Source organism: Sinohyriopsis cumingii, chromosome 6, assembly GCF_028554795.1.
Source record: "Sinohyriopsis cumingii isolate HCF-2022 chromosome 6, ASM2855479v2, whole genome shotgun sequence".
In the NCBI taxonomy this organism is placed as follows: Eukaryota; Metazoa; Mollusca; class Bivalvia; order Unionida; family Unionidae; genus Sinohyriopsis; species Sinohyriopsis cumingii.
The window spans coordinates 20,314,178-20,386,266 of NC_142966.1; the positions used below are offsets into that span (position 1 = coordinate 20,314,178).

Here is a 72,089-nt window from a genome sequence, read left to right on the forward strand (position 1 = left end):
ATTCATTCGTAATATTATAAATTGTAATGCCTATCATAGAACTTTTAGGACTCTTGGAGATTTAATGTACAATACTGTAAATTCTTTAAAATGTTTACTTTTGTATTCTAGGGAAGTAACTTATCTGTTAAATTTTACTAAACTTGTTGGTTTTCGCTTTTTTCTGTTTCTTATGTTAATATCATTGAGTGTAAACATGATATTACATGGATTCTTTCAGTTATTATAGCCCATTAAACATGAAATATTTTTCATAATATAATGACAGAATGCTCTAAAGTGCATACTGTATTGATAATATGCTATCTCTGACAAAGTGCATACTGCAATGATAATATGCTATGTAGAACAAAGTGCATACTGCATTGATAATATGCTATCTAGAACAAAGTGCATACTGTATTGATAATATGCTATCTCTGACAAAGTGCATAATGCATTGATAATATGCTATCTCGGACAAAGTGCATGCTGCATTGATAATATGCTATCTCTGACAAAGTGCATAATGCATTGATAATATGCTATCTCGGACAAATTGCATAATGTATTAATAATATGCTATCTCGGACAAAGTGCATGCTGCATTGATAATATGCTGTCTCGGACAAAGTGCATAATGCATTGATAATATGCTATCTCTGACAAAGTGCATAATGCATTGATAATATGCTATCTCGGACAAATTGCATACTGTATTAATAATATGCTATCTCGGACAAAGTGCATGCTGCATTGATAATATGCTATCTCGGACAAAGTGCATAATGCATTGATAATATGCTATCTCTGACAAAGTGCATAATACATTGATAATATGCTATCTCGGACAAATTGCATACTGTATTAATAATATGCTATCTCGGACAAAGTGCATGCTGCATTGATAATATGCTATCTCGGACAAAGTGCATAATGCATTGATAATATGCTATCTCGGACAAAGTGCATGATACATTGATAATATACTATCTCGGACAAATTGCATACTGTATTAATAATATGCTATCTCGGACAAAGTGCATGCTGCATTGATAATATGCTATCTCGGACAAAGTGCATGCTGCATTGATAATATGCTATCTCGGACAAAGTGCATAATGCATTGATAATATGCTATCTCGGACAAATTGCATACTGTATTAATAATATGCTATCTCGGACAAAGTGCATAATGCATTGATAATATGCTATCTCGGACAAAGTGCATGCTGCATTGATAATATGCTATCTCGGACAAAGTGCATAATGCATTGATAATATGCTATCTCGGACAAATTGCATACTGTATTAATAATATGCTATCTCGGACAAAGTGCATAATGCATTGATAATATGATGTAAAGTGTCGAATTTTGAATAAGTATTGAACCTTAAAGTTGAATGCTTTGAGCATTAAATTTTATCCCATTTAAGGCACAAAAGTCTTTGTGAATGGTCACTTCGACATTGCTTCTCCATTGAGATTTTACCGAGGCATCGCAACGCTGTCCTGAGAAAGTAAATGTTTTGAGCTACCAACCATAACCGCCTGATAGGAACCCATATCAAACAGTCATTTTCAAAGGGAAGTTGATTGCACCGTAGTTCAGAGATTCTAGGCCGGCCAAAATGTGACGAAAGAAATGATTATCTTGGGGAAAAAGTTAGGAACCGCTGAGTACGATTGGTCAAAGCAGATTACGGCGTACACATTTGAAGTAATGTGAATTTAAAGTGACGACATTGGTCGTAATTCTTTAGTCCGAAAATTCCTGAGAGAGGAGAAGTTTGAATCCGAGGAAGTATAAAAGAAATAGTGCTTTCCTCGTTAAACAAGAAAAGGGGACCATGTAGTTGTCTTATAAGAAAACAGGTAAAAAGATGATACGGTAATGTTAGATGCACCGCTCACTGTTATTTTATGGTCAGTCGCTGTGAAGCGAGTGATGGTCTCTCGAATTAGATCAGACTTTATCCAGTGTTTAGATAGCTAATTATGCTTCTGAGTAAACTAAGTGAGGGAATTTTATGTACGTATAGGAAGTGATACGTATAGGGGTAATTTATTCCTTTAAAGATACAGCTTTCTGGGAGAGACAGGATATGACGTGTTCAGAATAAAAGACTAGAAGTCCAGAAAGAGATGAAGCATTCAGAATAGGAAGACTAGAGAGAATAGGAAGACGTGATACACGGGTCCAGAGGGGAAGGTGATGCAACCAGTCGTTAACATTGCGCTCTTTTCACCACTTTAAACAGTCTCTACTTCGCATATCTGGCTTTTCCGATATTGCACATTATATAGATTTAATAATGATGTTTAGAGATATATTTCTCAGTTTGGGCTTTCACCTTGGACACTGGAGAAGTGTTTGTTTGTGACCAGTTTGAAATTATATTTTTATTTTTATTTAAAATTATTTGGATTCTTAAAAATTAATTCTCTTTCTTGGAAATATTTGAGTTCTCATACAGAATTCTTGGACAAAGATATTTCTCTAAATTTTATTCAGAAATTCAAACAACGAACATTGTTGTTTGTGAATCAACAAAAGAACTGTAGACAAAAGAGCACAATGCTAATTATAGTATACGTCATCGCCTTCCATTTTATTTTTGAAATTTGAATTCCCCTAGTTTTTGAAATTAAAAAAAAAAATCCCAAGTATTCTTTAACAATTTTGAAATCTTTGAGCAAAGTCAACAGGCTTTTTCACTATATCATCAAAAATAGAGAATTATTTTAATTTTACTCGGGAGTGGTTGTAAATTTTGAAATTGGAAGTACAACTAAAAAGGTTGGAATTGAGATAGAACAGGTTCAGTTTCTGATAGAAAAGATGGAAATGGAAAAAGAGATGGAAGTAAGGCGAATGCAGTTTCAGAAAGAGACGGAAGTAGGACGAACGGGGTTGCAAAAAGAGAATCAGGTGAGAAAGACAAATGCAGTTAGAAAATGAAAAAAAGAGAAAGACAGATGCAGTTACAATAAAAACAAATGCAGTTACAAACACAACAAATGCAATTAGATAAGGAAGAAAGAGAGAAAGAAAGGGAATTTCAAATTCGACTAGAAGAATTAGAGCTAGCAAAAGGAAAACACTCCCCTACTTTTGATGTTTTAAGAAATATTAAGTTAGTACCTCCTTTTCTGTAAGATGTAGGCATATATTTTCCTTATTTTGAAAACAATTGCAGAGTGCTTTAAGTGGCCAAGAGAGTACTGGACTCTATTATTGCAGTGTTTACTCACTGATAGAGCTCGTGATATTTACATTTCACTGTCACTAGAGCTGAGCGCTAACAATGGTGTAGTTAAGGACTATGTCTTAATGGGCTATGAGTTAGTCCCTGAGGCATATCGGCAAAAATTCAGAAACTATAAAAAAGAAGGTGACAAAACATATGTTGAATTTGCATGGGAAAAAAGCACGACAATTTGATAGGTGGTACTCTTCTAAAAAGGTTAATTTTAAAATTACGAATGTCTCAGACAACTCATATTGGTTGAAAAGTTCAGGAACTATGTCCATACTGATATTAGGAATTATCTTGATGAGCATAAGGTCGAACCTTGGAAAATGCTGCTCTTGCTGCTGAGGAGTATTTTTTAGCTCATAACGCTTCTTTTGTAAATATGACTTCCACTCAGACGTCTTCTGGCAGAAATGTATTTCAGCCTAATACAAGCCCTTCTAAATCTCAAGCTGGGACAACTTCTACAAATCAAGCTTCAGATAAGTTTGACCAAAGATCCATGTCTCTTCCTACGTGGACCAATTTCAAAAAGATAGAACACATTATTTCCGATTGCAACAAATTGAAAAATAGGCATCGGAATCAAGACAGACCTATTCCAAATGATCTTATTTCTAACATGTCAAGGTCACGGTCATGTATTGAAAGCAATATATTTGTTAGATCTAATAAACACCAGTCTGATTTTATCATGGAGAATTATGAACCATTCATATCGAAGGGTTCTATATGACTCGTGGGTGATTCGGCCAATCCTATCCCTATTAAATCTTTAAGGGACACGTGAGCTTCTCAGAGTCTTTTATTGTCAGGTACTTTGCCTTTTTCTGAGAAGTTTTTAGGGAGTAGAGTGCGGCTTTGTTAATGTTCCTCTCCATGGTGTAATGGTGTCGTCAGACTTAGTCTCAGGACCCGTGACAATCGGCATACTGTATATTTATTATAAGGCAATGGCCAAGTTGGAGACAAGGTTGTGGTGAATCCACTAGTAACTTACTAGCCTTGTTTGGATCCGAAAGTCGGTCTAATTGAAAAATAATTCCCTGATTTATTCCCAGCCTATGCAGTTACCAGAGTTATGGCAAAGAAAGCTCTTGAGGATGATGTTGATAAGGAAATTATTCCTTTAGCTGACACGTGCATTGGTCAGGTTTTTGATGAGGTCCTTTCACTCCTTGTTTGGATCAATCGGAAGGTATTAATCACAGTGATCCTCTTTTAACTACTCATTCTACTTATTCTAATCAGGGTGACAAACGACAATCACTTGTCGTCGAACAGGAAAAAGATCTGACATCTCTTGTGTGTTTCAAATGGCCATTAGTAAAACTTAAGCCACTGAAGTTCTTGTCTGTAATTTCATTAAAAATGGAATTCTTACGAGCAAATGGAGACCTCCCGAGGTATCTGCGGGTGACGAATGGTCAGTGAATTATCAAACTGTAGTTCCAAAACATTACAGACAGGAAATAATTAGTCTGGCCCATGCAACTCAATTTGCTGCTCATTCAGGGTTTAATAAGACGTATCATCAGATCTTGACTCACTTCTATTGGTCAAAAAGGAAAAGTGATGTTTGTAAATACTGTAGATCTTGTCATACTTGTTAAATGGCAAGAAAACCCAATCAAAAGAAACATAATGCTCATCTACAACCTATTCCTGCCTTTGACGAACCATTTAGTAGAATTATGGTAGATTGTGTTGTTCCATTACTTAAGACCAAGTCAGGTAACCAATACTTGTTGACCATTATGTGTGCGTCAACAAGGTTTCCAGAAACAATTCATTTGAGGAATATTAAATCTATAACAATAGTAAAAGTTTTGAAAACGTCTTTTACTCAATGTGGCCTTCCCAAATCTGTACAATCTGATCAAGGATCAAATGTTAGGTCTGGAACTTTCCAGCCTATTATGCTTGAACGTGGCATTCAGCAATTCAAGTTAAAAGTGAAATTACTGTTTGACAGAACTACAATGGAGAAAAATTTTGAGTTTGGTAATAGAGTTCTGTCTTTCGTGCTCATTTTTTTTTCAAAATTTTCTTCAATTTAGATAGTATGGCCCTTACAAAGTTAAGAAGAAAATGAATGAGATAAATTATAATATTAATGCTCCTGGGACCTAAATAAATTATAGGAGTAATAGTATATTAAAGAGATAGCCAGATTAAACATGCAATTAGTTGTTTCTGCCCCATTCAGTGACGATTTGGTGAAGGAATATCATCGGATTATACTGATATTGGAATGATAAATCTTCGGAATTTAGAAATTATGAAAGATCTGGACCATAAACTTTCACATTTGCAGAAGCAAGAAAGAAATTAACTTAAAACTTTATTATTTGAATATGAGCACCTATTTCCAGATGTTTCTACAAGAACGAATAAATCTTTCCATGACGCTGAAATTGTAAATTCTAAACCTGTGAAACATAACCCGTACAGAATGAACCCTCTCAAACAGAAATGCTTGGAAAAAGATATTCAGTATTTGCTGATGAATGATTTTATAAAGCCAAGTAAAAGTAACTGCAGTTCACCATGCATACTTGTTACAAAACAGATAAAACATTTCGCATATGTACTGAATAAAATAAGGTGAATAGTATGATAAAATCATATTTATTTCCATTACCAAGAATTGATGACTGTATTGATAAGATCGGAAATGCCAAGTATGTCACCAAATTTGACCTTCTGAAAGGATTTCGGCCAATTCCATTAACGGAAAGAGCAAAGGAAATTTTGGCATTCGTGACTCCAGATGGACGTTATCAATATAAAGTAATGCCGTTTGGGATGAAAGAATCTCCAAGTACTTTTCAACGTCTCATGAATATGATTACAACTGGTCTAGACAATTGCGTGTGTGTGTGTGTGTGTGTGTGTGTGTGTGTGTGTGATTAGGATTTTAGCGCAGCTTTAACAATTTCTCAGTCATATCGCTACGATATCTGCAGTGTGGCAGTTTATAGTGATATCTAGCACTGGGGCATCATGCCGCAGACATGTAGCATGATGTTCCACCCAGTTATACTATCCTGACACCAAGCCGACCAGTCCTAACACAAACCTCTTAATGCTGAGCGCCTAGCGAGGCATCTGTAAGTACCATTTTTATAAGTCTTTGGTATGACTCGGCCGGGGATCGAACCCACGACCTCCCGCATCCGAGGCGGACGCTCTAACCACTAGGCCACCTGAGCGGTTCAGACAATTGTGATACTTATGATGGTGTCATCATCTACAACGACACCTGGAAAGAACATTTAGAATAATTCAGAAATACTTTGACAGGCTCACAGGTGCAGGTTTGACAAGTACATTATCCAAAAATGAGTTACGCCATGCTAATGTAATTTTTATAGGACATATCGTGGGACATGGACAAGTTAAACCAATAGATGCTAAGGCCAGTGCTATCCCTGAATTCCCTGTCCCTGTTAACAAAAAGTAACTGATGAGATTTTTTAGGTATGGCTGGATATTATCGGAAATTTTGTTCCAATTTTTCCATAATTGCTGAACCCCTGACACATTTGCTGAGTAAGAACAAACAAGTTCCTTTAAACTGAAAATTGTGAGGAGCCTTTTGACAAGTCAGAAACTATACTAAAAGGCGCGCCAGTTCTTACAGCTCCTAATTTCAGCCAATCATTTAAACTGTCTGTTGATGCAAGTAATGTTGGGGTTGGAGTAGTTTTGATTCAAGAAGCCAAAAATAGTGTTGATCATCCAGTGTGCTATTTTTCTACGAAATTAAAAAAACACCAAGGAAATTATTCAACAAACGAGAAGGAATGTTTCGCTTTGATGCTGGCATTACAATATTTTGAAGTTCACATTATTTCAGGTCCTTCTTCGATTATTGTATTTAGTGACCACAACCCCTTTATTTTCATCGGCAAGATGAAAAATAAAAATAAAAGACTATTATGGTAGTGTTTCTTGTTACAGAAATATGATGTTGATATTAGGCACATGAAGGGGAAAAACAATTTAATAGCAGATGCACTTTACCGTGTATAGAAATTTATTATTTCATGTACACTTTATATAATTTATAAGAGATCTTTTTAACCTCATGTATAATTAATCCATGGTAAAAAGAAAACATTATCATTTAAATCTTTCTTTTTCTTATGGAGGAAGTGTTATGTATATTTGATTTAATTTATATTTGATTTAATTGTCTGTTTGTAAGTTTTAAATGTTTTCTTTTTTTAATGTCATTACATGTTAGTATAATGTAATTTTATTTACTAGGAAATTTATATTTTCTAGAAAATTCAGTTTGACCTGAATCTTTTTATAAATACCTAATAATAGAAACACTGGTTCTATTTTTAACTTAGTTTCTGATCTTGATTCAAAAATCCGTGAGACATGTAAACAACTTTCTATTTTTATTTTATTCTCGGAGAAAAATGATTGGTTTTTATGAAGGTCATACTGGGAGAACGTGATGTTTAGATGTAAACAAACTCTATTTCGCAATTCTGGGTTTTCCGAAATTGTGTAGTAATTAGATTTAATAATGATGTTTATAGTGATACTTCTCAGTTTTGGCTTTTACCTTGGACACTGAAAAGTGTTTGTCTGTGACCAGTTTGAAGTTATATTTTTCATTTTATTCAAATTTTTCGGATTCTTAAAAATTAATTCCTTTTTCATGGAAATATATGAGCTCTCATACAGAATTCTTGGACAAAGACGTTTCTCTAAATTTCATTCAGAAATTCTAAAACCGGAATAGTATTGTTTGTAAATCAACAAAGAACTGTAGACACAAGAGCACAATACTGACTATAGTAAACGTCATCGCCATCTATTTTGGATTTTTCGTCGGGACTCGAACTCAAATTTTATTAGAACATTTCATTACTAGGACTTCAAAAATTTAATTCGTGGATTATTCTTGGATCACTTTTGGATTTGTTTCTTCAAACCATAAGTTCTTATCTTTTCATTTTTTTCCAGAAAAAGAAATTATTTGTTAAAATTTTCAAAGCTCGTTATTTTCACTTACTCTTTTGTTACTGCTTAATAGAGCCTAAACATGTAACAATTAAATTTTGTTATGTTTTTGTCTGAGGTGGCTCGTATTGCATTATATTCTTCCCAACAGTCTTGCTCAGTTCTCTGTTGACGTTCTATCTATCCCCTCACACCGGGCCATAAAACTGAGGGAGGTCATCTCCTAGATAATGAAAGCCAAATCCACTTAACCACCCCTCTTACTAAATAGGGCAACCTTGCATATGCTATCTCGGACAAAGTGCATACTGCATTGGTAATAAGCCCAGACATACTGCATTCTGTATGGAAAATATGAATAATATTATCTCCCCCTCACAAAGTACATACTGCATTGATAAGTGCATACTGTATTGATAATATGCTATCTCGGACAAAGTGCATACTGCATTGATAATATGCTATCTCGAACAAAGTGCATACTGCATTGATAATATGCTATCTAGAACAAAGTACATACTGCATTGATAATATGCTATCTCGAACAAAGTGCATACTGCATTGATAATATGCTATCTCGAACAAAGTGCATACTGCATTGATAATATGTTATTTCGTACAAAGTGCATACTGCATTGATAATAAGCTCAGACATAATGCATTATGTATGGAAAACATGGATAATATTATCTCTCCCTCACAAAGTGCATACTGCATTGATAAGTGCATACTGTATTGATAATATGCTATCTCGGACAAAGTGCATACTGCATTGATAATATGCTATCTCAAACAAAGTGCATACTGCATTGATAATATGCTATCTCGGACAAAGTGCATGCTGTATTGATAATATGCTATCTCGAACAAAGTGCGTACTGCATTGATAATATGCTATCTCGGACAAAGTGCATAATGCATTGATAATATGCTATCTCTGACAAAGTGCATGCTGCATTGATAATATGTTATTTCGGACAAAGTGCATGCTGCATTGATATGTTATTTCGGACAAAGTGCATACTGCATTGATAATAAGCTCAAACATAGTGCATTCTGTATGGAAAATATGAATAATATTATCTCCCCCTCGCAAAGTGCATACTGCATTGACAAGTGCATACTGTATTGATAATATGCTATCTCGGACAAAGTGCATACTGCACTGATAATATGCTATCTCGAACCAAGTGCATACTGCATTGATAATATGCTATCTCGGACAAAGTGCATGCTGCATTGATAATATACTATCTCGGACAAAGTGCATGCTGCATTGATAATATGTTATTTCGTACAAAGTGCATACTGCATTGATAATAAGCTCAGACATAGTGCATTATGTATGGAAAACATGGATAATATTATCTCTCCCTCACAAAGTGCATACTGCATTGATAAGTGCATACTGTATTGATAATATGCTATCTCGGACAAAGTGCATACTGCATTGATAATATGCTATCTCTGACAAAGTGCATGCTGCATTGATAATATGCTATCTCGAACCAAGTGCATACTGCATTGATAATATGCTATCTCGGACAAAGTGCATGCTGCATTGATAATATACTATCTCGGACAAAGTGCATGCTGCATTGATAATATGTTATTTCGTACAAAGTGCATACTGCATTGATAATAAGCTCAGACATAGTGCATTATGTATGGAAAACATGGATAATATTATCTCTCCCTCACAAAGTGCATACTGCATTGATAAGTGCATACTGTATTGATAATATGCTATCTCGGACAAAGTGCATACTGCACTGATAATATGCTATCTCGAACAAAGTGCATACTGCATTGATAATATGCTATCTCGAGCAAAGTGCATACTGCATTGATAATATGCTATCTCGGACAAAGTGCATGCTGCTTTGATAATATGCTATCTCGAACAAAGTGCGTACTGCATTGATAATATGCTATCTAGAACAAAGTGGATACTGCATTGATAATATGCTATCTCGGACAAAGTACATACTGCATTGATAATATGCTATCTCTGACAAAGTGCATGCTGCATTGATAATATGCTATCTCGGACAAAGTGCATGCTGCATCGATAATATGTTATTTCGTACAAAGTGCATACTGCATTGATAATAAGCTCAGACATAGTGCATTATGTATGGAAAACATGGATAATATTATCTCTCCCTCACAAAGTGCATACTGCATTGATAAGTGCATACTGTATTGATAATATGCTATCTCGGACAAAGTGCATACTGCATTGATAATATGCTATCTCAAACAAAGTGCATACTGCATTGATAATATGTTATTTCGTACAAAGTGCATACTGTATTGATAATATGCTATCTCGGATAAATTGCATACTGCATTGATAATATGCTATCTCGAACAAAGTGCATACTGCATTGATAATATGCTATCTCGGACAAGGTGCATACTGCATTGATAATATGTTATTTCGTACAAAGTGCATACTATATTGATAATATGCTATCTAGAACAAAGTACATACTGCATTGATAATATGCTATCTCGGACAAAGTGCATGCTGCATTGATAATATGCTATCTCGGACAAAGTACATACTGCATTGCTAACATTCTATCTCAAACAAAGTGCATACTACATTGACAATGTGCTATCTCAGAAAAAGTGCATACTGCACTAATAATATCCTATCTCGAACAAAGTGGATACTGCATTGATAATTTGCTATCTCGGACAAAGTGCATACTGCACTGATAATATCCTATCTCGAACAAAGTGGATACTGCATTGATAATTTGCTATCTCTGACAATGTGCATACTGCACTGATAATATCCTATCTCGAACAAAGTGGATACTGCACTGATAATTTGCTATTTCTGAAAATGTGCGTTCTGTATGGAAAATATGGATAATATGATCTCTCTGACAAAGTGCGTACTGTACGGATAATTTGATATTTCGGAAAATGGTTATACTTTATGGACATAATGATATCTCTGACAAAGTACATACAGTATGGATCATGATCTCTCTGACAAAGTACATTCTGTACGGATACGATGATCTCAAAATTCTGTATGGGAAGCATGAAACCTCGGACAAAATGCATACTGTATGGATAAAATGATATCGTAAAGTGCATGCTATATGGATTATTTGATATCTCGGACAACTTGCATATAATATAGATAACACGATAACTCCCACAAAGTGCAATGAATATAGATAACACGATATCTCGTATATACTATATGAATATGATTTCTCGAAGTTACACTAACTTTTCATATAATCCGAATGTTCAATATCCCAAAAAGTTTAACACACGAGAATAGTTTCTGATTAGGTTCAAGATTAAAGGCGCAGGAACTTTTTAGGAATTTTTGATGTGTATTGTCATTACAAAAACTTTTCACTTTCATGTTTTTTTAACAAAGTAGATACATATCAAAACCCTCGAAAGAAAGACAATAGCTGTGGATGTAAAAACTGGAGTACTGTACACTATGTTATTTGTCAGTCCTGGTGGTGTAGTTGTTTTGCGCAATCTATCTCCCAACATCTAACATAAATCAAAACGTCTGATTGCGCTACAAGAAAGCCGTCGAGCATAAAGAATGACAAATATATTTTCTGGTAAGCTTTAAAACAGTTGATGTGCAAGAAACCATGCAGAACGGACGTCTCAAGCAAGGTGATCAGATATCCATTTATCACAAAGAGTAAGTTGATTTTTTTTCAAGATTAGTCTCGTGCAGAAATCATGAAAGTCAGCACCATCTACCTAGAGTATATTTAATGTTCAAAGGTGCTGTTTATTGTTACCTGTTCCTCGTTTCTTTATTATGCTTTCTCTACTTTATCAGATCTGCACACTACAAAAGATATATATCTATCTATCTCGGTGTAAAAAATGATATAAATTAGAAATAAGATTCTCATTTAGTCATTTAATTCGAGATATAGCATATGGATGGATGGATGGAGTGATGGATGGATGGATGGATGAGGAAATAGAATGTTTCCGTCATTACGGTTGTGAATTTAGCTTTCTTTGCTGGCTGAGGGTTACGTAAGATTTCTTACCACTGTCTGAAGGCTTTGTGAGACCCACAGCTGATGGCCGGCTGTGTGTTGTTTATTCAGTAATTAGACGGGAGTCTGCTAGTAGCTTCACAGACGATAGCCTGATGTCGATCAAACACCGCACTACCGCGAAGTATCAGTGCAACAGATTGGTCGAACGCTTCAACGGGACTCTGAAAGCTGTGAAAGCCGTCCTAACGACTGGGATCGTTACATTCCCACAATGCTATTCACATATCGGTAGGTACCACCAGTCTGGGATTTTCTTCTTTCGAACTCCAGTATGGGAGAACGATATTATGTCTCATGGCCGTGCTGAGACAGTTGTGGATAGATCACCACGATATTGTAGATGTACGCACTACATAGCAGTACGTCGCTGACCTACATAACAAACTAGAGGAAGTTTGTACGTTAGCGCGAGAAAACCACAAGCAAGTGAAGTCTCGTAAGTCGAAGTACTACAATAGGCCAGTTAAGGCACGCCATTATGAGTTTCGAGACAAAGTGTTGTTGCTGTTGGCACAAGAACATAACAAACTGCAAGTCTCGTTGAGAGGACCGTACTTTGTCATCGAAGAGGTTGGGGGGGGGGAGGGGGGAGTTAAAACTATCGTATACGATTCCCGAATAAAGATAAATTGTATCAGGCTATTCTACTAAAGAAGTACCAGAAACGAGATGCGACCACCGAGTTCATTGTTGCCACAAACATCACTGAGGAGACCGAAAGCAACACGAAAGGCTCGAACACTATTCCGAGATGTACGCTTACGAAGGAAGAGACACCATCGGACGTAAAGTGCAACCTTACTTTGAAAAAGGAGCAACAAGACGCAGTAGACATACCGATGTGTTAACGGAACCTCCAGGGAAGACGTCCCTCGTTGAATTCAGCTGGAAGCTGACAGACGACAAACCTATTCAACGCAAACCTTACCCTTTACCTCACGCGAAGCTAGAAGTGGTAAGGAAGGAAGTTGTGGAATTGGTTGCTCTGGGATTAATCGAACTCTCAGACTCATCGTATAGTTCTCCAGTTGGCCTGGTACAAAAGTAAAATTTCACCCATCGTTTCCGCGTAGAATATCAGAAATTAAATCGGGTGCCAGAATGTTTTAGAGCGATTACATAAAAATGGATTGACGTCCCGTCCATCTAAGTGCCACGTCGGATTCCACACCTTTAACTATTTGGGACGTATGCTGAGTCAAGGCACACTGTCACCAGAAAAGTCTGAGGTGGAATATATGCGAAACGCCGCACGTCCCACTACTAAGACCGAAGTACGGTCGTTTCTATGATGAGCTGGTTACTACCGGAAGTACATGGCAATTTCCACGCGATTGCAGAGTTATTGTCTGATCAAACCAAGAAGAGAACCCCGAAAAAATGTTTATTTGGACGGATACGTGTGAGCATGCCTTTCAAACCTTGAAGGATACACTGGCATCCGATGCTGTTGTTCGTTTACCAGACTTGAACAAGGAATTCATTTAACGCACTGACGCATGCGATACGGGTCTTGGCATAGTGTTGCTACAAGAACACGATGTGACTCTTTTTCTTGTCACGTAATTCAGTCAGAAACTGTACGCAGCCGAGAAGAGCTATTCCGTGTCGGAGAAGGAATGTCTCTGAATCGTGTTCGGTATATCAGGTTCGAACGGTATTTCGTTATATATTCGGTGAATTAAAATCCCGATTTCATTCTCAGGTGTGGGATGGTGGTAGTGAGGGAATGGTCAGGATTTTTCCATCATTACGGCTGTAAATTTAACTTTCTTGCTGGCTGAGGGTTACGTAAGATTTATTACCGTTGACTGAGGGCTTTGTGAGATCCACAGCTGATGTCCGGCTGTGTGTTTATTCAGTGATTAGACGATATTATGCTAGTCAATTCATTGAGATTAAACTCGTTGTGTGGCTACGAAGACCAGAATCTTGTGTTCACAGATACTTGTGAAAAGGGGTCTTTGCGGCAAGCCGCGAACATCTAACTAGACGTACCAGCCAATCGGAATCAGAAAAATTAAAAAACTTCCCAGTAGGAGAAGCTAATATCCCAGACAATGAAACATCTAGCCAGTACCTGGATGAAATTAATCAATGTTTCCTGACCTTTTGAAAGGATGGAAGGATATAAGAATTATAAAACAAATTCATAGGAAAAGAGCAAAATACTCATTCTTGAGAAGTAAAGTCTGTTTTACCGTCGGCAATGGCACATACAACGCAAACCAGAGATTAGAACTCAAGCTTGAGGGATTACATACACTGAGGTATTCACTTTAGATTTTGCATTTGTTTCTGTCCATTGTTTCATTTATCATTTACAGTTCACATTGGGATTTTTTCCTTTTTTTCCCCATATTTCAACTTGCAATTTTGATCTTTTGTGGGTCATATGAACTTTTTGTATTGTACAAAGCGCTTAGAGCAATTTGCGCACTTTTTTATATACTTTACCGCCATTTTTACTGTATTTTTGTGATTTTTGTATTGTACTATTTAAATAGTGGTGTGAGACCACCCTGTTCGTTGTACCATACAGTCACAATGGATCAGGAAATACCAAGAGTAGTTCAACCCAGTAGAAGTAAGCTGAAGACTTACTTCCACACCAGATTGGAGGGAAGCGAGGATAGTCAAAGTCTGCTAGCCTTTCACCCACGGGGTGCCAGACTATAGATTTCGGCAACGCCGCAAATGGCCATAGACAATCAGAAATTCTCATGGCCCTTAAGACCATGGGAATTCAAACCGATTCAATAGATGGACTCCAAAATGCAGGATATAACAAATATATAATATATCCTTTAAAAAAACGTAGACACCCCTCTAATTGAAGCTCCCACTGTTGAAGTAAAGGGGACACAGGAAACAGTGAACAATTCTGCACCCATGGTCAGAGAGGTAGAGGCCAAGGTGATAGATGTTATTATCTCCGGCCTCCCTCTAGAAATCGACAACAAAGACGTTGTCGAAAAGATTGAATACAAGGTAAAAAGCAAAGTATAAGCAAACAAAATGGCAACAGTCTGGGGTTTCAGGGAGGTAAAATCAGGAGTTAGAATCTTAACAGTCCCTAAGGAAGATGCGAAATAAATACCAACTTTCTTCTACGTCATGGGCTTTCTGCTCAAAAGTTGGTACAGGGGCAATCAAATGGATAGGCAGTGCCCTAGATGCAAACAAGTGGGGCATGGTCCAAAGAATTGTAAAAATCACCCAGCAGCACCCACCTATGCCAGCAAAGTTGCACATATCCAATCAAACCCCAACATAGACAACCAGGACTTTAACACACAAATAGCAAATCTAATATAAGAAGTAAGACAGGAGAACGAAACAAACAATCCCAACAAAGAGTGCTCTAGTGATGGGGAATCAACATAGCAAAGTGAGAAGAAGAAAAAAACTATGCTAAGCATCGATCTAACTGATGTAAGGGACGAAAGTTCACACAACACCCCAGAATGGGAGAATTTCCTAAGCCCCAACAAAACGGGGTAAGCTCCCACTTCATATAAAAAGGGGGATGTGGCACTAAAAAGAAACAGATTCGCGCTCTTGCTAGAAGACGAAAACTCCCTGGAAAGAGAGAAACATGCAATGGAGCGCGGGCCCATAGACCTGATAGGACTGAGGCCCATGACTTCAACAACACTACCTACGGAAAAATTAAAAAAAGGAAAGCTCTCCCCACAAACGGCACATGACAAAAATGAAGCCAACATACTAAAACTCAAAAAGATTAGACAGGACAACGAAAAGGAAAGAGACAAGGAAAAGGAAGACGATAGTCAGGAAAATGACAATGACAACGACGAGGACGACAGCGACGAAAAGTTTGACACGGACATGGAAATATGAACTGAAACATATAGGGAAGAAGACAGTGGCAGCAAACACGCTGAAGATGACATGGAAACAGATACGAAACACCCTGACAACGCTAAAAACAACATGACAAAAGAAGAAACTGAAACTGAGAAAGAAAACCAAACTAATGTATTGGGGGGGGGGGGCTGTGATCCATCAAACTAGTTAAACATATTACTATTTGACCCCTATGGGGGAAATTTAACTCTAAATTAAAACATATAATACTTAATGTATAATCAAAAATGCAACAATCTGGTGGAGAGGCAAAAGTGGAGGGGAGGGGAAAAAAATTCCGTATAGCCTCAACAAATGTAAATGGAATAAACATGGAAAAAATAATTAATCTAAATAATGAGACAAATTAATGATATGATTTTTATACAAGAAACCCATAATAAGTTCACAAAAAACTAATAACTTTATGTGAGGAAAAATTAAATGGGGTCATGATTGTGAATGACTATATAGGAGAAGATGTAAAGGGAGGGGCAGCTACTTTATAAAAAATAAAAAGGAAGTAACGTAACTTGGGAGCGAAAACATGAGGGAAACTTATTTTGCGGGACGAATGATACATATTTTGATAGAGGACACTCATTTCATAAATGTATACATACCTGCCAATAAATATAAAAAGCAACAATTCATTGAAAACCTGTGTAACATTTTGGAAAAAGTTTCAATGGAAAACCTGATATTAGGAGATTTTAATTGGGTGGGGGATAAAATAGACAGGGTGGGTGAACTTACTACTAATGATATAAGGTTTAAACCTGAAATGGAGAATTTGTTCATTAAACATAATTATATATATATATATATATATATATATATATATATATATATATATATATATATATATATATATATATATATATATATATATATATATATATATATATATATAAGGCTAAATTTATTAAAAAGGGATTTTACGTATGATTACAAAGACAACCAAGGTAGTAGACTGGATAAATTTTATTGCACAAGTTATGAGCACAACATATATAAAGATGCAGGGATCACGGATATAAACATATCTGATCATAAAATAATATATCTGAAAATAAATACGAAAAGTAAACATAAATGGGGTAAAGTGCATTGGAAATTGAATTACAAAATCCTGGGGGAAAAAGACTTTATTGAAGAAATATAAAAACGCGGAAGGGTTATACAAAAGGGAGGAATTAGGAAGGGGGTATATATAGATAAATTAAAAGATAATGGGATTAATGTATTATCAGGGATAAAGGAAATCTTAGAACACATTAAAGAATTTTACAGCAACCTATACACATCGCAATTGATTGAAAATGAAATTATAGACAATTACTTAGAGGGGATAAAGTGCGAGGTGATCTCATCAGAACATAAAAGCCTATGTGATGATTTCACACCGGACCCTCACAACAACAAACCAGGGAGGGGAGGTGGGGTAGAGGTTTTGGTTTACCGCCCGCGTAGAACTTGTACCGCAAAATGCGAGCTGGAGCCCCGGCCTCACCTTTAATCCCAGGGGAACATTAAATGAATCCAAATTTAGATAAGAGCCAAGGGAGAGATGGGGGTGGGGATCTGGTTTACCGCCCGCTAAGAAGAGTTGTACCGTCAAGCACGGGCTGGATCCCTGACCTCATCTTCCACCTTATGGAGGAAAATAAGAATAAGTATAATAAAACTTTTTCAAAACCCCTCAGTCCCTCAAAATGACTCGAACACTAACAAGCTAATAAACAAATACTGAATATTGGATTCTCTGAGTACGATACCACTGATGTCTAATACTTTTCTCTCTCCCCCCCCCCATACTCTCTGATTAGTAAAAGGGACAGGGAACCAGCGTGCGGGCCAAGTAAGAGACATGAATGCTGCAGGGCTATGTCACAAGGCGCCACGCGAAGTGAACAGGTCCTCGGTAGAGCTTCAGAAAAGCCAGCATGCTGGACATGAACGTACAATACATAGACACGGGGATAATTTTCAAATCAATAATATGGGAGAATCCATTAATATTTAGGGACTAACTTTCTTTTGAACTCTTTTGGATATTTTTTTTAGGTAATTAGGATAAAAATAAAAAGAGGAGGCCTAACCCGAGTCAGGAGAAACATAACAAAATAAAAGAAATGTGGACCCTCACACGGATACAGCCTGCCTCATTTTAATAGATAATTGATTAATGCGAGAAACGACATAGCATGAACACCCATATAACACACTAGGCTTTCTCTTGAGTAACAAATTAGTGCAACGTCTACTCGCCAAAATTCTAAATTGCAAATAACTCAGAAAAAACAAAAAAGCCTCTAGAATAAAGAGGAAAAAATTAGACAAACCAAGGGGAAATGATACTTGGTATATATGCTGTCCTTACACATTTATCTATAACATACACACCATAAAGCATAATACACATAGCAAACGCAAGACTTAGGAGACCTCTAGCAAAGGTCACTGGAAAATTCTAGAGAAGGCATTTCGAGATAGGTGAATGAAACCTGGCTCGGATGAACAACCCTATTGATAACACGAGGGACAATAAATAAACTTAAATAAATTTTCATCAAAATTCTTTTTTATAACAAAAACAAACAATGAGGGAAACACTCACACATAAAACACCTTTTCTGTTTGTTTCGGCATGGGGGCGGGGGGGGGGGGGCGGTGGCATCCGTCTGGTGACCCCCCCTCCTCCAAAAAACAAAAGTACCAAGCAAACCGCGAGAAAGTCCACAGGGTTATAAAGATAGATACAAAGGACTACATTTGATGCCAGACCAAGAAATGAAGTAGAAGAATCACGAGGAATAAAAAATAAAACTATTCACAGAAAAATAAAGATACGACAGATTGGACCAACAAAATGAACTTGAAGCACGTGAAACACGAGAAAACATGGCGTAAGCTAGAAATGAACTAAAAAATCTGCGGAAATTCTTCAAGATAAAGAGAATTGAAATGAATAAAGGAAATTTCCCTGAGCGTGCATCCAAAGAAGGAGCACAAGAGCAAGACACGTCACACATACCGAGAGATAAAGTACCGGGAACATCAGCGGTAATGATTGCATTGAAAGTGCTAAATCCGGAATACATAAAAAATTGTACTCAATTAACCCCGTTGGATATAAAGGATACATCATCAGACCCAGAGGGAAACATCCAATACTATCGTTTGGAGAGATCAACATAGGAAGAGAAAAAGTCGTGGTAAAAGAACCAACACCCATCTTAAGAAAGGTTTCTTAAAAAACAGGAGAACTACACTTGTCAGACATCCCTCTGGAAATTCCATCAGAGGCAGTGCTAGAATAGTTTGAAAGGAAATTCAACATAAAAGTAATACCATCCAGATTGGCGACAATCCCTTTAACAATAATTTACAAAGGGATACGAACACTAGAAATCGAATAAAGCAAACTGAAAGAAATGAAGAGATCATTCTTTACATATGGGTTCCTAGCAAAATCATGGTACGAGGTGTGCATCTACGACCATAAATGTAACAGATGTGAGAAGACAGGATATACATCTTTTGAATGTCCAACAAACCAAGAGACACAATCAGAGACTGGAGAATCCAAAGCAAGGAAATAAAAACAACAACAACAACAACAAAACCAGCAACGGGAAGAGAAACAGACTCACACTGTACGGGAAGAAAATGACCTCAAAAAGAAGGATATATAAAATAACAAAAACAAATACAACAGAAACATTAACTGGTAAAAATCAACACCAGGGAGTAAAACAAAACCCAAACCAACAGTAAAATGAACAGAATCAACAACAACAGGAAATAGAACAAAAGCAAAACCAACAGCACCAAGAAATGCAGGGACAGGAGTTAGAAAAACAAAACAAAAAAGAAAAACCACGTCAAAAGCAACGACGAAGAGTACAACAACAACAAGAACAGCATGTAGGACAAAAGCAATTCACATCAACAACAAGAAAAGAGAAGCAAGTGGCAGAAAAACAGAAACAAAAGCAAGAGGAAGACATGAAGAAACAAGGACATATGGACGCTAATTTCGGCCAACAACATGAACAAGAGGAAGCTTTAACAACAACAAAAACAATAACAACCACAATAGCACAATTAATCCTGATGGAGGAACAAAAGACAAAACTAGACAGAGACAGAGAAAGGAACAGAAGAAAGGAGAGAAAAAAAGAAGGAAACTAAGAGAATAAGATTACAAAATGATGGAAGATTACTTTTTGGAACAAGATGAATGCCTAGAACAGATGGTTATATACAGATGTATATCTACAACAAAAAAACCCACATGAAACAAATAAAAAATACACCACATAAAAACTATAGCAAACAAAATACTATAGCTTACACTAATTATAATAGTAGGGTAGGAGGGCCTACCTAACTGGTCTGGAAAGATCAAACAGGGAGATACCCTCCACAAAAAAAAAGAAGAAAAAAAAGTAAAAAAGGAAACAATGAATGGTTCTGGGAGAGAAATAGGAATCTTCTACGGAAGCTCACAGGGTGCGCGTAGAGACGACACTAAACTCTTTAAGACGGAAGGAGGAAGTAGGAGAATAGTACAAGGTGTAGCGGAGCACAGGAAGGGTGCGGAAGAAAGAGAATAATACTATAGTGTTGCACAGGAAGATGTAAGAGGGAAAGAGAAAGGAGAATTGATAAGACGAGTACAAGAGACTACTCACCGAATGGAGACTTTCTCACATTAGGACGTTAATTCTCATATGATGCAATAAGAAGGCATTTGCTACCAGGCCAAATGTATGTATTTAGGAGTGGAGCGAAATTGAAATATTTATATCCGGAAGTTATTTGAATAATTTTTTTTATAAAAATTTTTTTCCATGTAAAACAAATTAAATTCAGTACAAAAAACAACAAATGATGGCTGAACAGCATACGCAATTCTGCTAAACCATATTTCTTACGATACCTAATCCTAAATACGAATATATCTTTCAGAAAGTTAGTATTCCAGAGTTTTTCTTATGCTCAGTAGGGTCACGGTATTGTGTACATGCTGATTAAGGGTCATTTCTAGGTCTCACGCGGCTATTTTTGTTCTTTCCTGGTCATCATAAGATGTTTGTACTTTAAACGACATAGTGAATTAATTGTTTCTTTTTTCACTACGATTTCTAACAATCTCTTTGTCCAGTTAGAGCGATTAAAAATGTAGATAAACGAGAGTGAGAGAGAGTTACAAAACCCTGACATTCCAAGTTTTTCATTCAAACATTTTAACATTACTATATATAGCTGGACACATCTGAGACGATTACACAGACGGGACTGAAAGTCGATTTCACCTCGAGATTAGACAATCTTTGGATCTAGGTCTATAGTCGTATTTCCATGTTTTAATGTTATTGGAACCTAAAGGAAAATCTGAAAGAAGTGACCATTCTCATCAGTTGTAATTGCAATTTAAATAAATAACTTCTTGTGGATTTTCAATGCTAGGAATTCACCATTCTCATTGATGAAAACAGCGGAAGCTGTCCTTGACCGTCGCAGATGCTGCCTTAGCGAGGTGCTAAAGGTGCGGGGAGAAGGAGGGCGACAATTTTGGAATTTGTTATAGTTAACGCAGATTATTTTTTATTCATTTGATTTTGAAAAAGAACCTATATTTTTCTATGAATATTTCACAGAATGTTTTCAGTGATAAAGAGATTAGATTTTGGGGCTCATTGTCCTCGTTTCGCAATGATCCCGCACAGCACTAAATCCACCGCTGAATGTCGTCGACAATACGTACTTGTCGAGAAGACATCTACTTGATATATTTTTTAAACAACTTTGATTTACCACCAGCTTTTATCATCCCAAAGCGATTTCTTTTTTAGTGGTTTTATCACTTCATCCATTGATGGTTCCTCCATACGGACTTGTTGCCTGATTAAACTTCTTCAGTACAACTATCGGATTCTTTTATTCGTATAATGCAAAAAATAACAAATATAAGTCGTAATTTTTTAAAAGAATAATGACTCTTTATTTTTAGAATATTAACTATCTTAGAAAATATTTCTGAACGAAAGAGATTAATTGTACGCTGTGATTATAAAGTTTAACAGCATTTTTCTAAATATATTCAACGTTCTCGCGAGAAGAATATCGTGAGATTTTTAAGTTTTTATCATTTGAAAAACAATTATGTTATCTGAGCAGTTTCATTGTAATCCATTTAACTGATAAAGGAGTGTACAACAACACTTTTAAAGTGAATTATTTACTGTTTTACCGATTCAAACGATGCATTACTTAAAGCACTGAATAGTACAATATCAACGTATTCTACACAAATATGTACTTAAACATTAAACTCAGTTTCTCTCAGTCACGTGTATATATAAACTACCTTACGGATTCACTTTTAAATTTAGAAAATAGAAAAGCCACAGACATTTCAAAATATCATAATACTCCATTATATGAATAGGATATTAATAGGAAAGATTCTTAATGACCGAGCGACAATGCCTTATAAGCACCAATGAATAATGGTCCCAGTGAATGTTGTAATCAATTTCACGTTTACCCTCAAATTTACTGACTAAAACGTCGGCAAAATGCATTCGCCGTGCAAGGCACGAACAATATGAATGAACTGCACATCTATTTCTATATAATATTGCTTAAGGGATGCACAAATTTTATTGTCAATGTTAGTGCTTACTGTCGCACAGGTGTCATTTAGTGTTCACGAATGACAAATATGGCGAGAAAAGTGAAGTCACTGTAAATTTTATATGTAATCCACTCCATAAGTTTATCTTGCACAATATTATATTCAATATCTGTGCACAATATAAAATATTTACTGACACAAATAGCGTTGGGAGTGTGCACGAAGAGCACGTGTGAGCTTAAAGGGATCCGGACGAGTGGACCAGTGTGCAAATATGGACTTGTGAGCCAAAATGTTCCTGATCATAGAAGAGATGAAGCTATAATGGCCTTTCTATATCAGACGACAAAAATGTTATAGAAGCGATGATCCTGATTTGGGAGTGATGCTCTCGACGATCAACGATAGGCAATCCAGGCTTGATACACCGCCACCCACGTGATCTGAGTAACCTAGATAAGAAAAAGCAACAAAATTGAAATTTTTCCACATTTATGAAATAAAGTGAAACAATAATGAATTGCATTAGATAATCCATCATATGGACTCCTAATAATAAATACAAATTAGGCCGAATATTTCATCCAAACGATATGAAATATACTAAATATGCAGATTTTATTTGATGACGATAAATGACTGCCATGCCGAAATAATAATTTAGTATTTCCCTTCCGTGTTCGTCACCCAAGGGTCGATCTTCGTGCAAAACTGTTTAATTGTTCTCAGTAAATATGACCGTAATTTTTGTTATGTACTGGAACAGATTAATTTCTAAATGTGTCAAATGTACACGTCTTATTAAAAGAGGAAGAATAAACAAGTGCTAATTACATGCATCGCTCATTTTCCATTAGGCACATTTTTTAAGATTGAATCTAGTGGATCGAAATCGAAATAATTTAGCAGCAGCCATATCATTTCATGTACTGATAGGCCAAATCTCAACCATTTCACATCAAAATGGCATACTGCGGGATACTAAAATATTTCCAATGTAAACAACTTGAAAGAGAAATTAGAGCTTCAGAACATATTGTTTCCTCTATTGTCGTGTGAGGTACAACAATAATATTTAATTTCTGAAGTCTCGAATGCATTGACACCATTTCTCCGTTAACCATTTTTGCTATTGTTTATCACTGCTATTTTCACCTTGCGTTTAACTCTATTTTGTTCTCGTTGGTTAGAATTATTTGCACATATTTAAGCAAATTTCGTAAGTAGAAACCCTCGGTTAATTGCTATAAAGAAGACGGAATCTTTCATGTAGTTATGTTTTTATGAATGTTTGTTACGGATATATGTATCAATTTATAATATAGTTTTATTTCAGTCATTTGAGTTTGAGTCCTTTATATTGTAATTCTTTACTTCAGTGGCTGCCTAGCTCTATAGTAAAATACATGTACCCTACGTTATCGGAATCTCATTTTTAAACCAAGGTCGATCGCTAAGTTCAAGTCAACAACTATTACGGTCAAATACGCCACGCATTAATTTGAATGGCGGTCACCAAAACATCAAGTGAAAGTAGGAGTGCATTTTTCCTGTGGAGCTATAGGACACACCATAATTATTGATTGGTTCAATAGTTTGAGAAGGTATAAACATGACTGTTGTGTTATTTTGAAATTATACGATTTAATTGTACAAGAATCTTTATTGAATCAGATTATGTTGAGTAGATGCATATTTAGAGACGATATAATAAGAATACACCCACCACGTAGGCGATTCTTCTGTCTTTTGTTATGTATATTTAATTTGCTTTGTTTGTTTGGTTGTATTAAGATATTTTTATTTCATTATATGCTGTTCGTAATGTAACACTGGACCTTATCCAAATCAAGTTTATTCTATATTGGACCAAAATCGTTGATTTTTTTTTTCATTCTGTAAACAACTAATACGTAGCTAAATAGTTTCCCTATGAATATGGTTTGACCTTTGGGAATATTATTTTTGCCTGAGTCAAGAACATTGTGTTTTGCCACATTTTATATTTTAATTATAATTAACGTGTAAACATTGGGTGATGTGATGTGATTTGGATTTTTAACATAACTTTAAAATTTTGTTTAGTTATATCGCTACGATGTCTGCAGTGTGGCAGTTTATAGTGATGTCTAGCACGGGGTATCGTGCCGCAGACACGGAGCATGATGTCCCATCAAGTCACATTATCCTGACACCAGTCAGATCAGTCCTAATGCTAACCTCTAAATGCTGAGCGCCTAGCGAGGCAGCTGTTAGTACCATTTCTATAGATCTTTGGGGCGGACGCTCTGACCACTAGGCCACTGGAGCGGTCATTAGGAACCTAAAAGAAGGTGGGTTTTTTTTAATTCTATTAGGAAATAGGTATTTTTTAATATAGAAAGCTAAATGTGACCTGAGGTAAAAAAGAGGACTATATCATCTCGTTTTTCAATAAATAATCAACGTATGCTTTAAGTTCTGAGCAGAATCAATTGTATCATTGTTGTGTCCAGCAATTTATTTGGGCAGGAATTTTATTTAATCAGATTATTCATTCGCTGTAAATACAAACAGAGACTTGCATTTATAGGAATATTTCAAATAAGGATATATTCTTGGACTGTAGTTGTTGATCTAACAAAAGACTGTCGGCACACCACCACTACACTGGCCAACAAAAAGCATATCAACACTTCCGGATTTAATTTAAATTTCCTTTAAAATGTATTCAGAACTTTAAACATTAGGACTTAAGTCTGTAATTAATTCTATGACCATTTAGAATTTAATTCGCAATACCGTAAGTTCATTTCACATACATACATTGATACATACATACATACATACATACATACATACATACATACATACATACGTCATAGTTTCAATGTCAATACAGGGAAAGGGATACTATTATCAATTACTATACAGTTATGCAGTATCGTTACAATGTCAACAGCAATATAGATACATGCAAATACATGTGGCCAGGGACACAAAACAGTAGCCAGTCCCGATTGATATGGTGATAGGATTCGAACCCACACCATTTCGGTTACAATTCCTGCACGTTAACCATTGAGTCACTGCGACTTCCACTAAGAAAATACTGATGCACTCGATAGTGTCAAAATAATAAATGTCCTATACAGATACCAATCTTGCGATGGAATTGAACACAATACACAGTAGCGGAAATTTGTCGCATCCCAGTAACGGGATTTGCGAACTGAAGCTCAGTTTAATATCACCTTAGACGATTGTTTAGCGACGGTTAGGAGCTTTGATCCCGAGAATTCGTCAGGTCAAAGTTGGTATGTGTCGGGAGCCGTAGTATGACAATTAATTTGTTCTATTTGAGAGAAACAGAAAAAGTATACGACTGTATAACAAAGTTGTGTCAGCGTGTATAACCTTTTGCGGTGAAAATGTTTTCTACTTAGAAACGATTCCATCTAATTATTTCTTGAACACTGTAATCAAACTATGTCCTTTTTATTCCTTTTTTAAAACAAATTTCCACAAATGTAATTTATGATATACATATTAACTGAAACACAATCTGTTTTTAAAAATATATGCGTTCATCGCTGCTACGTAGTGATAATAATTTTAAATAAAATATAAGAATACTAATTTTATTACAGACAGAAAAGAGCTCTTTCTACGGATAAAAAACTCAAGACAAGAACGAGGCTGTATTGTATAAAAGCTAGTATTATATCAATAAGGGTCACATGGACTTTGATGGACTTAGAATCGACTAGTTTCTTGACGACCTACGTGATAAGGAATGTTATATGATCTAAAAAGCAACTGAACAAAATCTATGTGGCCAAATATGAAATAAAACACCAAAAAGCATCCATCAAGAATTGAAACAATACGGAAAGCGTATATACAGTATGATTTTAATTCAGCTTAGTTAATACCATGTTAGGGCTGACGAAGGAATCGTGAAACAATACTTGGATATTACAGAATGGGTTTGAATTTGTTTAATTTAATTTTTTTTAAACTTTTTCTTGCATTACACCTGTCACAAATATTTATATGAATTTCATTTAGTAAACACGATGTGTATGTAATTGGACTTACATCTACACGATGTGTATGTAATTGTACTTACATGTACACTATGTGTCTGTAATTGTACTTATAACTACACTACGTGTCTGTAATTGTACTTATAACTACACTATGTGTCTGTAATTGTACTTATAACTACACTGAGCATGTGTCTAAATCTTACTAAATCAGATTCTTAAATTTGTGGACTGAGTAGAAAATATCTCAGGTTATTAATGAAAGAGGCGTTTCAGGAATATTTGGGTGTGCTTCCTAGATGTGTGGGTGTGCTTCCTAGAAACAGCATTAATATGATATATCTGTAGTGCAAAAGGCACACATAAACGGTGTTGAAATTCTCCAGTTTTCGCTATCTGTGGTGGATCAGAGAATTTCACGTCGTTAATGGGATGCCAACCATACCCGACAAAGCTCATTTGCCCACAAGAGAACTCTTTAATGACTGCCATTTGTTTCGCTCAGCTTCGCCACACAGGTCAGAGTAACAAATTAATTTTGTCATTACCAGCTTCTTTCTTACATCTTAGCTGAGAATCTGGTATAAAAAAGGCGTTAGACCTCTAATTGCCAAGTCTGCATTGTACCTGTTATCGTCTCTATTTTTGCACCTACATTTTCACATAACATCCATTTCATGGAGAATCTGCTTTCCCATTTATGCCATTGCTTCAATGTTAATTACCAATATGCTTTTATACTCTAATATTATTCCAGCATTTAAAAAAAAATTGTGGTTCTTTTTGTTTTTGTTTTTGTTTCTAATTAAAAAAAATATAATTCTAATTTGAAACGAATTGTACAAAACTTAAATTTTAGTATGTTCCCAGATATGACTAGCATAAAAGATCGCTTCTATAATTGAATAATTACAAATTTACAAATGCTATGTGAGAAGTTCTATACATTCTGGCTTAAAAATCCAGTTCTGAAAGTAACATCGGATTGCAGTGGTCTGTACTAGTAAGTGGCAAGACAAAAAAAAACCAAAAAAAAAAACCAACAACTTGATAGAGCTCACGTTGCAACCGGTTCAGCTCCTTCCTTATCGACTTCTCCAACATGATGCCACCATATCATTGTCTTTTCTCGTAGACTATGGGAACATCGTTTTGCTGTACAGCATTTCCATATTATTCCTTTGCTAATAAATTGTACAGCTGATTTTCTTCAGGTATATCGTGTTTATTTCTCAAAAGATAGCTTATATACTTAATTATCGCTAGAAGAAGAAGAAGAAAAAAACCCGGCAGTAATGGATTGTTTACCATCAAACATATCATCAATTGCTCAAACGGTTGTTGTCGTGGGCTAAAGGCCAATTTTCAGCACATAATAGACTCTGCATTGCGAACAATATAACCGGTGGTGGAAGAATCCGTGAAAAACCCGCGAAGAACCACCGACCCACGGGAAGCCATCTCACATACCCACGTAAGCCTTGCTTGAGTCTCGAACCCTAGCTACGATGTCGTAGCTTCAACTTGATTTGTTGTGGCTGAGGTTACTAACTGATCCCATACCATGTAATGGAGCAAAAAGAATCATCACTAAAGTCAGAAAATTAAATAGTGTACAAATCTACTACATAAGTATAATCATGTTGTGAAAGAAGTTTGGTTTATTTTGAAAGTATTAAGGCCTTTTACGGTAAAATAAATTAGCATGGTTACACTAACCTCACCGTGTCCGCCATGACACATATCGCGAGACTCTCGCCGTGACCTCTTTTCAATATAAGGCTTGCCAGACCATATTTGGATATTCTACGCTATGTTATTATCAATCAAGTGGCGAATACTGGCTTCTAGGTGGAATTTCAAAGTTACCGATAAACCGTATTTACTTTTAATGCGCAGAATTTCTGACTCAAACCGCGCCATACTTTTACTACGATTTGTTTACGTTTCCAAATAAGGCCTCAATGTCCTTATATGGAACATAAACAAACGAGGCTGAGAACGGAAGTACTCATTATTTGAACTAATATGGCGGACGATCTAAATGAAAATATCGGATAAAAAAGGTAAACAAGATTTTACAACTATTTCTACAATGATTTGATATACCTTTTGTATTAAATAAGAAGATTACTACTTTTATTTCATCATATGCAAGGAACATGTTTAAATTGTTGAAATTAGGCTATAAAAAAAGCGCCGGGTGTGAATCACACCCGACTCGCTCCATTGACACATATGCTCATGTTAGTTCCCGGTCCACGAGGTAGGAGATGGGGTACTAATGTTAGTAGTACTCGAACCCATGCAGACAGAGACGAGATGGTAGAGATCGGCAAACGCTTTAGACCACTCGGCAACCGAGCCACCCTGCTCGAAATGTAGTAAAGAGTTTGTGTTGAATCGAAGCATTGTCCAAGTGATTATTGTTATGCTACCTGTAGTAAATTATTTGATAGCTTTTACAAGTATTACCATACAAAATTCAGGTGCAAATATTTTTGTGATAAGATACAGTAGTACATTCAACTGCTTTCACAGCGAACACTTGACTACCGTTCTGTCTGGTTTAGAACATTCCCACTTGAATGATATACATCGTTGAAATCTTGTACTTTAAAACTGCAAAGCCAATCATTTAATTAATCTCGAATCATTAATTTTTCCTGATGGCCATTTCCATTATCAGAGCACTATATGCAATTTTCTATAATGCATAATGTACATTGAAAATGGTGTTGATGTTTTACGTAAATTAAAAAATAAACCCATCGGTAGATTTTGCAGTATAGTAAATAATAATAATAATAATAATAATAATAATAATAATAATAATAATAATAATAAATAATAATAATGTTATTATTATTATTATTATTATTATTATTATTATTATTATTATTATTATTATTATCATTAACAATAATAAATATTGAGGCAAAATTATCAATATAAATCAAGTAATATTGTATGATATGGACCATACCAACCATTCGATGCGTGATGTCCTCCTCCTATTTCTCCAATGTGAGGATGTTTTCTGGGATAAAACTGTGGGCTATTCACTGTCTGTATAATAATAATAGTAGTAATAATAATAATAATAATAATAATAATAATAATAATAATAATAATAATAACAATAATAACAATAATAATAAAAGCAAGAAGGATGCAAAGACTAAAAACATAACATATTACCATAGTATTTAATACATCATAAATGAAATGCTAATACAGAATTCAATATATGAAATAGTAACAAAACATTCGATATATCAATTAGTAATACAACTTTCAATATATCACGTATGACAGATCAGAGTTAGAGAAAGAACAAGTTGCATAAATAAATAAAACAGAAAAAGACAGGAAAGATGAATGAATGAATGAATGAATGAATGAATGAATGAATGAATGAACGAACGAACGAACGAACGAATGAATGAATGAATGAATGAATGAATGAATGAATGAATGAATGAATGAATGAATTAATGAACGAACAGATTAATAAATATGTGAAGAAACTTTGAAACTTTTAACTGTAAGATGTATATATATATATATATATATATATATATATATATATATATATATATATATATATATATATATATATATATATATATGGCCATAAATGCTGTTAAGACAACTTAGAATAGTAAATTACAAGGTTCCAATTTAGAAAATAATGTTAAGATGTTAAGATTGATTCCATGTTTTAATTCTAGTATTTATATCCCTTTTTTAAAAGATATAAATTAATTTTTGGGGACTTTATCTTTTTCCATGATTTCAAAATAGGATGTTTGCTTTGCTTGAAGGATCTTTGCTTGAAACGAGCAAATAACGAGTATGTTCCATCGAATGGGTGAAACATTCTTTATTTTTTTCACCAACGAGATGAAATATCTCTGATAATTACTCGCTGCAAGCAAATTTTTGTTTTATTTTATGGTTAAACCTATTGCTTAGTAATATGTATAACAGCTAAATGTAATAGATTTCTTACTTGATCCCGCGAGATGTCGGTGGTCTAAGGTTTATTTTCTGTTGTGTTTTGTGAATATTCGAATAGAAAATGTTAATAGCAACATAATCACCTTCCCGACTGAAAGTAAAATAGCACATTTAAAAAAAGTATTTACACCTTGTTGGATTTGAACACTTCAATGGACAGTGGCCAAACTTACAGCTTACAAAGTCGTCAAATAATAACTTCAAATTTCTTGGTCATAATGCTATCAGTGTCTATGATATTTTCACTCCAGCGAATCATCAAGATTATTTCCCTCAGAAAATTCATTAATTCAAGGCCTGGCATAAAATAAAACCACATTCATACCCTCCGTGGCCCATCTACTTCAAAGAATCGGGTAGGTTATACCATGAGCCAATACAGTTTAAAACAGACACCTTGTCTGATAGAAGTTAAGAAATGAATTCCAGCCTTATCTAGTTTCGATTTGTTGTTTCACTGTTAATGCTTTCTCTAAATGGTTTGAAGCGTAGATATCTTAGCGAAAATGTTCAAAGTCCCGATGTTCGAGATGGCCATTGCAATCCGATACGTATTTTCAATTGTCTTGCAAGGAGACGTTTATGATGACAAACTTTATTGAAATAGGTTCATTACTACTTAAATATCTTTCATTTCATGTAGTCACCAATGCTCATAAAGTATTTTGCCGGCATGTAAGCATACCATTGGTTGCTACTGGTCTTTTCCACATTACTGTTGGTCAGACCTCAGCGTTGTCGTATTTACTCTCTCTCTCTCTCTCTCTCTCTCTCTCTCTCTCTCTCTCTCTCTCTCTCTCTCCAACCTCTTATGGTCATCATCCGTAACTTGGCTGTAGTCGCATTCCCACTATGTACCACATATATACAGCTATTGTCCCCTTCAAATAAATATAATGCGCAACCTAAATATTTGTCATGTTTACTCTCTTTGGATTGAACAACCAACTCTCTTTACGTCAGACATCGTCTCATCGTAATTCAACAGAACAAAGCTAATGTGCTCAGTTCACAACCTGATCGTGATACACGGTCGCATTAACATGAAATTGGTGTCTTTTTACTAGCTGCTAGCCTCATTCCTAACTGGAACCATGACATAACTGGACCGCTGAGATAAACTATTACATCCCAGTGTGGACTGTACATTTTCAGGTCAACTGTTAGTTGATACAAACCGATTTTCTGGTTAAGAGAATTCACAACTAAATTAAACAGATGAATTAATGAACTCCTCGTCTTAACTACTTTACTTGGTAGCAAGCTTTTCATCGACATAGACATAGAAAACTTAATTATTCGCATACATGATACATATAATTTAAGAAAGATAATTCATTCTCACAATTCGTATCACAGTGATGCTTGAACATTCCTACAATACATGATTTATATTAAAAATGAACGAGGTAATTATAATTAATTCACAACATTTCGAAAAAATTCATATAATACATAGATCATAGAACATTTGAGACAAATGCATGCAAACAATTAACTTCCTAATTCAAGGAAAATTTACGTATGAATTTAAAAAGAATAAATTCAACAAATAAATGCAAACTTATATCAATGACCATATTGTACTGAGACAATACTTTTGTACCCTTTCGAGACTCGCTCTTTCTATTCAGCCGAGTCTCTCTCTCTCTCTCTCTCTCTCTCTCTGTCTCTCTCTCTCTCTCTCTCTCTCTCTCGCTCTCTCTCTCTCTCTCTGGTTCGGGGTCTCTCAACTTTCCATACACTCGTCCGTTACTAACTGATTTCGCGAGAGAGATTACTTAAAACCTTAAGGCTTATTGAACGACTTTCATTAATATTAATCCATCGGCAGATTGTCCTAATTCAATATTCCATTTCTGTCAATAAGGTGAATAATCGTTTGGGCATTATTTTAAATAAGTCTTTGCTACCTTCAATAAAGCAGCCATTTTCCGTGCTGGGACGAGGATAATTCCTTACATGACTTCAGATTCAGATGAAACGGAAGATGACTCGTTCGAAATTTATTTGCATCATGTCAGTGACCATTATCAGAAAAGACGGCGTGCCGTCACACGCTACACAATCAGGCAGAGCTAAAGGGAACCATACAATATATCCGTATCTAGCCTTGTTACTTTAAAAGCAGGCGAATGAAATGTTTGCTATTAAAAGAGAGGAAAGAAAAATGATAGAAGTTCTGCAGCTTGTTTGTAGAGTCAGAGTTCTTTATCGATGCTGAATTGAAAACACTAAAAACAACAAAAACATGGCATCGGGCGGTGAGGAATAACGTTTACATTCTCCTCATTTTAGTAACCATTCATTAACCCGATGATATTCATTAAGTGCATTATGGTAAAGATATTAGTACCATAAGATTAATATAAGGCTTGAAGCTACAGAAAATCTTTTCCCGTGATGTAAACGATTCTAAAATATCAATTAATCTTGCTTATCGTTGACTTGTCTAATTACCTTGGTCAATAACTGGACTGTCAGCACTAGCTTGGTATTAGTAGTTGTACTGTGTTACATAATATAAGTCAGTATGTGGGGGGGGGGGGGGTATTTCGACAACGTGAGCTAAAATAGAGGAAACAAAGTAACTTTGAACCAAAATAGCTAAGAATCTATTGAACAGTTTGAAATTTTCTTTTTAAAATCAAATAATTTGTCTCGAATGATTTTTTTTTTTTAAAATTCGGAGATACTTTCCTATGCAATTAGGTGTAGACAGTCTTTACAGCAATTTTTAAAGGTTCATCACAATGCGACTCTATTCTAAAAACTTATCAATCAACAAAGCTTGCGTAATTTTATGCACAGCTGCATATTGCAGAGATTGGAGTCGGCGTGGGGATAAATTAGATCGGCAAGTCTGAACCCTGTAAACAGAAGAATGTCAATAGACCTACTGCAGTAAGACGTAACCGACAGCAAAGAGGGCCAGCTGAAATGCTGAAAAGTAAGATGTCACAGACAGCAAAGAGGGCTAGCTGAAATTCAGACAGGAAAGAGGGCTAGCTGAAATTCAGACAGCAAAGAAGGCTAGCTGAAATCCAGAGCTGTTAACTCTAGTTACTTGTTTTTCATTAATGTTTAGGAGTCATTATGCTAACTCATGTGCTAAAAATAACCCTTAAACAAAAGTTGATTACTCTCTGTGTTTCTTGATATTACACATGTTAATCCAATATTGTCCGATTATTTCATTAAAAGCTCACTAAAAACATTTTGTTCTGTTTCTCAACGATGTCCACTTTGGCTTGGGTTTTTTAACAGTTTTTTCATTTAATCAAAATATTGACACATGCATAATAAAATAGGCATATCTAATATAAGTCCTCAAAGTGGGGAACAAATTTGAAATTAAATAACTAGACCTTTTCGACATTTCAATCAAACTTATTACTAGTTCCTTATCCAGGTACCTAAAACTAATTGGAGGACTGTCAACTGAGGTCTGGCTTTGTGAGTAGATATTTAATCTTGCATAGTGTAGAACATGTTGGGGTGTTACCCCACAAAGAGGAGTAATGTTGCATAATGTGGAACAACAATGTCGAGAGATGTTTCCCACAAAGAGGACTAAATACAGGAAATACATATTAGATTTGAGCAGGATAACAAAACAATTGCAATTCTGTATTTACTCAACTTCCGGTAAAATGTGATGGTTTTGACATATTTGATAAGATTTTCTTCAGCAAATGAGGAGTGGGTCGGAGGGAACTTCGGAAAAGTCTCTTGCGAGAAATGGTAAATTAGGACGGCACCCTATGGTAAAATATTTGACAGCACAATTCCATTTCAAATACTGACATTCAACGGAAAATATATTCTAGGTCCTAAATTTCTTTTACTTAAGATAAACAGTGTCTAAAAGATGGTTGTTTACTGTATTGAATTTTATTAATATTTAAATCCGACAAACTCCTATTAATAATATCATTCAGCTAAGGGGACACAAGTAATCATATTTAATCCCATAATGCAACGTACCTACAGAGTGACATCCGTGAATCATGGTGCTCTAGGTCTATTGAGGTCAGGGGTAATGGTTGCGACGTTGCTTCAGTAAACTTACTTTAGTCCTTTGAGGTTTAAAATGTGAATAGCCAAGCCTTAGTGTAATCCTTTGAAGTAAGATATATGTCATCGGTACAACTTTGTGTTGGTTGTAAACACTGAAATGTTGTTTCGGAATCCCACAAAATTTTGGTTGACTCCAGGAGGAAATAGATCAACTAACCAATCGACAGAGTAGAGATAACTAAGACTTCTGAATAGCGTAGCACATAATGCACAAACAATAAGCGCATGTCATACAAAATGGTCAAAAATGTTGAAGTTATGATGATTTCAATTGTTATGTGATATATAGAGAAGTCTGCATGGCGACGGGCATTATGCCTGAGTGTCCAGACTACTTCCAGCAGAGGAAGATTATTGTCATTAACTTAGGTAGTTAACCTTCAAGTCCAAAAGCATCAACAAGATCATGGCCATCAGCTTATGTAATTACAATTAAACGCCACATACTTTAACTATGTATGCATGTAACAACCTTCCTAATGATGCAGACAACTTAAAAGTTTTGTTAAATATAGCTAAATGTATTCGTAACACCCCGGGCTATACCTCAGACGTCAGTCAAACTGATACACGATTAAAACTAAAATTTTGCATGAATTGACCGAGTTTTCTGCAATTTGAATGGATATAAACGGTCACGTGATAATGACCTGAAATTTTCTGCACACTGGTAATTTCTGAAAACTACTTTTGGTTCCATGTTTCCAGGTCATTGTAGCGTCATGTATACCATCGAATTGCACCATAAAAATAACAACAAGAAAACCAATGATTTCCAATCAAATTTACAACGAAAGATTAAAATCGCCCATTAGAATAAGAACAACGTAATCGCACATACATTCCTGCAATCCAACACTCATCCCTTACGTCAAAGAAAGCATATGGCAGGCTTTACATGCTCATTTTCAGAAATAACTGCATATTGTTTCGACAATATGTTCCATCAGTTGTTATTAAAGGTCAGGATCATTTGACGAGCAAGGAATCTCACTAAAAATGGACACGATTTTACTTTTGAAAGATCGAAATATGTGTTATATGATTAGGTAAAACTTACATATCGATAAATACCCAGCTACGATCATATAATAAAATGTTTTCTAGTCAGTATAAAGAGATATCTCCTCTCGTGCTCTCTGGATAGTTTTATATATTATCATAGTACTTTTATCAGAAATTTCAAAACGATGAAATATCAATTCTGTCATTTATTTTTGTCAAGGTGCCGGTGGACACCAGGCTTAGTTTCTAATAGCGATGCAAGATGAAATTATCATGTGCAAAGAAGAATTAAAAATTATCAAATTATATCACGACTTTGGTGTTATCTAGGTTAAAACACTTTTGCATATTTTCCCATATTAATTACGTACCACAAAAACCTCAGTACGTCACAAATGACTCCATAATATTATCCAATGTGAAGATGTAGTGTCCTATAAGACCGAATGACTTTAAAAGAAATTTCGCAACATTATTTTGTGGTTTTATGAATAGATATTTTTATTTTCTTAATGTATAGCTTCCTATGTTTGTGTTCATTTAAAAAAATAATTATGAAATATGTTCAATAATTTCGACCTTTGCTTGCCAAGGCTAGCAAAAGTTCGAAATCAATTCTTTTAATTTGTGTCTTATTTTTAAATATATCTCAGTGTCAAGAGGATCGCATTTATGGATAGAGGGCAAAAAGATTAGAAAGCAAGATTTTCATCTTACAAGTTCCTCTCCGTTTAAAATATAACTTATTAATTAACGAACATGCAGGCAAGAGCTCTGGCAAAAGTCAAGACATGTGGCGTAAAGACATATAATAAAATGAGAGGGATGTAAAAAAAATAACTGTACACACAATGAAACAAATAGTAATCATATGTTTGTGAATCTTTAGTGTTAATAAAAACTTTCTGCATTTCATTATGAATCATGTTAGCTAAATAATCATCTATTCATTCCAACAGATTTCCATTAATTCCATAGATTGTCAGATCAAATATAGTACCCATGTGCCACACTCTACCACACGCTTTTGATATATTACATAATATAATGCACATGCTTTATATTCTGCAAGTGCGTTCGCATGTGTTATGATTATATATCCGTGAGCTGATAAGTGGTTTAATAAGTCATTAAATTTAGGCTAATTTCCAAATTAATCGATATAGCCAGTGAATGCCAATATTTAGGATAGATGACAAAGTTTGTTCGTCAAATTGCAGATCCATGCCTTTTTCGAGTGACATAAGCAAACTTTTTGAAAGATTTGCCTTTAAATATATGTTTCACAACTTCTATGGATATAATTTTCATTACTAATATCAACCTTGTTTTATATCTGGTTATTCATTTCATGAATTTTATTTGTAATGTGCAGTCGTGTAAGGTCCTGTCTTTATCCATGACTGAAAACAATAATGTAACAAAAGGATGGCTTAATGTATTCTCGAGATGCAGTCTTACGTATCAGTAGTTTCTTCTCCATTTACTTCTTAAATGATCATAGTAAAACATATACAAGAAATCCTTTTAGGATCGATTACCTACTAGTGTCGGAACAAGTAAATATTTATCTTTAAGATAGTCTATATTCTGCAAAGGTTGTAGTGTCTTTATATTTAACGAAGCGTTAGTACTACAACTAGGATTTAACACACAGTTATATAACTAAGCACAGCAGGTTCGGGTTTAATTTTGTTTTCTTGTAATTTTGCAAGCGGAGAATGAACATAGGTCATGCATTTCATTCGAGATAGTGCCTGGTTTGAATTCTCAGTAATCTTTTGCAATATAACAGCGTTATCGAGATCTGTATATACGTATCTCGATGAGAACAATGAAACAGTCAATGAAAGAATGGATAAATTAGTGTTTATGTAAACCTTCGTTACGCTGTGTTGAATGATGGATGAAAACGTAAAGAATACAAATCCACAAAACAAAAACGTAGATGAAACATACATATATAATAGTCTACACAAATTCATAAAGAAAAATTAATGTGAAATTGGAATAAAATAATATGTTTACTAGGAAATGGTAAATGTAAGCTGAGATATACTATTTTCTTGTAATAAATTAAAAATTTCCAAGTAAAGATTTTAAGCCCAACTTTCTAAATAAATATATATATATATTTGTTGCATTGTGTGCTGTGCACACATAACTTGCTGAGATATTATTATCTTGCTTTATTTTCATATATCCATTGCTAAAAGTGAACTGCACTCACCATGTAATCGGATCCACTGCATGTTGATCCAGAATCATTGAAAGAATCATATATTCTGGATATTCGAGTTCCATGTAGTAACTCTTCCAAACTCTCGATATATTCAATGGCATTTCTTAAAATTTCTACCTTTGGGAGTCTTTGATTTGGATTTGGACAAGTCCGTCTTTTCAAAATATCAAAAGCTTCGTTGACTTTGCGCAACCTTCTCCTTTCTCTCTGAGTGGCGGCCTTCCGCCTGTCGATTGTCACGCCTTTTCTCTTACAAGCTTTACATGCCCACACGAGACAGCGTCGGTTTGGTCCATGAAATCCAGGTGCAATAACATGCGGTATGTACTCTTCGCTGTCGTCACTTGAGTGTTCGTTACTGTCACTTCTGTCTGAAGTTTCGTCCTTCACAGAACCACGCTTTTTGGGGCAATGCTTTATATTCTCAAAATCCTCTGAATCAACATTGGTCTTGCCTATTGATCTTGTTTCTCGATGTTGTCGCAAAGTTTCACATAGCCTCGCCATGACCTCCTTGTTGTCTTTCTTTGTTTCAGTTCCAGCAGAAGACATTTTGTCACGTCCGTTAGATGGAGCACTGGACGTTTTGCGCCTATACGAAGAGCGACTACTGATGGAGTAAAAGCTGTTAACATTGCAGTTTTGATTTAATTCATAGAAGTCCGAATATGGTCGTCCATATTGGCAAGTTGCTATGTGATAAGATCCAGTGGCTGGTCCGTAGAGACCTTTCCATTCTGACTTTGCACCGTAAGATAGGTCCGTAATGTGCCCGGAATCTGACATGTCTAACGATCCAAAAGAGTTCCCATAGAAAGAAACCGAGTTGTGTGAATTGTGATCATACCTACAACTTTGATAATCGGCCCTGATCATCGTCAGTTTACACAAAGACCTGCTTTTTCCTCCAAAATCTAAACTTTTAATGACAGATCCTGTGAATTGTGACGCTATCGCCCGAAAACTGCTCCTTTATCTGTTTATAATCTTCCTAATTAGAGTACTAAACCAATGTGCATTTTCTGTTTTTACAATTACGGGAACATCTTTCCTAGCGATTATAGTAAGTCTGAAAGTCATATGTTGCCCTAATGTACATGATCGTTGTTGAAGCCAAGAAAAGGTTTAACTGGATACGGCCATAATAAAAGACAGAAACAACGCAACAGGAACGGCCAATTAATTACCATCACTGTGGGGAAAATAGTTATCAAACTTCAATCAAAACACAGGGTGGGAAAACGTTATTCCAAAAACAAAACGACATCCATCGAGTTTTCTACTTCAAATAAACAGTCACTCTTAACACAGTACTAAATATATCAATGGTGAGTCTGGGTAAAGGTTCCTCAAACGTCACTTTTCCTTCACCGTTCCGTTTCTTCTCCGCCAATTAGAGGCCATGTCGGAGTGACTCACCAATTTCTACCTCGTGAGATCTCCTACGAAGCAAAGAAACTTCTACACAGATCAAACGTTAAAATACATATTGTGGGTCATAATCTCTGGGTCACCATTTGCTCATAATACTATCACCATGTGTTTTCAAATCTGACTAGCATAGGTTAAGTAAGCTACGGTCTTGTTAGTAACGCCTTATTTAGTTGTTCTGCTGTCTTTCATTCCAGTGATATATATATATATATATATATATATATATATATATATATATATATATATATATATATCTGGTTATATATATATCGTGTCTGGTTATATATATATATATATATATATATATATATATATATATATATATATATATATATATATATATATATATATATATATATATATAACCAGACACGAATTCCTTCCAATTTATATAGAAACAATTCGATATATGTGGAACAATTCCGTATTCAAATCTATTATTGTTATTATTCTTATTATCTTATTATATTAGTCCACATATGATTCTTAGCAATGTTACCAGTTTTCAAAAGTTGAGTTCATCAGAAATTCAAGATATAGGCCTATAGTTAATCATCACATGCTCGAGCTGTCATCTCTTTATCCAGACATCTGCTTACTACTGTGTCACACTTCCGGGGTTGTAAGACCGCATATACATATATCAACCGCGATCTTTGAACATCATGCATCAGACAAAATGTGAAAACCAATCATTGCCGTTCAGGGAAAAGGTTTACAAACTAGCCGTCATAAGAATAGTATCACTGTTGTGCAAATGACGTTATTGAATTGAATCACTAATTAGGAGACATATTTTAAAATTTGAATACTTGACGGCTGCTGGTGTTTGTTTTATGTTAAATATCCATATACTTCGAGATGAAATGGACTAACCCCCCTTCACGTTATAAGAGAGAGAAGGGCGGGGGGGGGGGAGGTATTTAAGATGGATATTGTAAAAGAAAACTATATGCATAATAGATTCAATATTTGTATAGTTGGTAAGTCAGCTTGCCTTCACATATAATGTAATGAAAATACGGAGAGAACAATCCACTTTTCTGTCCACAACATATAGCAAAGAATATACCGTTCTATGTAGTCATGATGAGTACAGAAATGCTATTGTTTCCGTGTGAAGTTTATTCTTTATTAGTAGATGTAAGTAGTCCAACTACCTACGATGTTGAACGGTATTTCTCAAACCGGGTGAATTGATGGATAAAATACAGTACCTGGTATGGTCGGTATGTCGTGTCATAACCCGTTCACAGCATTTAATAGTTGCCAGTTATCATAGGATTGTATAAATTACATTACATGAAATTTGTGGCAGGAAGTTGTTCAAACCTCACGTATGTCTGCTATAAGAAAAGTATCCGCGGGTTTCATCGAATTTGCTACACACCAATTACACGTAGTTAGATGTTACAAAGGTAGATAAACCTACTGTTCTCAGTCAAAACTTAGAAGTCAAGGGACAATTTCTCCTCAAGTGGAGATGTCATAAAAAAATGAATTCTATTCGATTGGATGAATATTTAGACATAATTTTAACTAAACCCGTTTTTTTGGACATATTTACATAATGGTTTTAAATAAGTAGAGCCTTTGATCACAATCAACAAAGAATATACACATGCGACATAATTATCTTCAATTCTTTGAGATAAACACGGTTTATTTGAATGAATTTAGTAAATAAGACAACTGGCATAAAAACTAAATAATTAATGTTTCGATTTGAATCTATGATGACAGTTTTGCATCTATAAGGTGAAAGCTTTGCCTATTGGAAAAAAATTACAAAGAACACTCCAAAGTAGAATGAGTGACGTGGGAAAAATCTATTTTAAAGTACTGAATCAATCATTAATTAATAATGGGTTGTTTTCACAGACGTCACGATTGAGTACGCAAATACCCACAATGCAATGTGATCGTACTTGCGCCGCCATGATGAGTCCCTAACAAACCTTTGTCAACATTAGTCATCATATATATTCAAGATAATAATCTGATTTAACTGTCGATAAGGACATTTACTTCACTGAAACAATACATATATTAAACTTGAAATTAAGAGCCTTATAGAACGAAAATAAAAATAAGGCTAGAAGTTCCCTTGCTTTTATCGAAAGACATAATAGTGAAGCTGAACCGTAATCATGTATATTGCTGTCAAATAGAAATGCATTTTTATTTTACAAACAGGCAATATTTACATTTTTAAAAAGTGTGTCGTATCATATCCCTAAGCTTGTCATCTTGAAAGAGTATTTCCGAACAATGATTTTCGGGATACAATATCAGTTATGAATTAAAATTTTACAGCATGTGTTTTATGCCAGAACTTTTATGTACAAATACTTTTCGCGACAAAAGGTGTTTGTACTAAAGACAGTTGACAAACCAGTTTAATTAGACTGGTCAAATATTGTATTTGTTGTGGAGATGATGGACGTAGGATGATACTGAATGAAAGTGATAACCGTTCAAAAAGACGTTACATCTTCACTGTATTCAAACGAAACACATGTAAACGGAACATGACTTTGTGTCGAATGTCAAAACGAAGTATTCCTGAAATGCTTTTAGAAATATTAAATTATATATTAACAATTAGCTTTTTAACCAAATGATTGATTTCATCCCATGAAAATTAAAAATTATTAAATGTTTCTGCTTGTTTGTGTATCCATTTGTTTATGCGTTTGTTTATTGATCGATCTTTTTGCTTATGAAAGAATAACAAAGATTGTTGAAATTTAAACGTTTTACTTGAAGAAAACAAGTAGAAAAGTCACGCATTCTGTCTCGTGTGGTTGACATGCACAACATAATGTGATGTATTATTATATTCTTACGCACACAATGAGACGTGCCTTCGTAATTATGCGGGAAGAACAATGTTATTAGGTGCCGATTTTGAGGGGCTAGGGGCTCAAAATGGCGGATATGGAAGTACACACGTTTTATGACGTCACGTGAAAACAACGGATATAATGGTTTGTTTTTCTCTTCTTTGAATTGTTTCGTGATACAATGATTAAAATATATTCCGATACAACCTTTTGTACATTTATATTGATTTAAAATAGTTTTGATCTGTGAATTTCATCATTCCCTTAATAACAATAAATGACACTTTTGATATTTTCAATAAAACTGGACTACATACAAGCATTGCATCCGGATTGATCTTTCATTTGCTCATTTTCGGATACATACATACATTATATATATATATATATATATATATATATATATATATATATATATATATATATATATATATTAGTAAAAATAAGATGTTCAGGTGGTTTTTCAATATCGAGATCACCAGTATAACTAGTGCCATCAATTATAATTTCAACTGGTGTTAGAGTTGAATGTTCCGTTGAAGTTATATAATCGCAAGTAATTCCAGACGGATCTGTTGTCGGAGTCTGAGGCGATGACTTCTTTTGAAAAGGAGCGCTTGTGTTTTATAATGAGTGATTTGACTTTGTTTCGCCACAAACCATGGTTTGTAACATTTTTATATTTATGACAGTAGCTTCGTTTACGTTGTACCTCTGCGATTTCATTAGTATACCATATACGCGTATGGATAGTAAGAAAGCAGTGTTACCAGATAGAGAAGTAATTAATCTGGGTCTATGTCAGACAAAGTTTATGAGTTAATATTTTGTGATAGTTCAGTGAGAATTTCATTTTCAGCAAAGTTTTTAAAACATCTGTATTGCATATAGGAGTGTAAATTGTTTTTCTTTGCGCTCCGTTGCTTACGAGTTGCACATATGTGATAGTGATCACTAATAGGGAAATAAGGTACGTGTGTCTCGCAGACATGTAGCATGATATCCCACCCAGTCACAATTATCCTGACACCAGGCCGACCAGTCCTAACACTAACCTCTTCATTCTGAGCGCCAAGCGAGGCAGCTGTTAGTACCATTTTTGTAAGTCTTTAGTATGACTCGGCCGGGGCTCGAACTCACGAACTCCCGCTTCAGAGGCCATTGCTCTTACCACTAGGCCATCGAAGCGGTCTGTTTGTCTCGTAGAGATTGTCAGGATGGTTAGTGTAGATGTGGTGGATCATGCTTTTACTCTTGTTGGAGCATTTATTACCTGTGTAAGGTCGTATAGTTTTATCATATCATTTATCATTTAGAGCTAGTATCAGAGAGGAAATCAATATTAAAATCTTCCATGATAATTACTTCATTATTGGAAGATAAAACAACCTCTAGTTCCTGTTCAGATTGGTCAGTCCATGATGAGAGGGGGTTTGTAGGTATGTAAGCTGTGCAGATATAAATAGACTGACTACTGACGAAACTTAACTCGATCCATATTGATTCTATAGTAGATATTTCAAAATCTGCTATTCTCTTGTGTGTTATTTGAAATGTACACGACTATCCGTATTCCTATGCCTTGTGGTCGATCTCGTCTTTCCAAAGAAACGTTGACGATACCATGCCGATGAAATGTGAGCTAAATGCCTTTCCGAAGGACACACAAAGGGAGCCGAACCGAGATGGCCTGGGCTGGTTTCGAACCTAGAACTCTTGGTTTACGAGTAAGACGCTATACTAACGGAGTAGCCGATGATAGTTACTCAGTGACTTAGTAATGTGTTGCATTATGCCATAAAAGAATTGTAAGTATTTAATTTAATCTGTTATATCAGTCGTGTTAGATCAAAGAAACAATATTATGGGCGACGTTTTCTCATATAATTATTGCTATTAACGCCATGATAACTCCATTTAGACAAGAAACCGTTCGCTTACTAATCTGTTTTTCTTCATTTCATCTTGGAAATTTACATCATTTATGTAGTGAAATGCAACCATGGCAATTTTAATCTACATCTCTTTGTATATGAAGACTATTTTAAGTTCGTTTTGTTTTGTTTTGTTTTGTGTGTTTTCAGTTCTTGATCGTTTGCTCCAGGTAGGTTAGATATTATTAATGTTAGCTTGACATCCTTAGGGTATTGATACTAACGCCGAAGATAAGAAGAGAACAGGAAAAAGAATATATGCTTCATTGTTTATCTTCAACACACACACACATACACATACACACACATATGTATGTATGTATGTATGTATGATGTATGTATGTATGTATGTATGTATGCATGCATGCATGCATGCATGCATGCATGTATGTATGTATGTATGTATGTATGTATGTATGTATGTATGTATGTATGTATGTATGTATGTATGGATGCATGCATGCATGCATGCATGCATGTATATATGTATGTATGTATGTATGTATGTATGTATGTATGTATGTATGTATGTATGCATGTATGTATGTATGTATGTACGTGTGTATGTATGCATGTATGTATGTATGTATGTATGTCATGAGAAATTAATGTGGAACAAGCTTTCTCTCACACGAAAAACCGTATGGGGTTAGAATTATATTACCAGCTGTAAAGCTCTTTCCCTGTGAAATTATAAACGCTCGTCGGCAGTCTTTATTGCAGCATTTGGCTGCTGATTTTATCTGGAAAAGTTCAAAGTTATGTAAGGTAAATGGGTCTCGTGCTTTAATTAGTTCATCAATTAGTCATGCATTATCTGAGGCGCTACAGGCCTGCTAAACCAGTTGACATTGCGCGGCTACACTGATTAATAGCCTTCGAGTACGGAATTGTACATATCGTTAATGGGAAAATGCATACAGTCCACATAATCTTGTTCATAATGTAAAGTTGCGGAATGTTACAATTTTCTGTAACTACAATCCAGTGACAAAATAAACATATTGCACATCGAAAGTTTTTAAAGAAAAACAAAGCAAACGATCTATGTATGTCTATCTGACCATTTGTCACAATGGTTTATATATATGTCTTTCATCTGTTTCTATCTCCTTTTGTGTCGGTCTCTATAACTGTGGAATTCTATAGCGATCAACCCATGAAAGGAAAAATAAAATGAACATGTTTTGAAGGAGGTTGAATGTTGCTATGTTGTCCGACTTATCCAGATACAGTTTTCGTTAGGTGGAATGGATAGAACAATGGACAACAACTGATGTATGTTCTAAAGTAGTGGCATATAAGTGAATTGATACTAATTAATATCTTGAATAGAAAACACAGTCCTAATAGAATCATATACGTTTTATTTGTACATTTGACTTGTTCTATAAATAAAAATGGCAGATAAAATACCGTGGGTTTGAAAAAACGAACTAATGTCAGGAAAAGTATTTTTGGTAACTTGTAAATTTACTATTACCTATGCACGGTCAAATGCATGTTTGACTTCTTGATTTAAGTCGCTCGGTTTCAGTATTCTCGGGCTGTGAATCCAGTAGGTTTAATTTGATTTTCCGTTTTCTCTGCTGCATTTTGAGTTATGGGTGATTCTAGTCCGGATTTAGTCATTGAAAGCATGGCTGCTGATTTTATCAGCATTGTAACTTTTGCAAAGCGGCTTTTTTATATATATATATATATATATATATATATATATATATATATATATATATATATATATATAGGAGGAAACTATCTCGGATAATAACATTTGCATCAATTATATTTATTATAATTAATTTATTATACTTTTATAACGAGTCCAACAAACTCCATTGATGTAACTATGTATGCTAAATAGCTCGGCGTATTGTGACGTGCGAAAACCTATGGAGCCAGAGGAAACTGCGATATTTAATTACCAGAATTGTGTTTGCTTCACCTAACGTTCTAAATGAAGCTGCGTTCTTATAAATAGTAGCAAAGGCAGGAGAGGAAGATATGTCCGTTGATGAGCGATTATTATTTGGAGCATTAAAAGTAAGCTTAATTGACTTGTTGGGAAGAATAATATAGACATTCCGGCTATCAACTAGTTTTGGTGTAGGCTATTGAATTTACCACAAGACTTTCTGATATACTAATTTAGCAGGGTGATACCTCGTCTTTTTTTAAATACACAACCTCACTGCATTTTGCCATTGGGACTATATTATCTCCTCTATGTTTTTAGTGCGTGCTACATTAATCGATAGTAGTGTACATTTGAAGAACAAAAATGGTGATGACCCAAAAATTCGGATTGAATTGGATGGGAAACACATTTTACTGACATCATCAGAATTTTGTATACTTTGAAATACTATCGGATCTCATCACTATTTTAATCAAGTGAACACAATAATAACGCAAGGCCAATATTGACTTATAAGCTTCTAGAAGTGTACGGGAGAGGCACAACATTGAATGGAGTCCAATTCTCTAGCAGATTATATGTATATTTATGTGTGAGCTACCGTCAATTACTATGGATAGTCTTAAACTTCAGTATAACAGTTTGAACTAAGTTTGTTTTGTTTTTCATTTGCTGGTTTTTTTTTTTTTTTTTTTTTTTTTTTTCACCATCCCAAGGTCACCTTACAATCAAAACATTTCTGGTTATCAGTTAATCTAGGGACAATAAATAATACACAAAAAGATAAAGACACATACAAATGCATGCATATATAATGAATACGATCTGGGCATATTTATTTATGGATATAATGATCAAGTTTTCTATTCAGAGCCATTAAAATGTCATTCCAGCTGGTCAAGAAAGAATTTCTTTAATTATGTTTTAAAAGAAGCAAGGGAAGTTGAATTACGTATCCTCAGGGGCAAGGAATTACATACAGTAGGTGCTGATACAGTGTATATGTGACATAGACTTCTTAATATTACAGTACTAGTTACTGGTTTCCGCTTTGCTAAAGTTACATGTTCATGGTTGCGGGCCTTTTTTTGAAGAAATTGGTTTTACTTTTGTTTAACTTAGTAGCATATTTTTCAGTGTTCTTATGCGCTTCAACCACTAAAGCATAAATGGTAGGATTTTACATGTTGAATCTGCAAGTATGAATATAATATTTAGCCAAAATAAGCAAAATTTTACACAAAATGTCCAATTGTTCACTTCCTAAAATTATTTCTTTTTTTTGAGAAATGAATAATATTTTCGACAACGGGTGCAAATAGTTTAGAAATAAAGTACCAAAACATTAAATTAATATTGCAGTTGTAGAATAGATGTTCAATACTTTCGATCTCACTCTTACAGACAGTGCATTTGTCGTCATCTAATATTTAATTCTTTTCAAAAAGTTATTAGTGACAAAGAGATCAACTTTGTGTCCAAAGTTTCGCCCGGCTATAAATCTTAGACCACTCTTCACTACTTATAATTTTATTAAATAATTTATCCACATGCTTAGCAGTGTGTTGCCTCTTACCTTTTTTTTTTTAAAAAGTTCTTTATAAACAAACTTCATCGAGTTTTGTTCTTGCAAGTTCATTATTTTATCTTCTTGCTTATCAAACATGTTGTGAGCCAAATGGGTTTGATTATATCTTTCCAAGATTTTAGAATTGTGGATATTAATGAACAGTATTTTAACAATCGTCACGTCCGGTCTGTTATTTTATCATTTCAAAAGATATTAAATTACCGCGATCATCAACTAACTCATTAAGAATTTCAATGCCGGCATCTTGCCAAGAGTTGTATTGATAGAGCTTTCTAAGTAGAATAAAAAAATTTAAATTTTTTTTTTAGGGATAAATACTCATTTGGATTTTGTGGATCCTCTTTCCAATTCAATACTGATAAAATTACATTTCTCCAAAATATGTTTTTAATGAGCTTACACATTTCTTATAATTTTTGTCACGAAATTGTATATATCTATCGTTTATTTATTATTTGGATTAAGTACATGTACTCGGGTTTCGTGTCTGTGTACAGCGTTACCCGAGGGTGGTTTTGTATATCGTATATTATTTCGAAAAGGTGAGTTTGGTTCATCTCATGCTACATGAGCAAAGTCCTTACGATGGGCCCGTACATAAATTACCTCATCTTAGAGGCAAACATCACATCACGAAGAGTCTTGTCAGTGAGTATTCCACTTCATGAAGCGCGATCTCCAGCTGTATAGGTATGTGAGTTAAATATTATTTTCCTATTAATGTCATAGCATATAACTGTTTTACTATCACATTTATTTTGTGTTTTTGATAATTCCTACTTGTGCTGTGTCATGCAATGTTATAGTCTGTTTCCTAGTTTATTTGTATGTGACTTAACGTTTATATTCGTAATAATGTTGTATGTATTAAGTTAGAGAAGGTGTTACATTCAGTACTAGAAGATTCTTGTCAGACACGGGTTCACTTCTGAACCTGATTATCACACTGTGCAGTAGTCCCAATAATATAATTTGTATAAAATAATCAACTAAAGTTTACAGTACATAACGCCATTACGTGCTATTTATACAAGACCATGTCATTTGTAGCACACGGATTCGGATATTATATTTTCAGCTGACTGATTGACGATTGATTTATTGATAGCTGGTGACGCGCGAATGTTGACAGGTGAATACTGAATATAGAGCCGAAGGAGTGAAGGAGGGACGCGGTGATAGTTATGCTGCATCTCCTTTTATGCACCGTATTGTAGGTGTTTAGACGCTGTGCAAATTTGGGTTGTGTTATGCCCAATGTGCAACTGTCGGGATCACGTTGGCCTGGAAGAAGATAAAGGTCATCACGTGGGGAAGAACCAATGCTTCTGGACCAACGGGTCTGCAAAGAACAAGAGATTTTACGGATCTTCAGACAGACCAGGAGGGGCAGACCGTCCGTGGTGGCTCCTCAACCATTCGACAGAGCGTTGGAGCTGAGAAGACCTTTCGAATTTGTGTTCGACTCCGCAAGATACATACCTCAACATTTCATATCATATTTCACTGTTTGAGTGAAAACTCGTCATTTTTCACTGCTTGCGTGAAAACTCGTCAGTGTTTCACTATCTGAGTGAAAATTGTCATATTTCACTGTTTGAGAGAGAACTCGTCATATTTGTCTATTTGAGTGAAAAAAATTCATATTTCATTGTTTGAGTGGAAACACATCATACATCCCTATTTGAACAAACAATATCATTTTTTACTATTTATGTGGAAATGGGCAATGTTTTCGTGAATCATTTTTTCCATTGTTTGTGTGGAATCACTTTGAATCATTAACCAATGTATCTTTTCACTACTTAAGGTTTTTTCTTGCATATCAGTTCACATTTCATTTAAATCGCAATACATTATCTGGCTTGTGTATATTGCGTTAATTACCCAATATCTGGATTTTATGCGCATGAATAAACATTGCATTTTTACCATCATTAGTATTTTTCGTTAAAATCCGACCCCAATCAGGTTATCTTGTTTATGCTTGTCTTGTCCTCCCTAAATTCCAGATATCCTTCATATTTCTAAATATAGTTGTATTGACTAGGTTCTGCCACTCTCTGAGGCTAAGTTACGTCACAAACTGATATTATCAAAAATTTAGGAGGTTACGTTACACTCACCCCGCGCTTTTGCTGTAAGAAAAGAAGAAAGGATACTGTGTCTTTTCATCTGTTATTGTGTTGTCCTTAACCTTGGAGTTAAAAAAATGACTAAACTTCATCACTAATTTATTAATATGAAAATAATTAAGAAAAATATATACCTTATGATTATACATGTAAAAAAAAGTAAATAAGAATACTAATCATAAAGGAAGCTCATTTGTTTTAACAGAGGAGAACAAATGCCGTAACCTTCAGACAATTTAAGTCAGGGATGTAAAAATGGCATAATGCATATCACCGTAACACATCATTCGATACTTTTTCTGCTCACTTTTATCCATGTACTAAATGCACTAGGAAGACTGCAATATTCCGCCTATATAGAGACAGGATGTCACAATATCAATCATGTATTTTATGCTATAAAACCCAAATAGAAAATGAATATCACTTTGTTTTACAATGCCAATTTTATGCACATCTTAGAAACAAGTTCACATCAAGGATTTACATCAGACGTCACCCATGTGAGAAAATCTTTTATGTTTTATGGAGTGTAAGAACCTTCTCATAATATCTCGACTTGCACACACTATGTATGTCAGCATTCCATAGACGATTGCACATCTATATATAGCACATCTATATATAACTAAATTATTAAAATAAGTGCTTCCTCTATACATGTCAAATGGCACATCTATACAATGTTAATCCCATTTCATCTTATTGCATATTTCTGAAATAACTGTAAAATCTACATGTATATGTTAATAATATAATTTGATTGATACATACATAATTATTTCTGCAAGTATCGCATTTTTTAAGTGCAATTTATGCATGTGTTGCTTCTTTACTTTAACTTGAGCAGTTTGCACTGTAGCGACGTCATGCTGTATCGACGACAACCTTTGAAACATTTCCAGAAAAAAATTAATTACAAAGGCATGAACAGACCATTTTTGTATACAGGTTTGTTTGGAAATGTCTTTGTTTTCGTTCAAATAAAAGTGTATAATTTTACCTTCGTTTATTTTTTGTGTAGGTAGGGCTTAAACATTATAAAGGATATGTCAGTCACACATTTTGTTATTCAGGTAGGTCCATCTTGTTTGAAAAATATCAAAACTATTATATCTAGCCTTCTGTTTTCCTTCTATTCAATTTAAATGGATATTTAGAATTTAACTCTGGATCCAACCCACAAGACGAGATTCCTCCCTTTCAGTATTAGGATGGAAAACACAGTATGATACTGCAGAAGAGCTTTCTATTTTCTATTTCAGCAAAACACATCTTTGCCTTGAAGTAGATACTATGAACTTAAAGGCTTTGTACAAGTGTCCAAGTGTACCAGGTACAATTTTTACTTTGTAATACAGGCCCTTGATAAAATAACGGTAAACTCTATGTAAGGTAACAACGATGGTGTCCCCTGTTGTATTGTTTCAGGTTGATTGTGGAATTTTTACATGAATGGAAGCAAGATAAAAGAATGTGTTTGCATGAATTGGCTGGGATGACTGATTAGAAATCATTGTTTAGACAACATTATATAGGATATATTGTTTAATGAAATCAACATCTCATATACATAAATCGTTCTCTACTTGTCTGTCTATCCAAACTTATCTTCATGACCGTGTTTCTTTAGTTACGTTTCTCTTTGTATTTTAACAGTGCTTGTTCAATCTTTATCCTGCCACACTTATGGACCATTTTATCGACCTGGAGAAATGAACTGATACTGTGAATGTGTCTTGTCTTCTGTCTTACCAGTAAAAGTTTGTATGTTTATGTCTTGTCTTCTGTCGTACCAGTGAGGATTGGTATGGACATGTCTTGTATTTTGTTTGCTAGTAATGTTTTTAAGTTTTCTCAAGTTCTTTGGTTTCATTGTTTCTGTAAACTCTGTTCTTCTGGCTGATTGTTTTTTCGCCAAGAGTTCCATGATACCGCCTAATCTAGAAACATAACGCAGAGGGCTTTTAGTTCCCTCCGATTAAGCGATAATGACTCGTAAACTATGCACGGCATGCGCCGAATTATACGGCGATGATAAGATTAACCACCTCTGTGGTAAATTTCACCTGCGCTTTCATCAGATGGAGAAACGGTAAAAGCTTCAATTATCTGTATTTTCACGTTCATAACCCGCACCGGACATTTCAGTTTTCAGTCGCCCGAGACGGCTACAACCAACCTCCTTTACATCTTATCTGTGATGCGTTCAGAGAAATGTGAAAACGATCCAGGACTAAGGCACTGACTTATCTTATGTGAAATATAGTATATTTGGGAAGTAAACCATCATAAAAACAAAGGTAGAAAACTATGAACAAAAACTACGATTGGCTAAGCGAAAAATATATCATCAATTAGATGTTGGCTGAGATATATGTTTTATCTAGGTTGACGTTAATATTTGTTACCCATTTTATAATTGCCTTCAGCAAATCGTGACGGCATATACATCTTTGATATTGATTTCAACCGCATTCTTGCAGAGATAATGTGATTTAAATTCAAAAATATAGTTTAATAAAGATGAGGAGTTAGAAAGGACCTATTTTTCATACAATATTAGCTAATTTGTTGCAATTAGTGCAAATATGGACACACACACACACACACACACACACACACACACACACTATTATCTTATTGAAACCTAAGTCAGCAGGAAAAAAAATGCAGAAAACTGTAATGTTCTGAGCTTTTTTATTTACATTTTGGCCAGTATAGTATTTTAATTTGGCCACATGCCGCGTATTCAACGGACTAAAACAAAAAGCATAGCATTACTTGCCAATGATAATGATGCACAACCACCTGAAATTTTGCTCCGGTTAACAATTTTCATATGTAAGATTCCCCCACCCTCCTCTTTATGGTGCTTTGGTTATCGGTAGCTAAGGAATGATCGACCACTGTGTTATTGCCTAGATCGAGTAAACAATTAAATAAAATGTGAAATTAATGCATGCGATAACAGGGATCTGAGCAGGAATATAGAATAAAATAACACGAGACCCCGTTTATAAATATAACAATTTAATAAATTACATGAACAAAATGAAATCGAACATGGCATGTGAATGAATGATTTTCTCTCAGAAATAGAGTTACAACATTTATGCAAAATTCATAAGCGGTTCTTTTGCACCGATACAACGAATTTCATCATATAATCGAGTGACTGATTGAATTCAAATTGCTGGCGTGTCAGCATCACTTGGCTGCTTCCGATCTTTTCCAAATCACTGTTGATGTTAGGACGGTTTTGAAGTATTTCTTCTCTCTCTCCCTCTCTCTCTCTCTCTCTCTCTCTCTCTTATCAAAAATGGCAATAATGATTCATAGGCGTAAATGTTAAAGAGAATGCAATAAGCATGTTTTGTGCGTTGTTTTTGTTGTATTTATGAACCGAAATAAAAAATAATGTGTTTGATTCTATTTATCTTATTTGTCATATAGATATACCATAAGCGCATTTGTTTTACTCACGCTCATACCAATTTAATGTCAATATTTGTATTGTTCGTTCACGCAAACGCCGTTTCGAAACTGATAGAATGTTTTTCAATCATAGCAATCCTCCAATTCGAATAATGCAAATATCCGTTACAAAACATCACATTTTGACTCACTAGTATACGCAGCAATACCTTTAGAATCTTGATTTTGTATAATTTCTGCATCCAGTAATCATCCCGTCAAATGACTCTTTATCAGCCCTGTACAATACTGCACCTGTACTAGAATCAACAAACTGTTAGGTGGAAACGTAAATAGTTTCGTCAAAATTTAATTGCTCCGGCTGGCCTTACCTGAGCTAACTATGTGACATCACACAAGAATTTTCATTGGAGATCCAGTACTTTTTTTTATTTGGAAGGACGAAGGACTTGATGACAAAAATTTACAAAAACAAAATATGCCGTGGAGTGTAGTGTGGAAGCGAGAAGAATCTACTTTATGATTTTGATACGAAGTACATACAGTCTATTTAATATATGTGTAGTCTATTTAATCGAAGTACATACAGTCTATTTAATATATATGCAGTCTATTTAATCGAAGTACATACAGTCTATTTAATATACGTGCAGTCTATTTAATCGAAGTACATACAGTCTATTTCAAATATGTGCAGTCTATTTAATCGAAGTACATACCGTCTATTTCATATATGTGCAGTCTATTTAATCGATGTACATACACTCTATTTAATATATGTGCAGCCTATTTAATCTATGTACATACAGTCTATTGAATATACGTGCAGTCTATTTAATCGATGTACATACAGTCTATTTAAAATATGTGCAGTCTATTTAATCGAAGTACATACCGTCTATTTAATATATGTGCAGTCTATTTAATCGATTTACATACAGTCTATTTAATATATGTGTAGTCTATTTAATCGATGTACATACAGTCTATTTAATATATGTGCAGCATATTTAATCGATGTACATACAGTCTATTTAATATATGTACCGTCTATTTAATCGAAGTACAAACTATTTGATCGACAATCATGTAAAACTATTGGAAGATATATATATTTATTAGTGAGGAACCAGTATACATTGTCACTTATCTATTTTTCTTTACTTCAAATTGCGGAATCTGTCCCATTGGTTTGCGTTCCACGAATGTTTGTGAAGCGATGTGCAAGCATCGAATAATGCACGTTTGTTTGTGGAAATGAGTTCACACATTTATTGCCTTCTTAAAACTTATATTGACACATTCTCTTTACTTTTTTCTGTCTATACATTGCCTGCGTTAGAAAATAAGATTCCTTCTACATTAAGCCGTTGTAAAATACGTCGGATTTCGGATTTTGCATAGCACATTAACTGAGCCTTGGGTAATTTGTCATCACCGAATGAATGGCAAAGTAATTTATTTGCTTGGCATTTTCTGGGCCAAGTCAACAATGAAATATTATATGCCAGCAAAACTGCAGCATCTTGGCAGTTTATCTTCCTTTCAATACCCGTGGTGTAATGGCTCTGACTGCCTTCTGATACTATCCATGTTGGTTATTTATTGAAGAGACGTGTTGATAACCTGGCGGCTGTGCCTCCTTGAATGCAATTCAGAAGACTACTCTCTCGGTTGAAGGACAATAATGTTCTCATATATTACAAATCATGCTAGTCTTTGTCTTTTATCATCAACCGTGGCTAACTTTATTTGCAAATAGCGTTCTTCTTTCAGATTAGAGTTGCTCCTATTTTTTTATAAGCAACTTTATCTTAGCTTTTTTCATACAGGATAGGTTTCATTTCTTTTATATTTTATACAAATAAGCGGATTCACCGTGCTCTTTTCACCTCCGAAGTTATGAAGACTAGGCTGTGATACAAACATGCAGTTTTGTTGATCAATCAGTATCGATGGTGTGAAATTGACGACAGTGAACACAATGACTTCGAACAAGGTAGTGACAATCATTTGAATATAACACCATACGTAAAACAAAATGAAAGATAAATATTATATGGCTATATATAACCAATACGTTGTAAGGGTATACTATAACGGAAATACACATGCATTGTTATTTCTAAGTTGTTCATTTAGATCATGTAGGTACACACAACTTGCAGGCACTTCAGCCAGTACCCCCTCCACTCAGTTATCACTCTTTCGCTATGAGATTCTCAAATGTGAAGATACACACATACAAACGTACAAACAAACGTACATACATACACATAAAACCATATAGTGCATATACACACATACACATACTTACTTTTGTAATATTAACAATTATTCATAGATTCATATATGTATATATATATATATATATATATATATATATATATATATATATATATATATATATATATATATATATATGTATGTATGTATGTATATATATATATATGTATATATGTATGTGTATATATATATATATATATATATATATATATATATATATATATATATATATATATATGTGTGTGTGTGTGTGTGTATGTGTGTATGTGTGTATGTATGTGTGTGTGTATGTATATATATGTATATATATATGTATATATATATATATGTATATATATATGTATGTATATATATGTATGTATATATATGTATGTATATATATGCATATATATATGTATATATATATGTATATATATATATATATATATACATATATATGTGTGTGTGTGTATGTATGTATGTGCGTGTGTGTGTGTGTGTGTGTGTGTGAATGTTTGTGTATTAGAAATTAGAGTTTTCATAGGTTTATCAGATTCCATCTATATATAAACTGCTTGGTAATTAGTCATGCTAGTTGTAACATTAGAAGGAATAAAGCGCTCATGAGAAACCAAAGAAATTATAGCAGAATGAATTCCTCTCATCAATGCCCAAGAGAAACGCTACTTTGGTGAACCGTTATGAAAAAGATATAAAGGCAAGGAAAGAAAAAAATGCCAAGTTTCAGTCCAGTGAAAACCAACTCAAGCGGAAAATAAGTGCGCATAATTGGCTCCGTACCAAAGAGGATAGACGCGTTGTGAATATTTGCCACCAAACATTTAGCAGTTAAATGCCAGTTTAATAATAAACAATTTATTTTAAGAATTTAAAATAGTCTTTCTGTCAGAAATGTAGGCGAAATGGGTATTTCGAGGAGAAAAAAATCTCTTTGACATTAAAACTTGGCTAAAATGAAATGGGCCTTGATCGATAAAGGAAATAACTGGTGAAATTTGAGAAAGTCTAATTAGACAAAATATACATATCCTAAATTACATATCACAGCGCGAATTTTAACCTGATAATAAATTTTTATCTGTAGTTTTCAAGAGTAATACCAGTGTGGGCTGTATCGCATAAAGGAATTGGTATATTTAAGATGTTATAGACATAAACAGAGGCTGCAAAGGAGAGAACAATTTGCAACAACAGAATATGGAGTCTGTCTTGTCCATTGTTTAATTTCGTTTCATAGGAATGTTATTGAAAGCGATAATTTTTTGTAGTTTATCAAGATTAAGCGGTAATTTGAAACCATTTCTTGTGTCAGAAAACCAAGTGCTAAATGTTAGAAAAATGAATGACAAAATCTTCTCAGTTACAATTTATATAGTTCTCTTCATGAACCCATGTCACAATTAGACTTTTGTTATTATAAAAAAACCATTACCTAATGAAAAATAACTTTCTAAAATTATCCTGATGTTTACAAATCAATAATCTGGATTACTTATAATTCACTTAGGACATCCCAAAACACTGACTCAAATAAATATTTTTACTTCTTGTATTAATAATAATACTGATTTTAAACAATACATACAGAGAATAATTTAGCTATGTAACAGGTGTTTCCAATGAACAAAATTAAAACAAGTCAATCAGGTCAAGCAGAAATGAACTCAGTTCTGGACAAGGTCAAGTCCAGCATACAATGTTACATTACAATAGCATGTATTGAAATACAAACCATAATTAAAAGTGTGTGTGTGTGTGTGTGTGTGTGTGTGTGTTATTTTTATTAAATGGGAACCAGGCTTGTCTAGTTCTCTGTTAATGAAAATTTATACAACGAGTGGTATATCATTGATACAGCGTATATACTATACATATATTTTATTTATATCACATGCAAATACATATATTTGCCCTTTGAATTGAGTTCAGATTGACTACAGGCAGCTGTGTATTGACCGAGTGAATGAACTCCTCATATCCCCTATTGTGTACGCTACCTATTGCAGTTCTATTCCTTTGCATATTGATAAGTTGATTGCTTTCTTTTTGAGTTTCTGTTTTTCTTCACATTGATTAAATCAATATATTAGTACCTACTTATGGTTTAAACATGAAAGACGGTCTTGTTGAAGAAAGTAGGGCACTATAAATGCGTGGTTAGGTATGTCATTCCCATGAACACTTAGCCATTCACGTACCAATGCAGTCGCATGGTAATTAATGCGGAATAGAAACTAAGCGAAATAATGAACTAACGAGAGGTAATTAAACTATTTTAATATATGTACAGTTGATCAAAGTCATTGTTCTGCTTTAATAACAGTACTAACGCCCATAAAACTCTCTCTCTCTCTCTCCCTCTCTCTCTCTCTCTCTCTCTCTCTCTCTCTCTCTCTCTCTCTCTCATTCTTTGGTCGGTTTGACTTAACTTTTACCATCATTCATAAGTCCAGGGACATCGTTATATGTCACAAGCGAAAATTCTCTATGCTAATCTTTTCATAGTTTGCAACTTTGCATCATTGATTATATAAACACTGTAGATAAATCCCAAGAAAATGGACACATACAGTAATGACGAAACGTATTCTTGTGATATAACTTTTAGGATTATTTGGGATTTAAATCACAATATGGTAAGTTCCATTAAATCTTCACTTTGTCTTCGAGGGAAATAAATTATTTGTTGAATTTTGCGAAACTTGTTGGTCTGCTTCTTCTTTCACCTGTTTTAAGACCATAGCGTGCTAACTATAATTATACATAAAATAAGGCTAAAATCTACTAACTGGGAGCTGAACTTTACTAAATTAGTGTGATTAAAAATAAAATTGTTGCCAATCATAGATGGAATTCAGATCTTAAAAAAAGACTATTGTTGCGGTGGACATAGACTTTGCAAAGCCTGTAAATACCATATCCCACAGACAATTTATGACACGAAGCAAAGCCTGTAAATACCATATCCCACAGACAATTTATGACACAAAGCAAAGCCTGTAAATACCATATCCCACAGACAATTTATGACATGAAGCAAAGCCTGTAAATACCATATCCCACAGACAATTTATGACACAAAGCAAAGCCTGTAAATACCATATCCCACAGACAATTTATGACACAAAGCAAAGCCTGTAAATACCATATCCCACAGACAATTTATGACACAAAGCAGCTTCCCATCGATAGCTGCTGGATGCTGTTCCCGATAAAAATGACGTATTCCTCTGCTGTAATGCAAATGCATTTTAATACATATGATCGTTAATTTCGGGACTTATAATTCATATAGATTGATAAAGCAATAAACTGATAAAAATAACTACCGCATCATTCGTTTCATTTCCAAAATGACATCAATTATAAACCTTAATGTAAGATAATGTGTAATTATAATCAAATAATTAATCCATTTTATCAGTAACTGTATCTTTTATAGACACATGTAACTTGTTATAAATTCGAATATTTCTAAGAGAACCTTCCGGATTCTTTAAAATGATACGAATTCATAATGTCTGCAATATATTATAGAATGATATAATTAAAAACTAGAACAATTGAATTGTAATTCTTAATAGATCGAAATATTGCTTTGGAAAAGTTATTACGAACAAGTAGAAAATGCACGGAGTGAGTGTAACATCGACTACCATTTTTACGGTGTATTCATTTAGACTTGTTCTGAATTCCGCGGTTGTGTGCTTGAGCCAAACTTTATTTCATTAATTAAAAATGCATAATTACAACAATAACAATAAAAAGACTTGTGCTATGAATAGTATTTTGTTGTTGTTATTGTTGTTGTTGTTGTTGTTGTATTCATTGTGTGCCTTCTCTGCAAAGAAAGAATTATAATTTTGTATTTCAGAAATTGACCATTTCTTTTAAAGGTGTACATGATAATTTCTCTGTTGACAAGACTCTTAGGTAGCTTAATCGTGGTTTTATTTAGCATTGTTAAATCATGTGTCCCTTTTACGTGTGACTTGTTGAATGTGTGTAATAACTATATTAAGCAACGATATATCTCCATATCTACGGACGTAATGGTAAAGAATGTATTTACCTAGCATATAGTACAGATATTTGCAGTTGTTATACAATGATAATTCGATAGCATATAGGACAGATATTTGCAGTTGTTATACAATGATAATTCGATAGCATATAGTACAGATATTTGCAGTTGTTATACAATGATAATTCGATAGCATATAGTACAGATATTTGCAGTTGTTATACAATGATAATTCGATAGCATATAGTACAGATATTTGCAGTTGTTATATAATGATAATTCGATAGCATATAGTACAGATATTTGCAGTTGTTATACAATGATAATTCGATATCATGTTCAGTGTATAACCATAATATTTACAAATTTTAGTAATCATGATTATGGGTAGGTAAAAATTCCAATGCCTAACACTCAGCAGTGAAAATATTTTCAAGCAGATACAAGCCATGCTGGTTCGTTTATAGTTTTTGTCATCAGTAGAAAGATAAACTAAAAATTATGAATTAAGAAAATAGAAATACACTGTGGTTCAAAAAGTACTACTGATTGCGATTCTAAGCAGTATATTAACAAAAGAATGACGGTCAATATAACAGGTTAAGAAACTGTATATAAATAGTTGCAATACGTTCTTAAAATTAGTTAATATTTATTTAATTAGTAAAAGATCATCGTTTGGCTTGATGTTTTATTGCCTTGAAAACTGTTGAAAGAGAGACGGGAGAAGATCTTATGAAAACAACTTATAAGGGTAACAAAGGTACCAGATTTGTATAAGAAATGGTCTGAACAAAGTATAATTTATATAGTTGATATGCTTGCAATTCAGTGGACTATTATTGACTTTGATAGTTTTAAAGATAAATATGGTCTCAACACAAATTTCATTATTTTTCATGGTATAACTCAGTTTACCAAGTTCTTATGTAAAAATCTACAGTTAGATGTAATGCCACCAGTCACATCATGTATCCCTTTCCAATTGGAAATTGGAATGAAATATTTAAAATTGAATATGAATGTGTGTCCTAACATAGGTGCTAAAGTGTTTGTAATAAGAAGAAATTCAAAATTACGATGATTTCAAACTCGTGTTACTCACATAAATTTACCAATGAATTCATTGTTGTATGGAATAAAATTGCCTAATGTCGATTAATGAACTTTTTGAAAAAATGAACGGGAAAGAATATTTATTGCACGTGTTTTGAGAATGAAATGTGATAAACAGGCTGTGGAATGATGTGTCTCACTGGATTCGGAATAAAGTGAACATAGATTATTACTATTGTATGGTATTTGAGTAATAGAAAAGAGTGAACACCCATAGGTTTTGTAAAATTCAACAAATAATTTATTTCTCTAAAATACAAAGCTAAAATGTAACAGAAAATACCTTACGTTACTGGTAATTAAATCCCAAATAATCCTATAATTTAACAATTAGTACGACGGAAAGAGAAAAGGAAGAAATGAATGATGATACCTTTATAGAGTCTGCAGAAACAATTGATTCAAGACATTTAATGCTCGATATAAGAAATGAAGTAAGGAATCTTAATGAACGATTACTATCTATTGAATGTTCCCTAGATGAGCTAAAAAACAAAACTGAATTGCTTACTAATCAGAATGTGGTCCTATGCAAGAAGATTGAGAATCTGAGAGAGAAAGTTATTGAAGTGGAAACACAATTGCAGGCGAATGAGCAAAAGCTTGAGCAACAAGAGGCGTATTCCCGTCAAGTGAATCTGGTGTTTTATATTGTGCCTGAAATCCGCGAAAAGAAGTGGGAGGATACAGTAAAATCGATTAAAGTGTATATGAGGGATGCACTTGGTTTAAATTCAGAGAGGATAGACGATGAAAGAGCCCATCGGCTGAGATCAAAAGAAAACCCAAGACCCGTGACTGTCAAAGTTTCAAATGATAAAGACAAAGAGAAAGTGCTGAGACGCTATAGAGAAACAAGGAAAGAACCCCATGAAGCAGCCACGAGGACCACGCACGAGAAAGAAGACACAGCGGCAACTAATGGACCAGTAAACGTACGTGTAGCTGAAGATTTACCACTCTACCCGACATTGAATAAAGACATTGAACAAGGGAAAAAGCTGTCTACATATATGACAAGTAATAATAGACGGTTACACGTATGTATTTGATGAGGTTAGAAGTGGTACTGTTATGGTAGGCAAATGATAGGACACTGGACGAGGCCTACAAAATGTGTATGAGGAGAACGGTTCTACTTGTGTGTTAGGTTGTTTGGTATGGAATATATCTCGTTTAAGTGGGTGACTTTCTAGAAAGGGAAGGTCGGATTGTATTAATTATGTTGAAAAATTTGATATACTAGGCTTTGTTGAAACAAGGGCAGAAACTATCGATCAATTTAATATGAACGGTTAAAATAACTTTGATAGCGTAAGAATTAAATCACAATCAGCTAAAAGAAATTCAGGGTGTGTGTATCGGTTTTTGTTCGTGAACCCCTCTTAAAGCATTTTAATATATGTAGAGAAAAAAGTTCCTCAAAAAATATTATCTGGTTAGTTGTTTCGTCTAAGGCTAGCATACTGAAGTGGAACTTAATTTTTGGTTTTTATGTCTTCTGAATATTTTATTCGTTCAGAAGAAAATGTATATGATTTGGTAAAAATGAGTCAGCTCACCTAAAAATGAAATATGCTGACTATAAAATAATAATTGTAGCTGATTTTAATGACTGTACCAGAACGGAGCCAGATCTTATCAAATACAATATTATTATTGACCAACTTCAAGACTTTAATTATATAGAAGACTAAGTAGTGTATGATCGGGCTAATCAAGACGTAAGGGAGATAAATCCCTATGGAGAAAAACTTTTACAACTATGCCAAATGACTGGACTGAAGGCTGTGCATACATTAAAACAAAGACTTTCAAAATTGGGCAGATTACCCGTAACTGGATTGCTTCGCCTGTGCGACGTGCCGGTAGGTCCCATATTTAATTATGGAGCTGATGTTTGGGGTTTTTATGATGCCAATGATATTGAAAAAGCTCATTTGTCATTTTATAAATATATCCTTGGTACATCTAAGTCTACCCCAAATGCATTCGTATATAGGAAGAATTAATATGCAGTGTATAACCTATAAACGTTTTATGAAATATTGACTAAGAATTCAAAAAATGCCAGAAGACAGATATCCTAAACAATGCTACAATTTACAGTTAAGATAGGTGGGTGGGATTGCGATTGCTGTGAGTAGAATTTACATGTCATACATATCTAGAATTGTTGGAAGATAACGATCTTCGTTATATAATCAATGCGCTTAGAGTGGGTAACTTGCCAATCAGAGGCAATACTGGAATATATGAATGTATCTGCTATGAGGAAAGATTATGTCAAATTTGTAACGTTAACATCGAAAATGAATTCCATTGTATTACTGCTTGTCCACTATATGGAGAAATGCGAAGAAAATACTTACCCACCTTTATATATATAAATCCAACTTTATAAAAATTAGGTCCTTTATATACAATGATACTAATAAAATTCTGATGACTAATTTAACAATGTTTACTATAAAAGTCTTAAAGATTAGAGAAACCGTTTTATCAAAGACTCTAGCTAATTAAGACTTTAGATCAATATCACAAAACTTGCTCCACACAAGGTTTAGGGTTACCCTTAAATCCGTTTGTTTGATTACTGTGCATTATATATACTTGTATCTCACCTTTATCCGGAAAAAGCAATAATTATTGCTTTCCTGTATATTACTTACAAATACAATGTTCTTGTTTTACGCACTATAACATCTTTTTGTATCGCATGATGTATAGATATGTATCATGAGATCATATGTTATGTAAATCAGTATGTTGTACATGGATATTTGATTTGGTTGAAAATCAAGCTAATTGTGTACCAAACAAAGTGACATTTATTTTGTAAACATTATATTTAGTATGTAGCTATCATTGTGAATTAAACATTTTTAGATCATTATTACTAGTAAACATGTTTACTTCGAATTGAGTTAAATATACAGTCTTGATTCTGACCTTAGAAACTTCCAGAATGGAAATTTCCTATTAAGTTGACAGAGTATTTGCAGAAAATGGTAATTGTGACCTAGGTCAAGTAAAGAGGCATATAATCTTGTTTCCCTAAGAATTATTAATTCTCGCCTTAACACCTGAAGCAGAATCAGTCTTGTTGTGTTCAGTTTTTAATTTGGATGGACTTAATTATTAATTCATTCCCTGGAATTACAAAGTAATCGATACAATTCTTGGGCTAAAACATTAGTTTGAAATTATAGTGAATTCAGATAATAACCTTTTGGATTATATCATTGTGACACATCAAAAGACTTCTAACACTTAAATACTTTCCAGGGCATTCGCAAATTCATACATTCGAGACTACATATATAGGAAAACATTCAATATCGGAATTTATTTGGAATACCGCTGAAACGTATTTCGAGCTTCATACATTTGGACTTCTGATTCAACTTTTATGACTAATTGGATTTGATTGACAATACTTTATGTCATTTCCATTTTCACTTTGTATTCTAGGGAAAAGAATTGTTCCTTGAATTTTACAAAACTTTTTGGTTTTTCCTCCTTTTTGTTACTTAGCTTAGACCACATAATCGTAACAGAAACTTGGTTGCTCGTCCGTGATTTTTATTTTTCTAAAATATTTCAGAAAACTTTGTTTTGATATTGAATTTCCCTTTCTTTCGGAAGTTTCCAAGGTCTAGGTAATTTAACTTCACATTTTGTGAGAAATCAAGAGTGAGACCAACAAGCTTTCATAATGTCGTCTAAAGTGGGTAACTTTAATTCAAAATACTACACAGGACGAGTTAAATTCATGAAAAAAGATAAATTGTTCCAGCTTGCAAGACATTACAATATTTCTGAAGCGATGGCTTTAATGAATCAACAATGTATACAGTTTAATGCTTCGGGACTACGCTTCATGACATATTGTACGGTTAACCTTGTCGTAGAGTCGAGGGAGCTTATGCAGCGAAAATAAATGTTGATCAGAAAATTATTGCTTAATTGATAAGGTTTCTGATGTGGTTACCTTTGCTTCTGACACGGCTCAATGAACAGGTATTGATCACAGTTATTATATTTTTACCGATCATTCTCTTTATTCTAATCTAGGTGACAAACGACAATCAGTCATTGTCTAACATGATTTTACGATATCCATTTTGTTTCAGAGGGCTGTTAGTGAAATCGAATAGACAGAAATGTCTTAGTCTAGCCCTTGAAACTCATCATTTAAGTGTAAATAAAACTTATCACAAGATCTTGAATCATTTTTATTGGGAGACAAAATTATAGCAATGTCTGTAAATGCTGTGGATCTTGTCATGCTAGTCAAATTAGAGGAAAAACCAATCAGATATCTAAGGCACATCTGCAAGCAATTCTTTAATTTAGGAACCATTTAGCAGAATAATGGTAAACTGTGTCGGTCCCTTATCTAAGACAAAGTCAGGAAACCAATACTTATTTACCTAAATGTGTGCCTCGACAAAATTTACAGAGGCAATTTCTTTGAAGAATATTAAAACTAAAATAATATTAAAATATTTGTTAAATAATTTGGCCTCCCTAAATCTGTACAATCTGATCAGGGGTCAAAATTCCAGCAGGAAATGGACGAATTAAAAATCATGAAATGTAGACTTCTGCCTGTCACCACGAAGGTCAAGGAGCTTTAGAAAGATTTTATCAAACATTGAACATATGATTTGGTCATAGTGTTTTAATAAAGGAAAATGTTTAGATGAGGTTGCCCATTTGCTTTTGTTTGCTGTTAGGGAATCAGTTCAGGAATCATTAGGATTTAGTCCTTTATAACTTGTTTCTGAACATACTGTCCATGGGCCATTGAAGTCTTCTTACCAAGGAACTGAGTTTTCTGCCTCTCTTGTTATTACGTCCAAATCTTCTACAGGCTAAGTTGTATGGTCTTTACTATGGTCTTTATACAGCTGAAAAGAAAGTAAGTGACAAATTATATCATTAACACTCCAGGGAGGCGAAATCAAATACAACTTTGCCATTTAGACATGTTAAAGGAGGATGTTGATAGAGTGTGTTCCTTTGATCGTTAAGTGTACCCGTTCGACACATTATGAAGATTTGCAAATCGGAAAGTAGTGACTTTGGTGTAACCAATCTTCGGAAATATGAAGTATTGAATGATCTTGACCAGAAGCTTTCATATCTGAAGAAGCAAGAAAAGAGTGCACTAAAACAGTTATTTTTTTAAAAATGACCACTGGTTTTCAGAAGTTACAACACGAACAAATACAATTTTATGTGGCTTCAAAAATTATAGATTTCACAACTATCAAACAGCATCCACACAGGATGAACCCTCTCAAACAGAATTGTCTGAAAAATGAAATTCAGTATTTGCCGGAGAACGATTTCACAGAACCGAGTAAAAGTGAAGAGATTTCATCTTTTATTCTTGAATCGAAACCAGATAATTCTTTCCGCATGTGCACCAGATGTGTAAAGTGAACACTGTGACCAAAACAGATTCATATCCACTGCCAGGATGTTCATCTTGCTGTGTTTGTGTTAAATTCTAGGACATATCGTGAAACACAGTCAAATTAAATTTATTAACGTTAACGTCAAGACTATCTCTAAATTCCCTGTGCCTATCAGCAAAAAGCAATTTATGCAATATTTGGGGTATGGCTGGATATTATCGGAAATAGTGCCCCAAGTTTTCTATAATTGCTGAACCCCTGGCCAATTTGTTGAGTAAGGAAATCAAGTTTCGTTGTTCTGAGAAATATCAGTAGGCTTTACATAGGTTAAATGCCACAGTTATGAGCGCGTCAGTTCTTTCAGCTCCAAATTTCAGTCAGTCATTTAAAACGTTTGTTGATGTAAGTGATATTGGGGTTGATGGAGTAATAGTTCAAGAAGATAAAATGGATTATCCAGGTGCTATTTTTCTAAAATATTTAAATAAGCACCAGAGAAATTATTCTATAATCGAGAAGGAACGTTTGGCTTCGATACTGGCTTTGCAACAGTCTGAAGTGTATTTTAGTTCAGCTGATTTTGTGATTATTTTATTCAATGATCACAACCCCTGTTACGTTCAATAGCAATATGAAAAACAAAATTCAAGGATTATTTAGGTTGAGTTTGTTGATGCAGGAATACATAACTGACATTGGGTACATGCAGGGAAACAATAATATAATTGCAGGTGTAATTTCATGTGTATCATTTATAAGACATCTTCTAGCGTAATGTTAATTGCATGTACATTTGACTAATATTTAAAATACAATTTTATTGTATAAGTCGTGCCTTTTCTTTATGAGAGGATGTGTTATGTATATTTAATTTTTATTTTTGCTGACTTCTCTTTATGATAATATGTTATGGAAATCCGTATTTTGTACTTGGACCCTGTCCAAAATCAAATTAATGGTGTACCTGTCAAGTGGCATCTATTTGATAATCAACCTAATGCATGTTTCTATATCAATGTGGAATGGAAATCAACTAACAGGTTTACATGCAAATTCTAATATAATACCAGCCTAATGCATATCAGTGGGTCTGAAAGAGGTTTTAGAAATATTTGTAAAACCTCTTAACATCAAGAAGACGTCATAGTCATCTAAAGACATAGACAACAAAAGAAGCTTGGTGAAACATCTGCTGTTGCCATGTCTGAGGGACACTATTTGAGCCAGTCATAAGAAGATACGAGGAGTTTACCACAGGGGAAAACGTCACTGGCAGTGACATCTGCTTTGAAGGCATAGCCAATGTCAGATTTGTTATACTGGTTGACACTGAAATTTTTTTCGAAATTCTCTTTAATATAGGATTCTGTCTTTACTAAGACAGAAAATTTCACAATTGAGATTAACGTCAATAAGTAAAAGATCCAGTCTCGGTTGCTATCATATGAATATCTGGCGATTGTATTGACTAGGGCGAATCTATATGAGTATTTGGCGATTTTATTGACTAGGGTGAAACTAGAAACGCAGAGCTGATCGCTCTTTGAAGAAAGAGCTGCGTAAAGAATACTAATTCACCATTGCTGACATTGGATACCAGCCACGAGATATTTCTGAAGCTGTTGATGCTATTACCAGCAAGTATCTATATAGAAAACTAGTCGCGGTCTTGCTTCGGAAAACATTTAAGATCACTTATGATACTGTCGCGCGAACCAGGCTATGGCAAAACAATTCAGTTCCCTGCTAAAAATAACCCAACTTGTATCGGTAATTAAAGAGAACAATACAATGGCCGATTGTAGAATAATGAGAATAATTGTACATTAAAGATACAAATGAAAACTCAGCACTATATTGAATATTATTGAATATATTCCAGTGACATGGCATCTAAAGGAATCAGTACTCGCCATATACATGATTAAAGATCATTATGACTATAACTAATTCGTACGTTTCTCATCACCCCTCAACCATCTCGATTTTTAGATATTTACCTCTACAACAGACATACGTAAATACGTAAGCCACGTCGACTGTTCATATGCAGCCTACGTTACTCATTTGATCTACAATGCACGTCTAACTGTGATAGGCTGTCACCAAACAAACCAACTCATTTTCAAGCCTAACCCAAAGTAAATCTAAGCCACATTACAGATTTAGCTTCTGTGTGAATTTATAAATGCTAGGCTTATGATAATTAGGCTCATGCCTTCTACCTCAACAATTGGGGCAGGGCGGTGTCAGAATATGAAGCTATCCATTGAGACCTTAGTTGAAAGCACCACATAGTAACAGATTTGTGTGCAGGGACTTAATATAGGCAAGATGTTTCAATCACTTTTATTTGAATCTAAGATAACATCTGGAAGCCGTAGCCATTTTGCTGTTAGATACAACACATCTATAGAGTTGTGACAAGATACTCGCTATAAAAGACCTCTCATATCTGCACAAATATGGAATTCAATTCGCAATACTACATCTAGTACTAACAAGTTAGGTATTGGTCTTCCTGATGATGACCCTGGAACAAGGCTAATTAGAATTTCCATGAGCTCATGAGATAAAACAGTTGATAAAAGAAAAAGGCAGCGAGCCACAACTTAAGTGTGGCTATAAAATTGCCTTCACCATCAATGACAGCTAAAGAGATTCACAAATCCTGCATGATGATTGCGTTCACGATGGCGATTGCATAAAAAGGCAGGTTTATCCATTATAATATAAACCAACCAACTGAATCAAGGACATCATTCTCTTGCACCCACCAAAAACAGTATTCTAAATTTAACATAGCAAACACGTTGCAATAGTGGTTAACCCTGAAACTGTCTGCCAATCAGGTATCTATGATAGGTGGCGCCTTGCTAGCAATCCCACCACTTCTTCCAGCATAGGCTCCAAATTTATTGCCTTTCTTCGTTCGCTATGAATGGCTGTGGCAAGGGGAGCGACGTGTAGCGCTACAGAAACGACAAGCAGCGGCAGAGAATTACGAGGCAGAATACATTTTGTCTAAGCAGTCTGCATAGGAATCTCGTATCAAAAAGTTAAACTCTATTGTTGACAAGACGTGAGCATAAAAATGTGTTAAAGAACTATGCAGGTAAAGGTATTGTACTTGATTTGTTTGCAACACACTTAAATAGCAAGGTGGAGTCTTGTAACTTGTACAACTGCTAGCTGCTGGTAGCCCAGGTGCGTTGTTGCTAGGACTTTTTGAGAAGCTTTTCGGACATGAACGAAATAAAAAATAGCTCGGGGACTGTAATATCCTGGAAGAAGACTCCGATAAGTACTTTTATCATAGAAAACGCTCAGAAATAGTAATTCGGCGTTTTTATTTACGGATAGTCTGCCAAAAACGAATAAAGTATGCTGAATCATAAACATCCAAAACTAATTTGATCATTATGGGACGCATTGAGTTGCGATTGTCAACAAGCCAGATAGTGATGATATCGAATACTTTGATTTTACTTTTTTTGGCCTGCCGCCATGCGATGCAATCAAAGGGTATACTCCTGTTGCAGTGTGAGGCTGTGTTTATAATTCAGCTTAGATTCAACAGATGAATAATTCAGCTTGTGGTATTTATTTAATTTATTTATCAGATCACGATAGAAAGGAAAACCAGCATTATATATCTTACTGAAATACAACGTTTATCCAACTTTAAACAATGACAAGCTGTTTTTGAAACGCGTTTGTCTGAGTGTCAGTGACATGGCGGTTTTGTCCAAATGCTTGTTGCAAACTGGTTGCAAAATATGTTTTATCTAGACGTCAATTAAAATGTGGTGCTTATCATGCTGTAAGAATACTGACAGCCTTGAAGAAACGCAGTCTGCTTCCACGTTGCATTTGTTATCGAGGTATTGAATACTTCAACATCAACGGTTCATTGAATGCAGACTATTTATTTATTTTATTTTGCTCCAACCAGTTTTCAAACATGTAAAGCTCGCCGCTATAATCAATCCATGTTTTGTTATCTTGCGTGGAAGAGATGCAAACGTATCTCTGATAGCAACTCCTGTCTTGTCTTTTAATGACAAGCTCTATGCGTACTTGCAAAACAAAAATCGATGATATTCAGCAAGTATTTGATGCCGCCATTATTCCTGGAATATTACATCATGTCTATGATATAAGCTGACCAGATGTCATCACTGCCATTATCAACAACCCTGCCTCGTGGAAAATGTTTCTTGCTGCCTGTTGTGATTCTTCTTGCAATCTTGCTATGGTCAATTAAGACTAGAGTACGGATACCCCTGCAGTACCAATATCAGGAAAATGTACTAATTTTCGCTAAAACGTCATTATTGCTTTTGCAGGGTATTATAAGGACCACAGTATATTTGCCTCTTGCCAAGATCCAGCCACGTTCTGGAAACTTTTCCAATGACATTGTGTAGGTCAAAGACACCGCCATAGATTGTACGACGTTCAGAAAGTCAGAGCAATGGCCAATAATTTTATTATATTGAATACACCTGTCGTCAGAACAATCATGCTCTATGTTTGGCAAACATAGCAATCTTGGGTGTTTGGCAAACATAACAATCTTAGGTGTTTGGCAAGCATAGCAATCTTGGGTGTTTGGCAAACATAACAATCTTAGGTGTTTGGCAAACATAACAATCTTAGGTGTTTGGCAAACATAACAATCTTAGGTGTTTGGCAAACATAGCAATCTTAGGTGTTTGGCAAACATAACAATCTTAGGTGTTTGGCAAACATAACAATCTTAGGTGTTTGGCAAACATAACAATCTTAGGTGTTTGGCAAACATAACAATCTTAGGTGTTTGGCAAACATAACAATCTTAGGTGTTTGGCAAACATAACAATCTTAGGTGTTTGGCAAACATAACAATCTTAGGTGTTTGGCTAACATAACAATCTTAGGTGTTTGGCTAACATAACAATCTAGATGCAAACTCTTTATGTATATAAGATAACAAGTGGCTACTTATTACACGTTCGATGCAACAGCCACGGATGGTCTTGACAAACCTAGATTTTCTTTTGTTGCTTACGGCGCGCAGTGAATTTATCACAGTACGTCCATATATGGTCTGAGCACATTACAAAAAGTTAGGCGCATAACTAAATAGACAATTACAGTCGCTAGTGGACAAGTGTGACGGTACCAGTCATTGATGTACATAGATGATGCCAGAGCAGGCTAGTGAGAAGCAGAAACATGGTAGCATTGTGAACAAGCTGTTTACAGAAATAATTTCAGTGTAGGTGAGAAGGTGGGGATTTCTAGGATTTAATAAAAAAATAATTAAAAGGGTTATACGCCAAATTGGACTGAATAAATGTTTTCCTTCTCAGAGGAAGTGAAAATAATTCCTACACGGGATTAAACCGCAGACCTTCGTGGCGAATTTGTTTTATAATCCTTTTAGAAGCTGGAAATACATAAAAAAAGAAACCCCCCAAAAAAAACATGTCATCAAAACTTGCATAAACTTATAATATTGCGCGGCTACTCTGATGATTTTAATCTTGGCTTCCAGATGCAATTGGAAGAAACAATTCTATATTACTAATATTTTTTTGTTGTTGCTCTGTACTGTTTGCACATGAGAGTTGGTAATATGTCGACCTATGAGCAGAAATAGTTTCTTGAATACGTAATCGTAATAGAACCTCGTTTTGTCCAGTTAGTTTATATGCTATGTCAGATATACTTATGAATGTTATACATGTCTGCTTGGAG

The 72,089-nt window shown here is 34.5% G+C and overlaps 1 protein-coding gene across 1 annotated transcript; it reads right to left on the reverse strand.

The window, feature by feature from the left end:
- Nucleotides 1-22,206: 22,206 nt before the first annotated feature.
- On the reverse strand, nucleotides 22,207-39,692 carry LOC149796466 (uncharacterized). Its single transcript, XM_089960228.1, has 3 exons — nucleotides 38,182-39,692; nucleotides 29,834-29,912; nucleotides 22,207-23,267 (listed from the first exon to the last, which is right to left on the reverse strand). The coding sequence occupies exons 1-3, from the start codon at nucleotides 39,067-39,069 to the stop codon at nucleotides 23,170-23,172; spliced, it is 1,065 nt and encodes a 354-aa protein (XP_089816354.1). The 5' UTR covers nucleotides 39,070-39,692; the 3' UTR covers nucleotides 22,207-23,169.
- Between the last annotated feature and the right edge of the window lie 32,397 nt (nucleotides 39,693-72,089).

Bases quoted from the DNA above. Each gene is read 5' to 3' on its own strand.
- LOC149796466 (XM_089960228.1), bottom strand. From the start codon at position 39,069: ATGATCAGGGCCGATTATCAAAGTTGTAGGTATGATCACAATTCACAC. The intron at 29,913-38,181 runs GTGAGTGCAGTT...ATTATTATACAG, and splicing joins GCAGTGGATCCGATTACATG to ACAGTGAATAGCCCACAGTT. The intron at 23,268-29,833 runs GTTGGTATGGTC...TTTCTTATCTAG, and splicing joins AGGACATCACGCATCGAATG to GTTACTCAGATCACGTGGGT.